Source organism: Oncorhynchus gorbuscha, linkage group LG01, assembly GCF_021184085.1.
Source record: "Oncorhynchus gorbuscha isolate QuinsamMale2020 ecotype Even-year linkage group LG01, OgorEven_v1.0, whole genome shotgun sequence".
Lineage (NCBI taxonomy): Eukaryota > Metazoa > Chordata > Actinopteri > Salmoniformes > Salmonidae > Oncorhynchus > Oncorhynchus gorbuscha.
In genome coordinates this window covers 75,954,549-76,026,637 of record NC_060173.1, presented here as the reverse complement: position 1 = coordinate 76,026,637, position 72,089 = coordinate 75,954,549, and the positions used below count along the sequence as shown (strand labels likewise).

Sequence of the window (72,089 nt, the reverse complement as noted above, 5' to 3'; positions counted from 1 at the left end):
ACGGTGGTTCCCTCCACCACTGCTTCCCCTCTCACTCCTTCCTCCTGTTCTGGCCTGACATATCAGGACCAGTTCACCCGGCTGCTCATCGCTGACATGTGACTTAATCACCCACGTGTGCACTAATGAATAGCAATGTGAAAACAATTATGGCTACCATACAATCCACGGTAGGTTCTTGGTTATCGACAACTTGAGCTCTTTCTTTGGTTGTGGTTAGATCTAAGAGTGTATAATTGCATTTTTAGGCTTAGTGAACCAATGTCACCATTCACAAACAACTCACTCTACAAATAATTCAGTTGATTCATCGTCTATGATGTATCATCAGAACACTATCTAAATGACATTTCTTATCAGCGGTTCCTACCAAATACGCTGTCGGTGGATTGATTGCTTTTTTATTTTCAGTGTCATATTCAGTCTAAATATGCATTGTGTTAATGTCTTCTAGACTAAGGATCACATCAATTAAACGTTGATGAAAATGGCATCTTTCCTGGTAACACACTGCCTGTTTCTCCTGACATTTTGCATCCATTATATTTTCAGATATTCAACGCATTTCTGACACATTCGTGAACATTTTGATAAACATTGAAATGGGAAGTGGGAGACAAGGTGAGGCAGTGTATCTCACCACCCTGCATTTCAACAGAAATACCAACTTCTGTTTCCAAACTGCGAAGGGAGGTTAAGAAGAAGCCAATCCACGTATTTGTCATAGCTGTCACGGAGACCGTGATCCAGCCAATCACAAGGGGGCTTAATTTGGCTGTGACACAGTTGCCTTTATAAAAATGTCTTCCGAGGGGAGAGGAAGTGCTTGAAGTTAATTGGGTGAGGGATTGTGTCCTTAAACTCCATTCAGAAGTGTAGGTTTAGTGTACTTTTTTACCTTAATGCCATAATAGGTGGGGATATGAGGCTGTCCATTCATAATGCAACTTGTCATTTTCGAAGTAAAGTCATATGAATGGAATTGACACAAACTAGACTGTCACAACCAGCAGGCGTCTACACCAGCCTTCCTTTCTTATCTGAAAGTGTTAAGCTACTTCAAGAAACTACTGTATAATCTACTGTATAATTTACTAATTTACTTACTACTGTATAATTTAATCTACTGTATGGGCTGCCGTTCAATGAGGCTGTGCCATAGCTACATTTCTGTTGACAAAGACCATTCATTTCTATAGGTGGGATGACAGCCACTCTTTCCCATTGAATGGATTAATATCCTTTATGTATCATTCATATCTGTGTTTATGCATAATTCTTTTCAAAATATATGATTCAGTTTAATCGACAGGCTTTATGTGCAGCAAATTCACTTTCTGACTGAGTCTGTCTAATTATGAGGCGGGCCATGGGGATAGATTGTCAATGTTTGCCAGTGGGTTTGGTGAAAGATGAGAATGTGATGAATATCCCACCTCCATATATATGCAGGGGGACTTGACTTTAATTCACTGTAAATTCACAACTCATACGCCTCTTCATGGCTTTGAAATTCTTAAACATTTCTTACGGAAAGATGATTTTTTTCAATCTCACAACTCAGAGTCCCTGATGTGCTTTTAACTTTATTGACCTCCATTGGCACCTGGCAGAGCGTCAATGATCTATTTATAAGAGAAAGCAAACATTAATGCAACATATTCATTCTGCATCTTCCTTCACCAATGAATTATATCAAGAATAAACCCTAAAATCTTGTTTGCTTTTGTTTATGGACATTTTGCATGCTACCAAAAGGTTCGTAATTCATGATGGAATTCAGGGGCGAAAAATCATAATTTAGACAAACAGCATGGTTCATTCCACCATAATTCTTTATTCAACTGGCATATCATGGAAATTACAACAGTCATAGCAGATTAACCCTGTGTGTGCTTTCTTTCGCTTCCCCCTTTGATAGATTTGCCTGCATCAGGATCAAAACTCTGTTTGGAAAGAGACAGATAGTTTATTTCATCCTATCCCTTTCCTTTCTCTTATGAAACAATCACAACTGTTATGTTGGAATATTTAAGCATAAATAATGAATTGCTTTAGAGCATTCTCCAATAGAATACTTCCGGCTCCAAGTGCTGGACCACATGACTTTTCAAACCCACACAACTTTTAGCATCTCGGACCAAACGTGGAACAGGTGTTCTGGACAATGTGAGCAAACGTTATTACATATACCTCTGAGATGTATCCCTGTGCTCCAATCCTTCCCTTGAATAAAACAGGGCATATTAATCAAAGGAGCTGATCGTGGACTACAGGAAACGGAGGGCCGAGCACGCCCCCAGCCACATCGACGGGGCTGTAGTGGAGCGGGTTGAGAGCGTCAAGTTCCTTGGTGTCTACATCACTAAGGAATTATCACGGTCCGCACACATCAACACAGCTCAGAAGGAGTCACGAAAACCACTTCTTCGCCCTCAGGAGGCCGAAAAGATTTGTCATGGGCCCTCAGATCCTCTAAATGTTCTACAGCTGCACCATTGAGAGCATCTTGACTGGCTGCAACACTGCTTGGTATGGCAACTACTTGGCATCCGACCGTAAGGCACTACAGAGGGTAGTGCGTATTGCCCCGTACATCTACTGGGGCCGAGCTTCCTGCCAACCAGAACCTCTATACGGTGTCAGAGGAAGGCCCTACAAATGTTCAAAACTCCAGCCATCCAAGTCATAGACTGTTCTCTCTGCTACCAAACGGCAAGTGGTACCAACGCACAATGCACAAGACTGGAACCAACAGGACCCTGAACAGCTTCTACCCCAGAGCCATAAGACTGCTAAATAGTTAGTTAAATAGTTAATTAACCAAAAGATACCCGGACTATCTCTACTGACCCTTTGAGCACTAAGTGTATTAAACACATCACATACGCTGCTGCTACTGTTTTTGATCTAACCTATATGTACATATCTATCTCGATTACCTCGTAACCCTGCACAGCTTTCTCGGTGCTGCTATCCGGTGTGTATAGACAGCCAAGTTATCGTTACTCATTGTGTATTTAGTCCTTTTTTAACCCTGTTCACCCTCTTCGGAGGATACAAATATCTATTTTGGGTTTTTACAGCTTTTCGCCACATACACATACACTTTACATATCACAATTACTTGTATGTTTTGCATATACATTTAACATACATGGTGCTTTAATATACAGCAATCACATAACAATAATATATTACTGTACATAAGCTCTTTAATCCCATCCCCCTCAGCCACTCTCAGCCCATCTCACCTATCACCATAGACCACCCTTGTTTGGTTTCCATGTGCCATATATTTTCAATTGTGCTGTGATGTTTTACATGAGTTTTGAACCTTTCTTAATCCCATAGTATCCACAGACTGTGAGCCAAAGATTAAATCCTTTCTTATGAGTATTATTATATTATTTATTGATTGAGTATGAAAAGCTACTGTACATAGTAATAATAGCAATACTAATACCACAATAAATGATCTAATGATTAGGGCTCTTTGCAGTCAAATCTACAGAGATGAGACTGTTGTATGCCCCATATATGTTGGTTAAAATCATTTTGAATAAGTGTTGAATCAAGTGTTTAAAAAAAATATCAGTTCATCGAAAATCTCTTCCCAATTCATTTTTCAACCTGTATGGCACAGCTGTCAACATTGAAACAAGATGATGAAACTAGTATCTTTTTCTATTTATGCCAATCCTTTTCAGCTAATTTCTATCTTTTATGTATGGCAGACAAAGAAGTTCTCTACTTTCTCCCTCTTCCACTTGCCTCCTCCATTTTTGCAGTAGTGCTGCACTCAGTTGGTTGTAAGTTTGGATCGAACAGACGTTCCCGGATATTTTCAATAGCTGCATATGTGACATAATTCCCACATTTCTATTCATAATATCCTTCATGAGTATATATAAAGTTTTTTTTAAATGAATCTGTATATTTGAGTTTAACCATAATATTTGTTGTAATATTTGTTCTCTCTTTTCTGGAGAATGTTTTAATTGTTACCAGCTTTGTATGGCTTGTTTAAGAAAGTGTGATATTTTAAACAAAGTTTCCTTTTCAATCAGTTGGAAATCAGAAGGTGTAATCTGTATAAAGGCAAAAAGGCCACTTTTGAACAAAGGCTGAGCCTTTCTTAATAACCTACTGAGAAGCAGTTTGGATTTAAGTATAACTTACTGTGTGTATGAGTGAAGCTTTTAGTGAGGTGTTTAATGCATTAATATTTAATCATTTTAGCCCCCAAACTCATATTCCTTATATAAATAGGCACGTTTAATTTTGTCTGGCTTAGCTTTCCAAATAAAGTGAAATAGGCAGTGCCATTAGTAAGAGTAGGCTGCTACATTAGTAAGAGTAGGCTGCTCAATTAGTAAGATTAGGCTGCTACATTAGTAAGGGTAGGCAGTTCCATTACTAAGAGAAGGCAGTTCCATTACTAAGAGTAGGCTCCTCCATTAGTAAGAGTAGACTTCTCCATTAGTAAGAGTAGGCTGCTCCATTAGTAAGAGTAGGCTGCTCAATTAGTAAGAATAGGCTGCTCCATTACTAAGAGTAGGATCCTCCATTAGTAAGAGTAGACTGCTCCATTAGTAAGAGTAGGCTGCTCCATTAGTATGAGTAGGCTGCTCCATTAGTAAGAATAGGCTGCTCCATTACTAAGAGTAGGATCCTCCATTAGTAAGAGTAGACTGCTCCATTAGTAAGAGTATGCTGCGCCATTAGTAAGAGTAGGCTGCTCAATTAGTAAGAGTAGGCTGCTACATTAGTAAGAGTAGGCTGCTCAATTAGTAAGAATAGGCTGCTACGTTAGTAAGGGTAGACAGTTCCATTACTAAGAGTTGGCTCCTCCATCAGTAAGAGTAGGCTGCTCCATTAGTAAGAGCAGGCTGCTCCATTAGTAAGATTAGACTGCTTCATTAGTAAGAGTAGACTGCTCCATTAGTAAGAGTAGACTGCTCCATTAGTAAGAGTAGGCTGCTCCATTAGTAAGAATAGGCTGCTCCATTACTAAGAGTAGGATCCTCCATTAGTAAGAGTAGACTGCTCCATTAGTAAGAGTAGGCTGCTCCATTAGTAAGAGTAGGCTGCTCAATTAGTAAGAGTAGGCTGCTACATTAGTAAGAGTAGGCTGCTCAATTAGTAAGAATAGGCTGCTACGTTAGTAAGGGTAGACAGTTCCATTACTAAGAGTTGGCTCCTCCATCAGTAAGAGTAGGCTGCTCCATTAGTAAGAGCAGGCTGCTCCATTAGTAAGATTAGACTGCTTCATTAGTAAGAGTAGACTGCTCCATTAGTAAGAGTAGGCTCCTCCAATAGTAAGAGTAGGCTGCTCCATTAGTAAGAGTAGACTGCTCCATTAGTAAGGGTAGGCAGCTTCATTAGTAAGAGTAGACTGCTCCATTAGTAAGACTAGGCTACTCCATTAGTAAGAGTAGGCTGTTCCATTAGTAAGAGTAGACTGCTCCATTAGTAAGAGTAGGCTCCTCCATTAGTAAGAGTAGGCTGCTCCATTACTAAGAGTAGCCTCCTCCATTAGCAAAGTAGACTGCTCCATTCGTAAGAGTAGGCTGCTCCATTAGTATGAGTAGGCTGCTCCATTAGTATGAGTAGGCAGGTCCATTAGTAAGAGTAGACTGCTCCATTAGTAAGAGTAGGCTCCTCCATTAGTAAGAGTAGGCTGCTCCATTACTAAGAGTAGCCTCCTCCATTACTAAGAGTAGACTGCTCCATTATTAAGAGTAGGCTGCTCCATTAGTAAGAGTAGACTGCTCCATCAGTAAGAGTAAACTGTTCCATTAGTAAGAGTAGGCTCATCCATTATTAAGAGTAGGCTGCTCCATTAGTAAGAGTAGGCTGCTCCATTAGTAAGAGTAGGCTGCTCCATTACTAAGAGTAGACTGCTCCATTAGTAAGAGTAGGCTGCTCCATTAGTAAGAGTAGACTGCTCCATCAGTAAGAGTAAACTGTTCCATTAGTAAGAGTAGGCAGTTCCATTACTAAGAGTAGGCTCCTCCATTAGTAAGAGTAGACTGCTCCATTTGTAAGAGTAGGCTGCTCCATTAGTATGAGTAGGCAGGTCCATTAGTAAGAGTAGGCTGCTCCATTAGTAAGAGTAGACTGCTCCATTAGTAAGAGTAGGCTGCTTCATTAGTAAGAGTAGGCGCCTCCATTAGTAAGACTAGACTGTTCCATTAGTAAGAGTAGGCAGTTACATTAGTAAGAGTAGGCAGTTCCATTACTAAGAGTAGGCTCCTCCATTAGTAAGAGTACACTGCTCCATTAGTAAGAGTAGGCTCCTCCAATAGTAAGAGTAGGCTGCTCCATTAGTAAGAGTATGCTCGTCCAATAGTAAGAGTAGGCTGCTCCATTAGTAAGAGTAGGCTGCTCCATTAGTAAAAGTAGGCTGCTCCATTAGTAAGAGTAGGCTGCTCCATTAGTAAGAGTAGACTGCACCATTAGTAAGAGTAAACTGTTCCATTAGTAAGAGTAGACTGCTCCATTAGTAAGAGTAGGCTGCTTCATTAGTAAGAGTAGGCTCCTCCATTAGCAAGAGTAGACTGCTCCATTAGCAAGAGTAGACTGCTCCATTAGTAAGAGTAGACTGTTCAATTAGTAAGAGTAGGCAGTTCCATTACTAAGAGTAGGCTCCTCCATTAGTAAGAGTACACTGCTCCATTAGTAAGAGTAGGCTCGTCCAATAGTAAGAGTAGGCTGCTCCATTAGTAAGAGTAGACTGCTCCATTCGTAAGAGTAGGCTGCTCCATTAGTAAGAGTAGGCTGCTCCATTAGTAAGAGTAGACTGCTCCATTCGTAAGAGTAGGCTGCTCCATTAGTAAGAGTAGGCTGCTCCATTAGTAAGAGTAGGCTGCTCCATTAGTAAGAGTAGACTGCTCCATTAGTAAGAGTAGGCTCCTCCAATAGTAAGAGTAGACTGCTCCATTAGTAAGAGTAGCCACCTCCATTGGTAAGAGTAGACTGCATCATTCGTAAGAGTTGGCTGCTCCATTAGTACGAGTCAGCAGGTCCATTAGTAAGAGTAGGCTGCTCCATTAGTAGGAGTAGGCTGCTCCAATAGTAAGTCAGTAAACTGTGATAGGACCAAATAATTCATCCATGTGATTTTTCCATAAATAGATAAGAACTTACCTTTCCATGGTTGCCAAATCTTATCTATCTTTTCAAATTTTCTATTGAAATTGGTTGCTTTTCCCACAGTCTTGAAGGAGTTTCCACATATGTTGAGCCCTTGTTGGCTGCTTTTCCATACAATACATCCTTATAGTTCACATCATTCAGTGGAAATGGACGAGACTGAAAAGAAAACATGCTTAAAATATTTTTCTTCCTTATTCAAAATATAATTTGGGGAATCATGGATGACTTTGTCATTAGTAACGAGTTCCTGTAAATAATATTTAGTAGTATTCCTCGTGTTATTACTTTTCTATTATTTTGTTTACGAAGCATGTGACAAATAACATTTTATTTTGATTTGAAATCCCCAGCCTAAATGCTGGAAGCCGTGCCCCATTAGAATAGTCTGAAGGAAATGTAGATTATCACTATTAGACCTAGTACTCAGTCCTCATATTCTATTTCTTTACATGTAATTCCCCTGCCCCCCTGCTCAATGAGCTCGGAACACTTTGAGTGTATCGTAAAACTTCACATAAACGCAGTCTCAAATAGCCACAGCACACATTTCAGCAAATAATCACCTGTTCCCACAAATTAAAGTTTTAGGGTAACACAGTGCCTTAGCTACATATTGTCCTCAGAACTGTATCCCAATAACATCATATAACAATACATGCCTCCGCGGAATGATTGTCCTCTAACCAAACTGGTTGACATTGGTACAGGGAGGAAAGGATATCACAGTACAGGGCTTTTTGGATTTGCCTCACACCGTACCTCATTCACACTACTTTCCCCAAATTAGTAATGGTGTCCTGGGACGGGCCAGAATACATACAGGGATGTGATTACTACATCAATATGCAGTATGGGACCTGAGATATGGCTATATAGTGGAAGATAGGAAACATTCATACAAATATGAAAATCAATACGGTTACCCTATTCCCTCTGTAAGCAGTCCTCTGTAGGGGAAGATATGGCTGGCGTTCTCCATTCTGCAGATGTAGGGTGCGCAGCAGCATTAAGAAATCACCCTGAATGTGCCCGGGGAAGATAACTACACATGTTGGGTGTCTACAGGAGATTATTTACACAAAACAGGGAGCAGATAGGGTATATTTAATTGACTAGGGACCGTTTTCAGGGGTTTGGATGGGTGCTCTCGGGAAGTAATCTGGATGAGGTGTTTACGGCAGACTACAAAGGGACCAGCGGAGTGGCTCGCAGAGCTACATATTGATGCTGACGTCTCTGCCACACCAATTACAGCCCGCTGCTTCATTGGGGAGGAATCCCCACCATTTATCTCTTTTGGCGACCTAGCACAAACTTGGTGTGTCAGAGGTCAGCCAGGGGAGGAAAGGCTCTGGCTGGGACCTCCCAGTGGGGGCCGCTCCCACAAACCTGGTGCTTCAGGCTCCCCCGTGGAGTGAGGTGCAACAGAGAGGTCCACAGCACAGCCCTGTCACTCACTGGGCTCTCCAAGCGCTGCACAATAGGAGGAGGGATCAGCCCAGAGACTATAGTTCCAACACTGGCATTTTCCCTCCTCGCTCTCTACTGCTCAGCCCCATCTCAAAATCTCTCTCCTCGGCACTCCTTCGACACTTTTGTGCTGCAGCTTTTAAAAGGAGAACACATCCTTAGTACAAACGTCGGGTTGCAACAAAGAAATTGCACAGTGGTGTATTTAGCCTTATGCTGCAACGACGATCCTCTCCAGAAGAGGCTATTGATGCTCTCATAACAATGAGATCTTCCGGGGATTATTTTGAAGTGTAACCTCCTCATATCCCAGACTACTGTGTGGGGCCTTCGCACATAACGCAAAGAGCAGTGCAGTAGAAAAACACTTCCTACACATCAGACAATGATTATTTTTAACTAGGCAAGTCAGTTAAGAAGAAAGTCTTATTTACAATGACGACCTAACAGGGAACAGTGGGTTAACTGCCTTGTTCAGGGGCAGAACGACAGATTTGTACCTTGTCAGCTCGGGGATTCAATCCAGCAACCTTTCAGTTACTAGCCCAAAACTCTAACCACTAGGCTACCTGCCGACAATTGCAGTAGTTCCAGAATATTTCCAGTTCTCAACTAACATGTCCACATGGTCGTGGCGTGCAGTTGTAGCGCCCGGGAGCCACGAGGCCGGAGCGGCAGGAAGCCATCACATTGAGTTATCAGCTACATCCCTGCAACCGGGAAGGCAGTGTCCAGCCAAGCACCAGTCAAAGCCCCTCATAGCCCCCACCGCAACACACACAGATCCCCGTCCCAAACGGTTGGGGGGCCGACAGGAGTCATTAGAGATCCAGGTCCTCTGATACCACAAACAAACAACACCTCCACCTACAGCCGGGGTCCCCACAAAGCAGAGCTCTTTGACCATGCAGCCACCAGCCACACGCCTCACACCACTGTCTGGGCCAGTACTTGATATAACTACTTACAGATACAGTACATTTTTCGTTTTACGTCAGTGTTAGGGATTAGGTTCAAATTGTTGAAAGTGTGGTTTTCCAGTATGTTGTCTGATACAGAATGACAATAAAAAGCATGAAGGTGCTATTTAAAAAATATATATATATATCATTACAGTGATAGATCCACTGTGCACTGGCTCACAGTATTCAAAGGCTTGTTGCTTGTTCATCCTGCCATGATCTGGGTAAGAGACGAAGCACAGCGAGCCGGCTCCAAGACAAACAGTCTCCTAACGGCACAACTCAACATAAAACAACGCTGCACAGGTACAGCCGTATCATAAGCCTATTAACTTTAATTAGATAAAATGTGATGCTCACCTTTCTACCGCGAGAATAAATGAATGACTACCCAAAGAGAATAAAGAGTGGTAAGTGAAACGGGTTTTCGCCCATATTTCAAGGCATTTATAATGGCTCCTGAGCACACCTAAAAGCTCCTGGGAGTTTAGATCAAACCCCTCCTGTGCGGAGCGGAGGGAGACCAGCCATAAATTGCTAATAGACTAAATGGAACGAGGTAGGAGGCTCCTGCAATGCAGCAATTACCTCTCAGATGTGGCCATTCATATCCCTGCATGTCTCGTTTCATTAAGAGATTGCCAGCACTTTGTCAGGCCCGGGCATCACAGCTCGGTGAATTAGACAGGCAGGGGGAAGCGCTAGATCTGGGGAAGCATTTGATACAACAAAGTCGGGTTTGACTGCCCGGCAGACAGTCCACAGGAGCACCGGTGTGCCTCCTCTTCCTGGCTTTGATGTGTTCCAAGGATTTATTGAATCAATTATTAATCAAAGTCGCGTTTTGAAACTCAAAGACACTTCCACCACTCTTAAGTGTTTTATTTTATTTTAGAGGGTATGTCGGCGCGTTTCATATGACTTCATTTGCGATGCTGTTATGTTGTTCTAATGGGGCACTTTCAGGTACAAGGACTCACAAGGTACTCCTCTCTTTGTTATTTGAAGCCATACTTGACAAGGACATGCATTATTACCGTGGATTACTACCGCGTAAATGAGTCAATCACAATCCCCTACATCCACAGTGAGCGGAGCAGGACTCCAGAGAGAACCAAAGCCTCGGAGAATCCACTGCCTAGGGAACTAAGCACTGGCCAGACACTTCTGCTCACTAACTAAACCATTCTTGTTGTGTGCAAAATGAAAGATGGATAGAAATGTTAAAGATAAAGCTCTCAAAATATGTCTAACATCATAAATATATACTGTACGTTTAATGTCATGGTTTTGATATCATGGAATACATATGTATAGGAAAAGGCATAAAATAGACCCCCAAACAATTGTAACTATTGGAATCAGCTGTGGAGTAGAAATAGCAGCCACTTGAATGCAAGATATTGTCATCTCTTGCCTAACGGACATATGAGGTGGCCAAGGACCAGTCACTGTTCAACATAATCTCTCAATTCAATTTATAAATAAAAAATAGTGCCATACACTTGCAACTCAATTCACGCAATTCAATAAAAAATTCATAAATTCTATGGATGAAAATCCCACCTACTCTGGCCCATTTTATTGTTAGACAAATTGAAGTGTGCACTCGGTAGGGAGGCCAATGGTAAACAGAATCCATTTACCCAGTCCATGGTGTGGTTGAGAGGAGGGCCCCAGCGTTGAAAGGCAGGAGCAACAATGTGAGTGACATCAGGTCATCCTGCTTCCTCACAGTCACCTGCCTGATAGAATTGTTCTCTGTCCAGATAAGAGGCTCTCTGAAGCAGCAGCTTTTTTTTGTTGTTGTCATTGCCGTATCTTATGATTGATGGCACCATAGCCACAGAGAATCTGCCCTTTTTAAATCATTTATATTGCCATCGCTATGGACAACTAGCTTATAACCGGGTTGTTATTTTTCCATTGACTGGGTGGGATCAATACTTTGAAGACTTGAGATACCCACTAATGAACTACTTAACTGGATCTCTGGGGTGCAAAACAATTGCACTATTTACTCAAAGCCAAGAAAAAGGGGACAATATAAAGTGCTTCTTTTCGGGATAATGCCAAGAATTGGAAGGAGGAAAACAGAGTAGGACGTCAAGGGAGTTCAATCGTCAGGTGAACGTGGTCCAACAACAGAAACATACGTTTATAATGTTAGTCACGTGTTCAAAGTCTACTCTCTCTGCCCGTGTGCCGTGAGTTTGATTACTCGTCTTCATCGTCGCTTATAATGCGTATAGTGAACTACACAAGGTCTCCAAAACAGCAGTGTAGTTCTCGTGGTTGTGAGTTGTAAAGTCAAAGGCCCCTCGATTCATTCCTGCTCCAGCAAAGTGACAAATTAGCCAAACAAATTCCTATTAAAGTTGATTAATTCATATCATTAGTTAATCACACAAAAGCTCATAAAATATAGGACATGAATTTCTTTAGTGTGATTAATATGCAAAACACTTGAATCAACATCAGTAAATCAATTTGTGAATCAATTACATGATCATTTTTAAATACAGAGCTAATAGTTTACATTAACTATTGAGCCAGAAGTGATCATCTATCACTTCACGTTACGAGGAGGAAGAGCACGAGAGCAATCTGAAATGATCAATGATCAAAGGGATCTGACACTGCTCTTAATAGGTCCCAACACATTTGCATGACCTTAGTGCTGCTGCCGATTGAGAGAATATTTTCGAGCAGAAGAGTTCACTAAAAGTCATATGTCCTCTGATCCCAGAATTATTGGCCTGGTTATCAAGAGATACATTCATATTACACCAAACATAAGGACTAGGAATTGCCAGGGACCTAACAATAGGATATTATCACGATACTCAGGTGCCGATACGATATGTATTGCAATTATATTTGTATCACGATTGATAACAGTTCTGTATGTGTTGCGATTCAATTCTGAGATTTTAAAACAATTCGATGTTCCAAACATATTGCTCACAATATGTTTGCTTCAGAAAGACACGAGAGAGAGCCACCAGAAAAATAGTTATGATCAGATATGGAAACAAAAGTGCAGAGAACATCCTGCTTCACCATATAAAAATAATTTTGAGGCCAAACTATAGAAGGATAAATACTGGAGTTTTGGCGCAGTTACAGCTGACTGGCGCTAGCAAAATAAAAAAAATCATACTTGGAGTCATAAAATCGACATAATATTGTCCAAAATACTTCAATAAAAATACTTTAAAGTGCTACTTCAGTAGTTTTTGGGGGTGGCTGTACTTTACTTAACTATTTATATTTTTGCCAACTTTTACTTTGACTTCACTACATTCCTAAAGAAAATAATGTACTTTTTACTCCATACATTTTCCCTGACGCCAAAAAATACTCAAATTCACACATTTATCAAAAGAATGTTCCTGGTCATCCTTACTGCCTCTAATCTGGCGGACTCACTAAACCCAAATGCTTCATTTGTAAATGATGTCTGAGTGTTGGAGTGTGCCCCTTGCCTATCCATCAATAAAAACATGTAAATGATGCTGTCTGGTTTGCTTAAAAAATTAATTTCAAATGGTTTATACTTTTACTTTTGATACTTATGTACATTTTAGCAATTCCATTTACTTTTGATACTTAAGTATATTTAAAGCCAAATACTTTTTGATTTTTACTCAAGTAGTATTTTACTGGGTGACTTTCACTTTTACTTGAGTCATTTTCTATTAAGGTATCTTTACTTTTACTCAAGTATGACAATCGAGTACTTTTTCTACCAATGTTCCTTCATCTCTCCTGCATATAGCAGCAGCGAGGACACATCGTGCGATTTTGTACTTGGAAATGGGCTTGTACAGATGACTGGCTCCTACTTCAGTATGAAACGTGTGTCAAAGCTTTCTTCCTGGTTGTTAGGAAGTGCTACAGGAGTCATCAGTCCTTTACAGTGCTGCGGCTGAGGGGAAGTACTGTGGAAGAGATCCACTCAACCAGCGTTGAGTAGATAAGCCAACACTGTTAATGTGACATAGTGTGTAGAGAATTACACAGCCACTACAATGAGCTTCGGGTCTATGGTCTCGTTAATAATCCTGCTCCTTGTAACAGCTGTCTGATCGCTCAAATAGAGGAACAGAGGCAAAAAGAGGCAAGGAAGGAAGAGGAAATGTCATCTGACGAGTAAAGAAATGTACCTCCAACTTTGTTTAAGGTTCAGGTAAGTCTGATTGAGCCTGATAGGTCTTGGTGTTTGTGCCAATTCTTGTTACACTGTATAGGTCTAAGGACTGACTGCTGAATTCATGATCATGTGCACAAGACTGATTCAGCAACCTGGTCTCAGAGCAAAACGTATTATAATGTACATGAAATCTGTGCCATTCCATTTAGTATGATATGTTACTTTACGTTAGGTTACATTAGATTGACCTACCAATGTAAAAGCGGGCGTGCAATATAATACAACTTGTATCCTACGTCTTGATCATTTAATATGATATATTACGTTCAACTGCTTTAGCATGATATGCTACTGTACGTTCGACTGCTTTATATGCTACATTAGGTTAGGAGTTAAGGTTATGAGTTAAGTTAACAGGTCACGGTTTCCTGGATGGGTTAGCAACATGCTAAGTAGTTGCAAAGTAGCTAAAATGCTGAAGTTGTCCATTATGAGATTTGAACCTACAACTTTTGCGTTGCTGGATGTTAGAGTTATACGTCTACCCATCCACCCCAACCAACCACTTTCCTATCACTTTTGCATTGAGTAACCTACTCTCATACCAAACGTAACATATCACACTAATTTCAGTGTCCTGAATTTACTTAGGCCAATGTAATGTTTACCTAACTAAAGTAACATCTCATGCTAAATGGAGAGCACAGATTTCAGTAAAATATCATATGTTTTGCTTTGAGACCAGGGTGGATTCCTTGACATGTCAGCACATACTCAACCTGCATACCTGAAATTACATGTAATATATTCTTTATTTTTTTACGTCAAAAGCTTCCAATACATTGCCCTGAAATCTAATCCCAACTAAATCCATTCTCACCCTACCGTAAGTAAAAGTAAGTAAAAATCCGGACAGACCAACACATTTGACCTTGTGGTTTTCAATCTTGATTTGTGGTTAGAGGCCACTTCTTAGTGACACCATAACTTTATTTAGTGGCCTGTAAATGACAAGGGTTAACTATTTGTGAACTTGTACCTTTCTGTCCAGATATTCCAACTTGGACTCATATAGTTCACATAATATTCTGTGACAATGATACACGGTTTCAGAATTTCACTAATTTGCGACAGTGGGGTCTAAAAGCAGCCTGGTAGATTTTTTTCAGCCTGGTCTCACAGACTAGACCTAACATAGTAAATGCATATCCGGGACACTCAAATTAGTATGATTTGTTACATTTGGTATGGTTACATAAGAAATAAGGTTTCTTAAGGCAAAAACAAAAGTATGGATGGTTGGTCGGGGTGGATGGATAGACAGACATAAAACACAAACGTCCAGTTGCGTGTTCGAATCTCATTGCGGAAAACGTTTGCTTTTTAGCTAACTAGTGACTTTGCTAAATGTACTACTTTTTCGCTACTCTGCAACTACTGAGCATGTTTGCTAACCCTTCACCAACCCTAACCGTAAACCTTTAACCTAACTCCTAACCCTAGCCTTAACCCTAACCTTAAGCCTAACCTTAACCAACGTTAGCCACCTAGCTAACGATAGAGACAAGAAATTTGAATTCATGTTTTGCAAATTCATAACATGTTGTATGAATGACAATTCGTAACGTATCATAGGAAATGGATGATGCACATCCACAAATGAATACATCCCACACAAAACGTAACATATCATACTAATTGGGGTGTCCTGGATTTTTGTTTATTATGTCCAGGTTTAATTTGATTTATTTAACCAGGAAGTCCCATTAAGGTCAGAAGACCTCTTTTACTAGGGAGACCTGAAAACAAGTATTGTCCCTCTTACAATACACAAGTGAAATAGTCTTCAGTTTAGGTGTCCCTTGACAACAGCCCTATTGTGTTATGCTGCACCCTGCCAATTCAAATGCCACATCCACTTACCCGAAGTCCTCTCTTTAAACCAGTTTAGATGTAACAACGAGCGGGTGTTGAACATACATTACCCCCATGTTGGCCTTTTCTATCTCCTTCCACCGCACTTCTTCTTGACCACACGGATTTACTTGATCACATTTCTAAAGGACATGCGTACAAACGCATGACAGGATTCAAACGCTTACCAACTCGAAACAATTCATTATTATCAACCGTTTGAATGAATTCCTTTCACCAACAATCGCTTGACGCTTCAGAAGATGATTTGCCATGTAATTCCTTTCCAGTCCCGGAGAAGGCAGCACACAATACTACATAGTACCTTTTTATTCAGCCCTCATAACAACCATTAATTCATCAAGAGTAAATCAAATGTTTAGTTGAGAGGGGACATTAATTATCACGTTCATCTGGCGGGTTTCTAAAATGGGAATAATTAAATGAGCTGTAATAAGAGATTGCTCTCGGGGAGCCCGGCCTTCTATGAATCGCTGGAGGTGCAGGCAAGCCGCCCTTCCCCCTCGAGAGATAGAATTTATGCTGAACACCCCGCTGATTGTTGAGAAGGTAAAGAACCAATAGCAGCATGTTCAGAGGTTTAATTTAAAGTGTGTTTCTCACTAGGCTGCTCACAACACTTAATTAAACTCCGCTGTTTTGGCAATGACAAATGTTGTGGTGTATGAGAAAGCTGGGCTGCTGTGACTGAGAGGCTTTTGTAATTTCTTTCATGTGCAGTGACGGCGTGATCCAGGTCAGAAAGTGGAGAATTAAAGAACTCAACAAAGATTTAGGCACAAGGGAGAGTTTGGTTACAGAGAATCTTTCACATGAATACACATCTATTCTCACTCATTTACAGTTTTTTTTTGTAATAGATTTATGGGGGTTGAGATGATGTTCCACTTTCTCTGAACTGTCTTCGCTTCATTGTATGTACACTTCTGTCTCCCATTTGGAATGTGGAATTTCCACGGGGGGAAAAATGTGTTTGCTGCTCGACAAAGTGTGCGCGCGTGTGTGTATGTGTGTGTGCACTTGTCCATATACGATGCACACAATACGATGTAGCATTGATTAACATGTCAATCCCTTAACATGATTCTTGGTACACCAATGTGACATTGACTGGTATGCAAGCACAGTAGAGAGGGAGGGAACTTCAGTAGCACACCTAAGAAATACCTCCCAACTCTGAGCAGTCAACAAACAAACAGAGTGTGACTAATGGCTTGCTCCGAGTGGAAATCCATTTCAGACCAAACAAAATCGTATTTTGTTTCAGTAATAGTACTGACTGTATTATTGTGCATTTCATAAGATCCCCTTTCAAAGGTGGAGTCAGCCTAGCACAGCACATACCCACTCAGAAGCCCTGCCTGCTGCTACAGAGAAACGATGTCACATTGCTCCAGCAATACTACTAGGAAATAAACAGAAAAGATGCCTGCGAGGCAGAAATATGAGCTGGAGCATTTCATTCAATAATGTAATCCAGACTTTTAAGTAACAGGCCTCAATACTTGTGTTCTTTTTTTTTATTACTGGAGTGAATGATACCGGGTAAGGACATTATTCCTATCTGACATGGCAATCTTTTCACTGGGAAACTCTATCAAAACAGTATAAATAAGTAGTGTTTTTTACTTGATATGACGCCAGGTAAACAGAAATAACAACGGAAAAACATAGGGTGAAAAACCTTCGATTAGAAGACTACGACAACAAAAAGCTTATCTGGGACAGTATTTCGCCATCTCTACTGAAGCAATTCCAAGATCTACATTTCATCTAATCTAATAAAGGTTGCTATCATACCTTACATTGTCAACATTTCCAGTTGTCACAGGGAAGAGATCACAACTATCACACCATTATTATTGGAATAACAAATCTGAAAGCACCTCCAGTCATATAATTATGCTAATCATCATTTAATTAAGGTGCCACAGCTTGTGAATTGCACTAAAGCAGAATAGTGGGATTTGATCAATGCTACTGCATTTAACGTATTGTACACAAAGATACTGCTATATCTGCTTCATTGCCATGTGAAAAACACCATATGTAGGTCAATTCATTTCGACATTTAGCATAAATGTCCCCACATAAAAATATCTATTTCAGCCAACATTAGTCAGCAAAATTTGTGCAAAAACATTTTTTTGGGAGGGGGGGGATAATACTTGTCGCAGACTGATAATGACAAGACAATATATACAAATGTATTTAAATATAGAAAGGAAAAAACAGCCCACATGTATTTTGGGGTTTTGTAAATGCCAGTGAGATGCAGCAACATCTGTTAGAGTTAACGGTGCAGCACTTTTGTGTTCACTAGCACAAATCATTAATCATGAGCCCGGCCATATTCTTGTAGTGCCTGTGCTTTCATTACTGGGCCTAATTAAACAGCTCTGTGAACTGGAATCTGAGATTCCTCTGTTACAGATTATCATTAATTATGGTGAAAGTGCTCAGAGATGTTGGACTCAATTATATTCTGCTCAACCCTGGCAGAGGGTGATTCATTGCGCCGAGCACTCCACAGACGTACTGTCTCTGCTTATCACGAACCTCCACTTTTGTAAATTGGGCTCTGCCAGCCAACAAACTAAGAATTATGTGCTGCTTTTTCCATTACAAAACATGTTGGAGGAGCACAGACCAATTAAGGCTGGGGTTATTTTGTGTGGAGTGATGAGGCACTGCCTGGTGCAGGGGGGGAGGCCAGGGGAATGAGCTCACCTTGCACACGTTGTGGCTTTATTACCCTGTGTGGTGCAGACAGCCTCCAACCCTGGTGAGGATGGCGATAGAAGTGACTGATCATGGTCAGGTTTGACGTTTTTTTCCCCCAATACTATGGCCCTACATTATTATTTTGACCGAAATTTGGAGCAAATTATATGAAATTGACGTTCACGTAGGGCACACAGATTTACATTTACATTTACATTTAAGTCATTTAGCAGACGCTCTTATCCCCAATGTATTGGAAGGTTTTTAACATTCGATATGTATTCTATTGTGGCAGCTGTAAGCATGCATGGCTCAGAGGAAGCCACCATCGTTTCGGAATGTATTTTGTATACCATGAAAGTTTTGGTGCGGTTGAGCAATGTCAATATCATTCCTCTGGTCTTTATGCAGGGTACCTGAGGGTCTTCGGTTGAATCAGTGAGGGAATAAGATTATTGGCCGTCTTATTTGAGGGTCACAGAACCTAGAAGGGAATGGGAATCAAAGACGAGCAGGAGTTCTAACAGTAAGCCCATGCCTTAGCAGTTTGCACAATTTCATATGCCGCAGTAGGTGGTGAGTTTAATATATATGAAAATCAGCCTTCATGTGCATACTGTGTCTACCTATGACAACACCAGGAGATATTCTACTGTAGCTCGGAAACAAAAATGGTTTGTTTTTCCAGGCACAATGCTTCTATCAATCTTGATAAAGTATTTGCTCGTGGGTTGTCTCGTCTCAAATGATTTAACATTGGGAAACCACCGGGGTAAGTTACAAGTGACGATAAAATAATTGTTCAAAAACGAAGGCGATACACAATTCCATTACGTTATTTGATTTTTGATGTGAACTAATATATGATTAATCACATAATCCCATTAGCTAGACAAAGAGGGGGAGGATTAGAGAAAGCAGGAAGTGAGTGGGGATCTTGGCCACCAGTGGCAGAGATACAGCTCATTGAAAATGTAATACACTGCTGCCCAAGTACAGGTCAGCTGGCAATCAGAATTTTAAAAGGAATATGAATAATATTCTGTTTTATTTTGAAAATGAACTGTGTGCCCTCCATCATGAATCCAATATATGTCTTAATCTTCTGGGCTCTTGAAGCTGCCGGCTCCAGGAGGCCTTTGACTCCTGAACCTAATAAGGAAATCACTTGTTTTCACATCCTTCTTCTCATCTTTATAGGGGCCGACACAAAAAAAGTCATTATTTTGAAAATAATTCACAAAGCATGAAAATGCGTGTTATATAATGTTTGTTTTTCTAGCTATATCAAGGTTTCCCCATTTTCCACTTATGATTATGATATTGCATTGAACTGGTACAATAGGAAAAATAAACAGAAATCACAAAAACCATCCTTCCTGCTCTTAACCATGCAACATCAAAAAGACAATCTGTTTTGAGAAATTCTGATATTGCAAATATATTCAATTAATTATATCATGTTAATGACAACGGGGCAGTAGATAGTCTAGTGGTTAGAGCATTGGACTAGTAACCAAAAGGTTGTAACATCAAATCCCAGAGCTGACAAGGTAAAAATCTGATGTTCTGCCCCTGAACAAGGCAGTTAACCCACTGTTCCTAGGCCGTGATTGTGTTATGTTATTAACCGTCTTGCTTACTTAAATAAAGGAGGAAATGTTTTTGCCGATATCCAAGGCATTTGTAACTCGAAGCAGCTCAAACGTCTTCAATGGCTTCAATGCTAAAAAAAAGACTACTGTTGAGATAACCTAACACTGGTCTGTGACCACCACTATGGCACCCATTATACAGTACAGCTCAACTGTAGGGCATCTATTGTCTTTCAGTTGTAACACGGTCGCGTGCAACATGGCCTAGATACTGACAATGTAGCTACGTGCTAATTTTACACTAACCTTTTCCAAATGGATATTAAGATGTGCTGCTTTCGGGAAGACACTTAATGCTGAGGAAATGAAAACATCCAACGGAAATCAGCATCTTCCCACATTAGCACAGCCTTCTAAAGTCCATTGGTGACAACATGGCCTTGGAATCCACTCCTATTTATCTTAAAACAGCCACTTAGCTTTGACTGACACTAATTCTTACCACATGAAACTGTAGAAACCCCTTCATTTCCCCCTTCTGTCCCTGTCAGAAAATTACACAAGACAGAGTTTGTGATGTCCCCAGCGCCAGATCCTTTATTCTGTCAGATTACAACATTTGATATGGCGTAGCTGTGCTGCCCTGGCCTCACATGCCAGCCAGAGGAAAGGGGGACCTGTCAGCGCCAGTGGAGAACACCGAGGATCATCACTTTGACTGATCCACAGGCCCCCAGACTGTCATTTCCTCCGACTGCACAAGTCAACACAAATAAAAGTGAAGAGGCAAAAGCCATAAGGAATGGGAGAGATCCAGGCTCATTGTGGCTATTACTTTTATTCAAACCTTACAGATGACATGATGTGAAAAATGAGCCTGTGTCTAGTCGGGTGCCCATTAGTGAGTGAGCACATTATCTCTCCTTTTTCACATTGAATCTCCTCCATACACGCAGTGGCAGATGCTCCTGTGGAGTCACTCACTTTTATAGGCCTTTTGACTGCCGTACTCTTTTAAATACAGGGGCCTGCACCATGCAACAACAAAAAAATGACGTATGGCTGTCAGTGCTCTTTACCCCACAGACAGATGCCTTCAGTGGATCTCAGTGGGAACCGTCTGTTTGATTTTAAGGGGGGCCGTTAACCCCTTTCCCTCACGGACCAGACAGGCATGTAAAAACGGGATTAGAGAACACTCCAAAGGTATTGTGGAGGTATAGCCCTACTCTATCTAGACCCTTTGCTGTCATACTGAATTGGTTTGTTTTGAGATTGCATTATATTTCACATTGAGTTTTCTGTGTGCATATCAAAATATGGAAATAATATATACTGAACAAAAATAAAAACGCAAAACATGCAACAATTTCAAAGATTTTACTTAGTTACAGTTCATAGATGGAAATCAGTCAAAAAGAAATTAATTAGGCCCTAATTTATGGATTTCACATGACTGTGCAGGGGCACTGCCATGGGTGGGAGTGAGAGGGCAATGGCCCACCCACTGGGGAGCCAGGCCCAGCGAATCTGAATGAGTTTTCCCCCACAAAAAGGACTTTATTACAGACAGAAATAGTCCTCTTTGTACACTATAGTTCAGAAACAAATTTCAATTTTGCATTTGTTCTTTTTTCTGCAGCTTTTATATTCATCAAAAAAATTGAAGCCAGGCCATTTTCTCACACTCTTAATGGTTGTTAAAGCACACATTGCAGCTGATGAAGAGAAATCAATTAGTTTCTCAAATCACCATGTTAGTGTCACATTGCTTTGGCTGGCATTGACACAACGAATGGACAAGTGTTTATTTTGGACTGTGTCTTCCTCTAGTCAGACTGACACACGTTAGCGTCTTCAGATCAACTGGAGAGGAAACACTTTTCGTCTCACTTTCCCCAACACTTTCTCACGTACAGCGACTTCAGAAAGTATTCATACCCCTTGACTTTTCCACATTTTGTTGTTACAGCCTGAATTCAACATGGATTCAATTTAGACTGTTTTGTCACTGGCCTACACACAATACCCCATAATGTCAGAGTGGAATTATGTTTTTCTTTTTTTTCTGAAATTAATGAGAAAATCTGAAATGTCTGGAGTCAATTAGTATTCAACCCTTTTGTTATGGCAAGACTAAATAAATTCAGAAGTAGACAATTGCTAAACAAGTCTCATAATAAGTTGCATGGACTCACTCTGTGTGCAATAATAGTTTACATAATTTTTGAATGACTACCTCATCTCTGCACAATTATCTGTAAGGTCCCTCCATCGAGCAGTGCATTTCAAACACAGACTCAACCATTAAGACCAGGGAGGTTTTCCAATGCCTCACAAAGAAGGCCACCTATTGGTAGATGGGTAAAAAAAGCAGTAAAATCACTTTGTGCATGGTGAAGTTATTAATTACACTTTGGATGGTCTATCAATACACTCAGTCCCTACAAACATACAGGCGTCTTTCCTTTCCTAACTCAGTTGCCAGAGAAGAAGGAAACTGCTCAGGGATTTCACCACGAGGCCAATAGTTACTTTAAATGGTTACAGAGTTTAATGGCTGTGATAGGAGAAAACTGGTGATGGATCAACAACATTGTAGTTACTCCACAATACTAACCTAATTGACAGAGTGAAAAGAAGGAAGCCTGTGCAGAATTTTTTAAATACAAAACATGCATCCCGTTTGCAACCAGGCACAAAAATAATACTGCAAAAAATGTGGCAAAGCAATTAACTTTTTGTCCTGAATATAAAGTGTTATGTTTGGGGCATAATCAATACAACACATTACTGGGTACCACTCCGCATTTTCATGCATAGTGGTGGCTGCATCTTATGGGTATGCTTGTAATCGTTAAGGACAGGGAAGTTTTTCAGGATAAAAAATAAATGGAATGGACCTAAGCACAGGCTAAATCCTAGAGGAAAACTAGGTTCAGTCTGCTTTCAACCAGACACTGGTAGATGAATTCACCTTTCAACAGGACAATAACCTAAAACACAAGGCCAAATCTACAAATCTACACTGGAGTTGCTTACCAAGAAGACAGTGAAATTCCCTGAGTGGCCGAGTTACAGTTTTGAATGAGGTCTTCTTGAAAATCAATGGCAAGACCTGAAAATGCGTAGTGACTTAATCAGAAAGACTCACAGCTGTAATCGCTGACAAAGGTGCTTCAATAAATTATTGCTTCAGGGACGTGAATACTTATGTAAATTAAATATTTCTGTATTTCATTTTTATACATTTGCAAAAACTAAAAACATGTTTTCACTTTGTCTTTACGGGGTATTGTGTGTAGATGTGTAAGAGAAAAAAAAACATGTTTAATCAATTTTTAATTCAGGTTGTAAAACAAGAAAATGTGGAATAAGTCAAGGGCTATGAATATTTTCTGAAGGCACTGTAAATGAGGGACGTCTAATTTGAAACCCCTTGATTTTCCAAGCTGTCATCACCATTTAATGAAATGTAAAGTCCCCTGTTTTGGGTTCTGCTACGGGTTCCGACATTTTCCTTCAATATGTGGACACCATAGATTGAAATGGTTTGCATTGAGCGGTAGCCCTGATTGGACACAGGAGTACGTGTCTTCTGCCTGTGAGGTGTGATTTAAACCTTTCCTGGAATATGCAACATTATGAGTTATTGTTTAAAGACCCTCTCATGATAAATAGCTATTTTTGGGGATCATGTAGATTACATTTTATATTGCATTTAGTTACATTTAAAAGGTTCTTAATAAACACCTCTAGTGAAGTGTACTGTGCAACCATCTGGAAAATGTGATCGAGCTTCGACTGGAGCCTCATGAACGAATCAAAAGAGTTTTCCAAGGTCTCCACGCGTGTTAAAACGTGTGAGCAGCTCTTACCCTATATACATTGGCCAAAGTCAAATGAACAGTCCTCTGTCTACCCTGGGACAATGTGCTCGCTGTGTGCAGTATATGTTTTTAATGACTGGTGCCAGGGGAAGATAATCACAGATGCCCACTATGCAGAAATCAGTGCACTTGGTGGACCAATTAACTGCAGCAGAGGAAACCCTGGTGGGTTTTTTTTTTTTTTTTTGTAAATGAACAATACATTTCAGATGATTGTGAAGGCTAACTGTTTGCACCCATTCCAATTAGGTTGATAATCGGTAATTGAATGTCATGGTCAACCATGATCAATTCTGTGCAGAATCTCCCAGCACAAATGAAAAGTAACTGTCTCAGAAGCTCTGGTCAGTGAGTGAGTACAACACAACCTTCCCCCCGTACAGGCATCTCCTTATGAACCAGAACGCCTCGGTTCAATCTAATCTCTGACAAGAAACAACAAGCCTTAGGGACACCATCCCAGTCCACATCTCAGCAGCACAACATCACAAGAAGCACAACATAGGGGGGGGGGGGGTTGATCAAGCTGTCAGGGGAGAGGTATGTTTCCATTTTACAACTTCACTGGTGGACTAGTCCTTATGAATGCTCCACCACTCCCTCTCTCTCTCTCTGTCTCTCTGTCTCTCTGTATCTCTGTCTCTCTCTCTCTGTCTCTCTGTCTCCCTGTCTCTCTCTCTGTCTCTCTGTCTCCCTCCCTCTCTCTCTCTCTGTGTGTCTCTCTGTCTGTCTCTGTCTCTCTGTCTCCCTCTCTCTCTCTCTGTCTCTCTGTCTCCCTCTCTCTCTCTGTCTCTCTGTCTCTCTCTCTGTCTCTCTCTCTGTCTCTCTCTCTGTCTCTCTGTCTCCCTCTCTCTCTCTCTGTCTCTCTGTCTCCCTCCCTCTCTCTCTGTCTCTCTGTCTCCCTCTCTCTCTCTCTTCGCTCTCTCTCCCTCTCTCTCTCTCTCTTCTCTCTGTCTCCCTCTCTCTCCCTCTCTCTCTCTCTGTCTCCCTCTCTCTCTCTCTTCTCTCTGTCTCCCTCTCTCTCTCTCTCTCTCTCTCTCTCTTCTCTCTGTCTCCCTCTCTCTCTCTTCTCTCTGTCTCCCTCTCTCTCTCTCTGTCTCTCTGTCTCCCTCTCTCTCTCTCTCTTCTCTGAGTTCCACTTGTGTCAGTTCCCCCCCCCCCCCCCCCCCATGGGCTCTGTCCCATTACCGTCCTATGACTTGCAGCCCCACAATCCCACATGGTCCCCCACAACAATCCCACCAGCGTGGAGGAAATGCTAGAATAAGGGGCCTACAGGAGAACAGTCAGAGTAGTTCCTGTGACCTACGTCAGCCATACTGTCCCCGACTCACTGTCATCTCCTCTGCGGTGAAACAGATCTTGAGGGCTGTATATTGTCAATATTTGCCCATTTAAAACACTGTTCCGTAAAATCTCAGAAGGATCCCTTGTAAACTGGTAGCTATAATAACCACATTAGCTGCTATGCTTGATTCCCCCGCGATGTGGGATTGTTATGCCTGTTCGTTCTTGAGGAAATTTAGTGCAGCTTGCTATATGTTTGTTTTGAGTCGTCCGAAAAGTAAGGCATGTGTCAACAAGGAATGAATGCTGCGGCAAGATGTTACCAGCTGTACATGGTACGTGTCAGTGAGAATTGAATTAAAGGTTTATTTACAAGGGGGTCTATCAGAAGCCCTTCATGGAGTGTTTTCTCAGGGATTTCTGTTTTTTCCCCTTTCTATATCGTCTAACTTTTAACATGCATGGGGTGTCTGTCTGTCTGTCTGTCTGTCTGTCTGTCTGTCTGTCTGTCTGTCTGTCTGTCTGTCTGTCTGTCTGTCTGTCTGTCTGTCTGTCTGTCTGTCTGTCTGTCTGTCTGTCTGTCTGTCTGTCTGTCTGTCTGTCTGTCTGTCTGTCTGTCTGTCTGTCTGTCTGTCTGTCTGTCTGTCTGTCTGTCTGTCTGTCTGTCTGTCTGTCTGTCTGTCTGCATGGAAGCATTAATAAAAAACGGACATGCCTGGACTGAAGGATTAATGGTGCTTATCCAAGCATTCTGAACTGCTTGGCTTTAATCTTATTGCATATGAATAGCTGCACATTTGCTGCTGCGAGAGACATGAATTGACCCAAGGACTGCCCAAGACATAGCCAACTAATAAAATGGGATCCAAATGATAACAATAGGACTAAACATCTGCGCTGCCAACCCTACACTATTTGTGCATCACTTAGATACACATCCCCCGCTCTACCACAATGCTGTGTGTGCTTCCTGGCTGCAGAACAAACAGCAGCAGGCCCAGCTGCAGGGTCAATAAGAGCCAAAATACCTTTTTATTTCCCTAGCCGCCCATGTGGATAGATCCAGCAGTTTGTCCAGCAAACGTACTGATGCCTTCAATAGCCCTTTTGGTCCATCATTGTTTTCCTTTTGGATGTGTGGGACCATGTCGGGGATGTGCCCGATTTAATTTAATGATGTTCGCTGATAGAAAAGACAATAGAGAACTTATTCAAAGGTCTGTAGTCAAATAGATTTTGTCATGATTTTGCGACCAAAGTGGTTCATTATCATAGCTAATAACGAGGATTGCTATCAAAATGCCTATAACCAGTTTTGGTTTGGAGTGTACATATTTGCCAGCTGTGACTAACATGCCAGTATGGAAGGAAACATACAAATTGGTCTATAAACAGCCATAAAGGGATACATGTACTATGGTATACATAGGAATAAATCAATGTTGAGCTGCTCAAAACTTATAACTGATATACAAAAGAGTTAAGTTACATTTTCTGTAACTAGTGTATACTAAAGCATTAGTATGGTCCTTCTGTAGCTCAGTTGGTAGAGCATGGCGCTTGTAACGCCAGGGTAGTGGGTTCGATCCCCCGGGACCACCCATACGTAGAATGTATGCACACATGACTGTAAGTCGCTTTGGATAAAAGCGTCTGCTAAATGGCATATTTTTTTTATTTTTTTTATTTATTTTTTTTTCATTATATTGCATGAAACCTCTATCTGGGATCCTACATAACTAAGAAGACACTCCAGACAAGCTCAACCAGAGGAATCTCCATCTTCCAAGTATTAGCTACCTGGGTCAGCTCTGTAATGTCATTCTTCCCCTCACATCCAAGGAGGCAAAGCAACCTCCCTAAGGTTGAACAATTCAGGTAACTTTCCCCCAAATCCTAGGTTCTTCAGAAACCCCAGATGGAAGATTTAACTAACCCCATAACCCTAACCCTGGAAAACCTGGGAGTTTTGGGAAAGTTTGCAAAGTTTTGGTGCCCTCAACCTCATCTAACTCATCAACCTCATCAAACCACGCCATATATACAGAACTGCCAAAGCCCTAAGTTCAACTGGGAGATGCCATTAGAATCTACTGAAAACAGAACTCCTTGAGGAAGCTTGCCTGAGACCTAATGCCTAGGCTTTAGCTCAGCGGGCTAGCTTGGACGACCTAGGTTTGATACCTGGTCAGAAATATAAGCATGAGGGTCATTTCCATTTGGAAGAGTGTATTACAAGGGGTTTGCCTGAGGGGGTTGTTATTTCTTATTTTATTGTACCGCGACTGAATCAATCGGAATGAAGGGTGAATAGATCCGTTACAAAACTCAGTCACACTCATAAAGTACGTTACAACCAAATTATTTCCCACACCGCTTTTACTCAATATGTGATTCAAAGAAGCCTGGCAATATTCAACTGATATAGGTTGGTGTTTAGTTGTAATAGAAGCCCTCGGCTGAAACACGAGCTGACAAACGTGGCAAGACAAACACGGTCTCTCTCCGGCAAGGAAATATACACTCTCAAATAGACCTGTACCTCTTTGAATCCTCTGTGTGGGTGAAACCAAAGTGCAGAACAAACAGCGTTCTGATCTGGCTTTGAGCGTGATAACAGCCTCTGACAGGGAGGAGGGGAGGCTTTGGGCTCGCTGCGAAAACACAGGCCGTGATTGACACAATTCCCGGGCCTTGGAGAAGTTTACCTTTTATTAGGAGCTCAGAGAGAGAGAGAGAGAGCGTCACGACGACCTGGCCCAGGTTTCCACCAACAGACAGGAGGGGACGGCTGGGGAGGAGTGTGTGTGTGTGTGTGTGTGTGTGTGTGTGTGTGTGTGTGTGTGTGTGTGTGTGTGTGTGTGTGTGTGTGTGTGTGTGTGTGTGTGTGTGTGTGTGTGTGTGTGTGTGTGTGTGTGTGTGTGTGTGTGTGTGTGTGTGTGTGTGTGTGTGTGTGTCTGAGGCGGCGGCGTCCACTTGTAGCTGATTTCAATCAAGAACTGCAGCCAATTCCCCCGAATATCCCCTTCTCTTTCGGAGTCGAGCTGGAAGGCTGTTTGAAGAAAATGAGTGAATTCAGGATCAAGAGCCTTTCCGGAGGAATTTAAGTCTGTTTGAGGATTATGACTTCTTCATCCAGTACAAAGCCAGCAGAGAAAGTGTTGTAATGCTGGCCCTTGGAAGCCTGGCTTAGCCATGCATCCCAGATGGTGATATAGCACTGATAAAAACTCTATCAAGTAACTGCACTTATGGAGAAACATCTTCAAAACATTAATAAAGTTGAAGAAAGTTGGAACACTCTAGCTCTAATTCAAAAGTCGGAGAAAAATAATGTGCAAGCCCCACACGAAAAATCCCGGTCACCTGCAGCAACTCTTTACACTCCATTTGAATTTTGTCACTCTAGCACATTCATCATTCTCCCTCCTGTTACTCACACATTATTTCCTGTTTGCGTGCATGTGTGAACTACCAGAATGTAAGAGCCTTTGCTAATCATCCCAGGTCCCGTTTGTGCACACCCTCTTCAGTGAACATACTGCATAACTGCTGGTCTGCTTATTAGTGTACCAAGTCCTTTCTGCTCTCCCTCTCAGCCTCCTACCGCTGCCACCAATCATATTCACAGTGCTGGCTAACGGCTGTACAAACTGCTACACTTCAACTCTGTCTACTTCATAAACCGCCGGTACAGTGAGTACACCGACACACCTCTCCTGTCAGCACTTATCACCAATTCAGTTCAACGCATTTCCTCTGTGCTTCACTAGCAGCCTGGTTTCTATTCCTGAGATGATGCGTACTGCCACTTTCTCCAGGGTTAGAAAAAAATAAAAAACGGAGGAGGCTATAATCATTTTCCAAGCGCTCGTTAGCTTCTGATACAGACAGCTGCTACGCATACAGTATCGGGAAAGTGTAGGGTTTGAAGGCTTAAATTTAAACATATGTCTCCGTGTGGACTCCCGACTCAAATCTGTCGTTATTTACCCTGTTTACGGCATAACTTGAAAACAAAGCAAGTAATCAATACGGAATGGGGACAGATTACTGTATGTGCCAATATTTCAGACAGCTTTGATAAAGGGCTCTGGGCTTCTACCAGATCCTTTAGGGAATACACTCCATTTACCTTGAACTTGAAGAGGGGGATGTTTGCCAATTGCAAATAGGACCATTAATTAGCTGTTAATTAAACAATTTAGTCTCCTAAATACCCAACTTTTAAAGGTACATGGATGTTGACCATAATATAACTCTCCCAAGGCGTATTTCTATGTCTATCCTATTTTATTGAAGGAAAGTAAGAGTCCGTCCCATGTCAACAATTGCCAAAGCCACTTTGTAAACCCTGCAATCCTTAAATAATCTACATGGGTTTAGAACCACTTGTTGGATAGCAAGAAGGACTGAAGCTTATCTGCAGCCCACCGCACAGCACGACATGGGCATGTACCCTTTATTACCAAAGCCTTGCATTGTCTGATCATTTTTTCTCTCACTAAAATAACTCCACCTGCTTTTAGCTGAATATTTGACAATACTACTTTGAGAATAATACATTCTTAGCCCACTAGTGTCCCGTGGATAGTCAGGGGCACATGCAACGGCCAACCAAACCATCAATCCAGAACAGACAAGAGTGAAGAGAGGAAACTCCAGTCTCAGCTTTAGACAGCCTCTAACAGTAGGAAGTAGCACGAGTCTGTGGCAGAGCTTTGAGGAAACGGAAGGCTCTCTTTGACCCCCAGGTCAGAGGTCCGTTAGCCACACCCTCACAGATTTAAAAAATAATAATAATAATAAAAAAAGAGGACGGTTAGACAAACACAGTGAGCCAAGCCTCTTGAGCAATGAGAGCCTTGAGCGAGGAGGAGAGGGACGAAGGTACTCCTACAGACAGCCGCAGCACTGGGGGGGGGGGGGACCATAGGCACATCAATGACTAACACTCACAGCAAGGCCACCTCCCCTCACTTTGAAAATAAAATAAATGAAACAACAGAGGGGACAGTGACATTCACCGCTGCCTTTCAGTTTGATGCTCCAACTAACAGCTTGTACCATGACCATCACATGCGTATGCAATAGGTACTGTATTTCCGAGCTTTATACACAAAATGTGTATTGTTGTTTGAGACTACCTATCAAAGCAACTATGATAGTTTCAAACATTGATAAATAGATGAAACAAAACAAAAAAGTTACCTGATGCTCTGGCCTGGCCATCCAACGGGAGTGAGGGGAAACCCCATATCTCCATGCTTCTTCCTGCGATGCATTACACACACAATCAATAATGGAAAAATATACACTGCGAAAGGCCTTAGCCGCCGACGAGAGGCATTGATAAATGATTTTCTGCCAGTTATAACAGCAAGGTGCGCCCAGTGAAGAGAGTGGAAGGCCTTTTTAATAGTACAAGGAGAGAATGAAAATCAACCCCAAGAGGGCCTCCGCTGGAAAGAGGGGATGGTGCATCTCTCAGCTCTAAATCACAACTCTACTCTAGACCCATGCCTTCGTTTCCCCCATTTTCTCGACATTATCCAAGGAAATTTGTCTCTGCCTTCTGTTGGGAAGGTTTCCAGGTTATGATGCATCAAAGAGAAGAACACCCATCCCGAAAACATAAACACAACAATCCCTACATTTTAGGCACAGACAGAAGTTGCCCACTACTTTGCTGCTATGAAACGTGTACAATATGATTCTGATGTTACTGAATCATGTCATGTTGAAAGATAAACGTTGAATTTCATCGCCGACAAAAGTCCTTGTGAAAAATCATAACTATAGTTTAAAATTGTGGCCTGTTACAATGGCCAGTAGAAATGGTATGTGCATTCCATAAGTCAGCCATGTAAAATACTGTAGTGGGCAACACATTGCTAGCATGCCTTTATTATCTCCAGGTAGGGGAGGGGAAAAATGCTTAAGAGGAGCGAAAAGTTTTCAAAGGTCAAGAATGAATCAAACTCATTACCTGTGGAAAAGAGCGATTATTGCCGGGTTCCTGCTAAGTGCTTTTGCCCAGTTTTAACCTGTTTTCTTTTCAAAGCGCCACAGATTCCCATAGGGGCAGGTGTCCACAAATACTACTTTAAAATGGGATAAGTGAATTATAAGGGTCCTTCTGAGCCTGTAGGAAACAGATTAGAATATTTCTAAAAAAGCAGGTGAAATACAAGCAGAAATAAACACATAATATGTAGCAGACATTTGGTCTTGATACAGGAATAAACCATTTTGCCTGTTTATTAATTGTGCGGTTGCTGTGTTCAGTAAAGCCCGATGACAACCCAATTCTTTGTCATGCCCTAGAAACAGTCAAAGCCATGCTAGCTGAGGAGAGAAAACCCTGCTTGCTGGCCATGAGGGCCAGTAGCTACCACTTGATTCGGTAAATACTGCAGATGAAAGAGGGAGAGGAAGGGAGTGAGGGAGAGGGGTGTGGGAGTGATGGTTTATATGCCCATGAACCCAGTGTGATGGGCAACCCCCGGTCCACTTTCCTCTCTCAGCGCTCAGATTCCAGAAGTTTCCGAGAGCTTCAAGCACTTATCACAGAGGATTTCAATCTACAGCAGGCAGCTCACAGACAGAGCAGAAGCAGACAGACAAGACAAGCCTGAATGGACACAGACCTTTTACTTATTGGGAAAATATTAGCCAGTCGTTATAGCAAATGTCTTTCAAAATAATTTGGATGTCAATGCAGAACAACAGGGGGATAGTTAAATGTTTCTGAACGGATGTGGATGTTGTGAAATAATAGCAAAGCCGATGTATATTAATGCTACATCCATATCCTCTCGGAGGAGTAAACAAACCTCTGTTTAGAGATGCAAGATGTAGGACCTAATGTCGTGTAGCCTACCTACAGGTATAAGACGTTACATGCATGGAATTCTTCTTCTTTTTTGATGCAGTGGACTGGTTGAAATGGCAATATTAACATATAGCATATTTGCAACATTCATTTTGTTCATGTGAAATATTTTTTTTACCTAATATTTTTCTGACATATGCTAATGCTTGCCATTTTGACATTGTCTAAAATGGACAATTTGCTGTCCTGTCTTTAGATAATGAATCTGAGTGTGCACAAAGTGGTGTTGCATAATGCCCTGGACTATATACATTATCATGTTGTTACAGTTGGAGACAACAACTGCGTTAAGGCATAAAGGGGATTAAGATATCACTTCTCTTTTCATACACAACTAACTATGAGCCTAATTCAGGCTAATTATGTTGTAGCCCTACATAAAGAAACAATGCACCGTGCTCTATTTCCTGCAGTGTGGCCAGTGCCACGCTTTAAAGCACTATTGTGTTCATATGAAAACATGCAGATTGGTACAGCCTCCTCGTGGCAACACTGGGCACTGTCATTTCAAACTCCAGACCGCAAATAGAATTTGTTTGATCAAATATGTATTTTTTAAATCCATGAATTATTCCAAAATATGTGATTCTTCATATCGTCAGGCTATTATCTAATATGGGACATATGACCACATTTAGGTTCATTCATTGTTGAAAGGGTCATGCCTAAACCCAAATACAATCTTCAATCTTCTCTTTCGTGTGTTCTCCTTATTGTTTAATCTACATTTATGGTTATAAAGCTCTCACACACATGGAATTAAAAATATATATACATATTAAACGCTCTAAGAGAATTCCGGATTGTAAATGTGCACAATATTCCACATTATATAGCCTACATGTCATTTCGGAGTACGGTCAGAGTGACACAGTGTCAAATCTGTGTGACAGATTTAGGTGAAAGCTGGTGAGGGGAGCATGCATGGTGAGATCGGCTTAGGGCTGAATAAGACACTCTCTAGCAGAAAGGAGCCCTACTCACCACTGAGCTCAGCCTAGGTCACTACTGCCTACCAGCACACACAAACAAGCCCCTGACACCATTGCCATCTCCTGACCATGTCAACACACCACACGGCTTCCATCTCAGCTTTTTTGGGGGCATCTCATTAAGTTAAGACAACATCCGTTTTGAAACAGGACATCGATTAAGCCTAATTTGAAAACGTAAAAACAAGGCACTGAGAGACAAACGTGCGTGATTACATGTCCTGTTGACTTCAATAGGAATGTACGAAGCACAGTAATATATTTGAAAACGAATCTAGTGAAATACTACTTGGATCTTTCCCAGGGAAAGTACAAATGACTGTAATAAAGCCATAGATAGTTGGTGAAATATGTTAAGAACCACAGGGGAGTTTCGTCTTTAGGCCATATTCTTTATGTAATGTCTCCCTCTTTTGGTTATATTAGGAAATTGAATAGATGTGTTTTCAAATACGACACATTTTCATTGTAACCAACAATAGAACAATATGCTATATGTGTGCAGTGTTGGGGAGTAGTGAACCACTGTATTTGTAGTTTGACTAATGAATTACATTTCGCAGTAGCTTGGTGGTAGTTGAACTAAATTCAAATCTGTAGGTGCTTTCAGTATTCAATCATTACTGTTTTGCCGTGTAGCAGTGTAGCTAACTACCGGAAATGAAAATAAAATGTGGGTGGAGAGGCAACAATGTCCTTTTTTTCAGCATCACTGCCTCTTCTCACTTGAAACATTGTTGTTTCATTGAATCGGATAAATGACACATTCTGTTGACATCTGACTCCAGAGGTGTCTGTTCTTTCCATTTGTATTCTGTAAACTTTTCAGATTCTGAACATTTTAGAAACTACTACACTGTTGGAGCTAGGAACACAAGCATTTCGCCTCACCCGCAATAACATCTGCTAAATATGTGTGTGTGACCAATAGCATTTGATTTGATTTGATTTGATTTAGATATTCCAATTTTTCACAAAGTAGTTTGTAAGTAACTTTAGTTAAGTAAACTCTATTTTTCTTATTAAAAATAGCTATAGTGTAGCTTAACTTTGTCCAGGGTGAAGTAACTGGCAGCTTGGAAAACTACATTTTCAGAGTAGCTTCCCTAACACTGGCTTTGTGTAAAGCACGTGGAAGTGTAGCTAGCTAGCTAGGCTATGCTGTTACAAGTAGAAATATATTTGAAAAAAATTGTATTTAAATGGTAGCCTGCATAGGATGGATTTAAAAATAACGCTATTAATGAAAAATGACTAATAATATACCTTCCTTCTTATGATGTTTTGATCTTGGTAGTGACTGATAACAATCTGCATGTCACAAAACAACTATTAACACATGTCTTATGGGGCAGGGTAGCTTTTAATCAACTAAACTGAGGACAGCCTGCCATCTAGTGGACAAAGAATAAACTGCTTCTAATCATAAATCGAATAAAATCTCATTTTATTGGTCACATACCCATGTTAAGCAGATGTTATTGCAGGTGTAGCAAAATGCTTGTGTTTCTAGCTCCAACAGCGCAGTAATATCTAACAATTCCACAACAATACAAACTATACACACACATCTAAAGTAAAGGAATGGAATTAAGAATATATAAGTATTTGGACTAGCAATGTCAGAGTGGCATAGACTAAGATACAGTAGAATAGAACGCAGTATATATATATATATACAGTGCCTTGCGAAAGTATTCGGCCCCCTTGAACTTTGCGACCTTTTGTCACATTTCAGGCTTCAAACATAAAGATATAAAACTGTATTTTGTTGTGAAGAATCAACAACAAGTGGGTCACAATCATGAAGTGGAACGACATTTATTGGATATTTCAAACTTTTTTAACAAATCAAAAACTGAAAAATTGGGCGTGCAAAATTATTCAGCCCCTTTACTTTCAGTGCAGGAAACTCTCTCCAGAAGTTCAGTGAGGATCTCTGAATGATGCAATGTTGACCTAAATGACTAATGATGATAAATACAATCCACCTGTGTGTAATCAAGTCTCCGTATAAATGCACTTGCACTGTGATAGTCTCAGAGGTCCGTTAAAAGCGCAGAGAGCATCATGAAGAACAAGGAACACACCAGGCAGGTCCGAGATACTGTTGTGAAGAAGTTTAAAGCCGGATTTGGATACAAAAAGATTGCCCAAGCTTTAAACATCCCAAGGAGCACTGTGCAAGCGATAATATTGACATGGAAGGATTATCAGACCACTGCAAATCTACCAAGACCTGGCCGTCCCTCTAAACTTTCAGCTCACACAAGGAGAAGACTGATCAGAGATGCAGCCAAGAGGCCCATGATCACTCTGGATGAACTGCAGAGATCTACAGCTGAGGTGGGATACTCTGTCCATAGGACAACAATCAGTCGTATATTGCACAAATCTGGCCTTTATGGAAGAGTGGCAAGAAGAAAGCCATTTCTTAAAGATATTCATAAAAAGTGTTGTTTACAGTTTGCCACAAGCCACCTGGGAGACACACCAAACATGTGGAAGAAGGTGCTCTGGTCAGATGAAACCAAAATTGAACTTTTTGGCAACAATGCAAAACATTATGTTTGGCGTAAAAGCAACACAGCTCATCACCCTGAACACACCATCCCCACTGTCAAACATGGTGGTGGCAGCATCATGGTTTGGGCCTGCTTTTCTTAAGCAGGGACAGGGAAGATGGTTAAAATTGATGGGAAGATGGATGGAGCCAAATACAGGACCATTCTGGAGGAAAACCTGATGGAGTCTGCAAAAGACCTGAGACTGGGACGGAGATTTGTCTTCCAACAAGACAATGATCCAAAACATAAAGCAACATCTACAATGGAATGGTTCAAAAATAAACATATTGTCACGCCTTGGTCATTGTATTTTGTGTTTTTGGTATATGTTTGGGTAAGCCAGGGTGTGACATGGGTTTAAATGTTGTGTTTCGTATTGGGGTTTGTAGTAATTGGTATTGCGGCTGATTAGGGGTGTGTCTAGTTAGGCTTGGCTGCCTGGGGCGATTCTCAATCAGATTCAGGTGCTTGTCGTTGTCTCTGATTGAGAACCGTATTTAGACAGCCTGACTTTCGCGTTGTATTTTGTGGGTGTTTGTTCCTGTCTTAGTGTTGTAGTCACCAGATAGGCTGTAATAGGTTTCACGTTTCGTTTGTTGTTTTCATTTACAGTTATTTCATGTACCGCGATTATTTTCATTAAAGTCATGAGTAACCTACACGCTGCATTTCGGTCTGACTCTCTTCATACAACAGACGAACGTTGTTACACATATCCAGTTGTTAGAATGGCCAAGTCAAAGTCCAGACCTGAATCCAATCGAGAATCTGTGGAAAGAACTGAAAACTGCTGTTCACAAATGCTCTCCATCCAACCTCACTGAGCTCGAGCTGTTTTGCAAGGAGGAATGGGAAAAAATGTCAGTCTCTCGATGTGCAAAACTGATAGAGACATACCCCAAGCGACTTACAGCTGTAATCGCAGCAAAAGGTGGCGCTACAAAGTATTAACTTAAGGGGGCTGAATGATTTTTCACACCCAATTTTTCAGTTTTTGATTTGTTAAAAAAGTTTGAAATATCCAATAAATGTCGTTCCACTTCATGATTGTGTCCCACTTGTTGTTGATTCTTCACAAAAAAATACAGTTTTATATCTTTATGTTTGAAGCCTGAAATGTGGCAAAAGGTCGCAAAGTTCAAGGGGGCCGAATACTTTTGCAAGGCACTGTATATATATATATATATGAGATGAGTAATGCAAAATATGTAAACATTATTATAGTAACTAGTGTTCCATTATTAAAGTGGCCAGTGAAGTCAAGGACCTTCTAATGCGCTGGTGATGGCTATTTAACAGTCTGATGGCCTTGAGATAGAAGCCGTTTTTCACTCTCTTGGTCTCAACTTTGATGCACCTGTACTGACCTCGCCTTCTGGATGATAGCGGGGTGAACAGGCAGTGGCTCTGGTGGTTGTTGTCCTTGATGATCTTTTTGGCCTTCCTGTGACATCGGGTACTGTAGGTGTCCTGGAGGACAGGTAGTTTTCCCCCGGTGATGCGTTGAGCAGACCGCACCACCCTCTGGAGAGCCCCGTGGACTTGGATATTGGTTAGATATTTATATTTAAGTAATTTAGCAGACACTGTTATCCAGAGTGACTTACAGCCAGTCGATTCAACTAAGGTGTAAGAGAATATCCCAGTAATTGCATGTAAAAAAGCTTTCCTCAATAAAAAAGTTATCAACAAAGCCAGTGCCAGTAAGAAAAGACAGTAACACTTTATTTTAAGGTGCAAATATTAGCCTACGTAGTGTATACGTGTGTATACTAGCAGCTAATAAGGCCTTTATGTCTTATTAGCCATAATTAGGCCTTAATTAAGTGTTTTCTTATTCAAAGATTATATTACTGGACAATCCTTAATAACCTTATTGTTAGTCAAAGTAGTATGGTTACACTTACGTGAAAATTCCCGGGAAGCCGGTTTTTGGAGGATATAGAGTGAGGGAAAAAGTATTTGATCCCCTGCTGATTTTGTATGTTTGCCCACAAACAAATAAATTATCACTCTACAACTTTAATGGTAGGTTTATTTGAAAAGTGAGAGACAGAATAACAACAAAAAAATCCAGAAAAACTCATGTCAAAAATGTTATAAATTGATTTGCATTTTAATGAGGGAAAAAAGTATTTGACCCCCTCTCAATCAGAAAGATTTCTGGCTCCCAGGTGTCTTCTATACAGGTAACGAGCTGGGATTAGGAGCACACTCTTAAAGGGAGTGCTCCTAATCTCAGCTGGTTACCTGTATAAAAGACACCTGTCCACAGAAGCAATCAATCAGATTCCAAACTCTCCACCACGGCCAAGACCAAAGAGCTCTCCAAGGATGTCAGGGACAAGATTGTAGACCTACACAAGGCTGGAATGGGCTACAAGACCATCGCCAAGCAGCTTGGTGAGAAGGTGACAACAGTTGGTGTGATTATTTGCAAATGGAAGAAACACAAAATAACTGTCAATCTCCCTCGGCCTGGGGCTCCATGCAAGATCTCACCTCTTGGAGTTGCACTGATCATGAGAACGGTGAGGAATCAGCCCAGAACTACATGGGAGATTCTTGTCAATGATCTCAAGGCAGCTGGGACCATAGTCACCAAGAAAACAATTGGTAACACACTACTCCGTGAAGGACTGAAATCCTGCAGCGCCCGCAAGGTCCCCCTGCTCAAGAAAGCACATATACATGCCAGTCTGAAGTTTGCCAATGAACATCTGAATGATTCAGAGGACAACTGGGTGAAAGTGTTGTGGACAGATGAGACCAAAATGGAGCTCTTTGGCATCAACTCAACTCACCGTGTTTGGAGGAGGAGGAATGCTGCCTGTGACCCCAAGAACACCATCCCCACCGTCAAACATGGAGGTGGAAACATTAAGCTTGGGGGGGTGGTTCTGCTAAGGGGACATGACAACTTCACCGCGTCAAAGGGACGATGGACGGGGCCATGTACCGTCAAATCTTGGGTGAGAACCTCCTTCCCTCAGCCAGGGCATTGAAAATGGGTCGTGGATGGGATTTCCAGCATGACAATGACCCAAAATAACATGGCCAAGGCAACAAAGGAGTGGCTCAAGAAGAAGCACATTAAGGTCCTGGTGTGGCCTAGCCAGTCTCCAGACCATAATCCCATAGAAAATCTGTGGAAGGAGCTGAAGGTTCGAGTTGCCAAACGTCAGCCTCGAAACCTTAATGACTTGGAGAACATCTGCAAAGAGGAGTGGGACAAAATCCCTCCTGAAATGTGTGCAAACCTGGTGGCCAACTACAAGAAACGTCTGACCTCTGTGATTGCCAACAAGGATTTTGCCACCAAGTACTAAGTCATGTTTTGCAGAGGGATCCAATACTTTTTTCCCTCACTGTATTGGCATGGGTGTTGTCGGAAAACTGTGTCAATATTTCCTCTAAACACCGGCTTCAAGGGCAATTTTCACTTAACAACATATTCAAATGATGATTTTTTATTTTGATTAATTTATTCATACAATTTCATCCTTCCACAAGATATAGTCCCGACAAAAATCTAGGGTTGCTACCCAAGCCTGCTGTTTGTTCATTTTATTGGTTCGGTTTCCAGAGACGCAACCCAGTCGTTTATTTTTTTTGCTCTGTATCTATAGATGCGACCCAGTCATCGTTGTAAATGTTCCATTGCCATAAAGGTAACGTTCTTATCCCTAGCTTGCTTGCTAGCTGCTAACTTACGGTCTCGTCAAACAGTGCAGACAGAATAACAGCAAAGTAGCTGCATTTGCGTTTGTTTAAGCTGTTTTCTAGTGACATTTATTTGGATACACCCATAACAATGATCTGATGATGCAGGATTTTGCCTGTCATAGAAAATGCGCTCTCTCATCAGGACACTTGTTCAGAGGGGCTAGCCAACAACACAGCTAACACAATCACTTCAAACAGAATCTGGAAAGACAGCAAACAAGCTGCACTTAATTTCGTTTGTTCTGTTTTCCATTGATAGTTCTTTGTATATATGTCCATAAAAATGACGCTGATTCATGATTTCGACTGGCTGAGAAAAGCTGCTTGCCTGTATGTCTCATCCCGACTCCCGACATGTTCATTACTATGGGACAGCTGGAGATGTAATTTGTATATTGAAACAATGTTGCAAATGTCATGAAGACAGACAGCAAATCTCCACTGTAAAAAAACTAAATGTTTGTCTAAAAGTAATGTGAGATAATGTCTAGATGCTTTTTATAGTCGAGATTTTATACATTTCCTGACTGGGCTGATGAGTGTGGATTGCGCAGTCAGATGGAACAGAGTAAATAGGCATTTCAACATCATAGGTTTAGCCGGTGGTAACTTGTGGAATAGACACCATCTGGAATGCCCTTCTAACCAATCAGCATTCAGGATTAAACCAGTCCGTTGTATAATTTAGAATAGGGAACACATTTGAAGGTACTAGTCAGGTGGGTGCTGTAAGTCAAAAAGAGTCCCCCTGCCCTCTCACTCAAAACAAAAACAACAACAAACAAACAACAACTTCCCTTAAATTCCTTACATTTATACACCCAATGTAATTGCAATATAAAACAGCTTGTGACTGGAGTTTCCCACGAGGGTAGAGTTTTTCCTGGTCAGTTAATGATGTTTGTTTCTTAAATCTGATGTTTACACTGTGTGACCCTGTACAGTCCATTGGGTTGTTAAATCATGAAACATTCATAGGAAAACATTTAATGAAAAAAAAATCTGTTCCCTTCTGAAGTTCTGTTTTGGCCAAGAGAAGAGAGTTTTTCATTTATTAAATGCTACAGTTACAGTACATCTTTGAAACTGCTACAGCCGTCACATGTGCAATTTGTTTAGAATACCACCAGACACTCGAATATGGAAAATATTTCCTCCTTGAAAACCAACAAACTACATTCTGTTCCAGTCTCTCCTGTTTTATTCGTGATCAGCAGGCAAGCGAACCTACAGGAAATATAAGGTAACTACATCCTTACCGAACCAGAGCCCAGATCACACCCATTCAGCATCGTTAACACCCTCTTAAGCCTTAGCCCCGCCCATCTCTTTAAGGATTCACATGTGAGGCTATGTGCTAAACAGAGTGAGTATGGTAGTGTACTAAACAACCAAAGATATCAAGACTAAAGGCTGGTTTGGACTACTTACACGGTGGCAGGTGTACTTGTTTATGACGTGACTCTGAGTCATCAAGTTGTCATGGGGTGTTTTTGTTTCACTCTGGGTTGAGTAGGCAAACAGAAAGTGGACAAAGTCTCTCCTATTTCAGTGGCTCATAATACGGGTTGACGGACGATGGATGACTTCCTGCTTTCTTTCTGCAACCAGAAATCACATCAGTGTGAGACGTCAGTGTGTCGTGTACTGACAAGAGGGCTATTATTATGATTATTATTTCATGATCAACTTTACAACACAGAGAGAAAACAACTGTAAATATGGATCAATAATCAATAATACAAGATCAGACTTCATGACAAAAGTATATAGTGCTATATACTGCTGAAATACAGTATATAGTTTTATAAACTCTACATACGTTCTAAACTACAGTATATAGTGTTATAAACTCTTCTTCTGAACTATAGTGTATAGTGTCATAAACACTCCTTCTGAACTACAGTATTGTGTTGACGTTGGCCTGGGGGTAGGTTTATGACAGTCATCAATACCTCTTTCCCCCCTTTTCCTTTCTCTACTCTACTGATGTTACATTTGCAAACCCATTGGTTAACATAGAGATTCTGGGAACATCAGAAGGTGGGGGAAAATGAACTATATTCTGGTAATCCGACCAATTGAACATATGCGGTGGTACTTAATGAATATGATGTCAGTTTGGTTGTCATCTGAGACATTCTCATCAATGATAAGATGACAAACTCTACAGTGGAAAGTCTACACATCAGAGTTATCGGATTCACATGGAATTGTTGTTCAATTTCAATGTTTGAATATGTAATTATTCGTGATGGGATGAAATGTGATTTTAGCTTCTAAAATGTGCGATTTGGGTTTTCATAAGGTCAATCAGTGGCCCGCCCCTGTGAAGGGACAAAGGCTATAAAACTTTTCAAATACTCCCTCCTCTCCCTTCCTTTATAAAGCCTTGACGACAATAGAACCTCCTGTTCCGAGGATGTGAGGACGACAGTCCGATGTCAGAATGGTTCAGATAATAACTACAGAACGAAGCCAACATCAGCGTGAGCTTTGGTTGCGAATGGTATGAACTTTGAACTCTTATTCACTACAGAAGTGATACCTCCTAGCTGTTGAGTTAGATACAGCAGCTGCAAACGCAGGTTAGGAAGGAACAGACAGAGTATCCCGTCTACCACACAACGACGTTACTACAATGTATACAATTTACCAGCAGATATATTATTCAAAGGACAAAGGACTTGGTTGGGCAACACGGCCTTCCATCTACCACCAACCTACCGAAGCGCAGCTCAGGGTGAATATTTTTTGCATTTTCCTTTTCCAAATGGGCGGTAAATTACAATGCGTAAGATACTGTATTTACGTCAGCACAGCTTCGCCCTTTGTTCCTCAGTCTTCCCGCTCTTTCACTCAAACCCAGCCCCTTTTCTTTTGTGTAACAAGCTGTCATATTGTCACGAACAATTTGGTAGTGAGGAGACCAAAGCGCAGCGTGATGTGAATACATCCTTTTAATGAAAATGACCATGACCGCTATAAATACTGAGTGCAAACATGCAACATCACATAGACAATAACCCACGAAATACCCCAAGAAGATGGCTGCCTAAATATGGTTCCCAATCATAGACAACGATAAACAGCTGCCTCTAATTGAGAACCAATCTAGGCAACCATAGACATACATAAACACCTAGATGGTAAACAACCCCATAAACCTACAAAACCCCTAAACAGTACAAAACACATACATCACCCATGTCACACCCTGACCTAACCAAAACAATAAACTAAACAAAGAAGGTGACAGTACCCCCCCCCCCCCACAAAGGTGTGGACTCCGGCCGCAAAACCTAATCAAAAGGGGAGGGTCCAGGTGGGCCTTTTTCACGGCGGCGGCTCGGGTGCGGGACGTGGACCCCGCTCTACCTCAGTCTTGGCCCACTTAGGTGGCGCCTCTGGAGAGGGGACCCTCGCAGCGGGCCCCGGACTGAAGATCATCGTAAAGGGCGCCACTGGATGGAAAGGCGCCTCTGGACTGAGGAGCGGCTCTGGCAGCTCCGGACAGGAGGGAGATTCCAGCATCGCCGGCATGGCAGGCAGCTCTGGCGGCTCCTGGTTGGCTGACGGCTCTGGCGGCTCCTGGCTGGCTGACGGCTCTGGCGGCTCTGGCGGCTCCTGGCTGGCTGGCGGCTCTGGTGGCTCCTGGCTGGCTGGCAGCTCTGGCGGCTCCTGGCTGGCTAGCGGCTCTGGCGGCTCAGGACAGACGGGAGACTCTCCTTCTGAACTACAGTATATAGTGTTATAAACTCTCCTTCTGAACTACAGTATATAGTGTTATAAACTCTCCTTCTGAACTACAGTATAAAGTGTTATAAACTTTACTTCTGAACTACAGTATATAGTGTTATAAACTCTACTTCTGAAAATCAAATCCAACCAACTTTTATTGGGCACATAAGTTATTGCTTGTGTAGCAAAATGATTGTGTTCCTTGCTCTAACAGTGCAGAAGTGTCTAACAATTCATAACAATACACAAATAAAAAAAATAAAAAACTTTTTAATTAAGAAATATATAAATAGTAGGACAAGCAATGTCAGAGTGGCATTGACTAAAATACAGTAGAATAGAATACAGTATATACATATGAGATGAGTAAAGCAGCATTTAAACATTGTTAAAGTGACCAATATTAATGGTGCCGGAGGGGAGGGCTGCTGTTTAACGGGCTCCTAACCAACTGTGTTATTTTGTTTGTTTTTCCACATTGTTTGTAACTCATTTTGTACATAATGTTGCTGCTACTGTTTCTTATGACCGAAAATAGCTTCTGGACATCAGAACAGCGATTACTCACCTCAAACTGGACGAAGATTTTTTCTTCAATGAGTCCGACACAAAGGATATGCTGCTTTGTCAAGACAAGGCCCAAATCCCTGTCATCAGTATGAAAGAAAAGACAGAGAAAAAGGGGGAGGAGAGCAGGTTGCCATTTAAGAATTCGCAGACGAGTAGGTAAACCGCCACTACCCTCCAACGTGCAAACTGGACGATCTACGATTAAGACTATCCTACCAACGAGATATTAAAAACTATGGAGCATCCCTTCATGCGATGTTCCTTGTAGGCCCCCACCATGAAGTGTTTGGTGTCGTTGACAGACGTGATGGATTGGTCAGATGTGGCGCGGATAGAGGAGAAGGTGGTGCTGGTGCTTGTCTGGCTGTGGCCTTAGGAATCATGGACAGATGTTGTGTATCTACAGCAGAATTGTGTGTCCAATACAATTATTTTATTAAAGGTCAAAAACAGCTATTTTTATCTCCGTATCAAATCATTTCTTGGTAACAAAACTAGCTCCTTAGCAAATAGGAATTTCTCAAGCAAGAATTTTGCTAGGACTGTCTGGGAGTGGTCTGAGTGTTGAGGGGAAAACTGAGATTTGGAACTCTTCCTTATTGGTGTATTAACTAATTTGTGATGTCACCAGGCAGGCCAAAACTCCATTCCACCAAAACAGTCTTACATTTCAGGCGGTCTTTTCAAACAGCTCTAACACTAAAAGGGCATTATCATTATTTTCACAATATTATTCCAACCTCACAGTGTGGAAATATATATAAAACACAGGCAAATCAAGTTTTTGACTGCAACGTACCTTTACGTTTATTGACTGTTCAACATGGTCTCATAGCATTTTGTATTATTCTGTACGTAAACCCGAGACAGTCCATTTAGTATGATATGTTATGTTTTGTATGGTATGTCTTATTTCAGGATGTCCATCATTATTTGGTATAGCTATTCGTAACATATCAATAACGTCAGCTAGACTAGGAGTTAATGTGAAGGTTAAGGTTAGGGTTAGGAGTTAGGTGAAAGGGTTAGGGAAAGGGTTAGCTAAAAGGGTTAAGGTTAGGGTTGGGGTAAGGGTTAGCTAACATGCTAAGTAATTGCAAAGTAGCAAAAAAATAAGCCCTTGAAAAGTTGCTAATTAGCTAAAATGGTCCGTGATAAGATTTGAACACGCAACCTTAGGATTGTTAGACGTTCGCATTATACGACCAACCATACCCTTCTATCTTATGTAACCACACTAAAGGTAACATATCATACTAATTTGAGTTTCCCGGATTTACATTTACTATGTTACATCTAGTCTGGATCATTCGATAGAGGTCTCACGGTACCTGGGCAACGTGATGATGTTGTAGACAACGAATGCCAGAGCTGAAGCTGAAGTAGAAGATACTCCCTCCTAAACTTACACCTCTTCTCAATCATGAGTCAGACTTGGGAAGGTAGTTTAGGGAAGATAAAGAGCGAGGTGACCTTTCAAGAGAAGAGAAAGAAAATAATGTAGTCACACTTGCTGAGTTGTGCTTAGAGTGAGATGGAGACATGTACAACATGCAGATATGTAATGGAACTGGAAAACTACCTTGAGGGGAAATGACAGGTGTATGCAGTTGTTGATTATATCCTTCTCCCCCACGTGTGCTCCGTTCGAGACTATCCTATCAACGGGGACATTAAGAACTGCTATATACTATGCTTCATGGCTGAACAAGGACATGGATAACATACAGTTAGCTTTGTGAGCATTGGCAGGACGGAATAGCAGCGTCCAGTAAACTCAGGGGGGAGGGTTATGCATTTTTGTTAACAACAGGATGTTCTAATATTCAGGAAGTCTCAAGGTTCTGTTTGTCTGAGTTAGAATACCTCATGAGCTGTAGACGATAATATTCACCAAGAGAGTTTTCATCTGTATTTTTTTGTAGCTGTTTATTTATCACCACAAACCGATGCTGGCACTGAGACCGCACTCAACAAATTGTATAGGGCCATAAGAAAAGAAGAAAATGCTAGGTTCATATCCCGCGTGTTACACTTACAAGAAATCCCACTACTCATTCCAACAAACCATCAAACAGGCAAAGCGTACTACACCGGCTCAAACGCTTGTCGGATGTGGCAGGTATACGGCACCATAACTGGCAAGAATTCTACCTTGTCTTTTTTGTGGTGTTAAAAATAATGTTTGTTCATTAGGAAGGGGTTATATTGCATGGACCTAGGAAGAAAGGAATGTATGTGGGGGTAGAAAGAGAACGGAGAGGGACATTAACCTATGCTGGAACCGACCTGGATGTAAATATGTGGAGATAAGATAGGACAAGGAGAGCCCCTCCAGAGCTCTAGTATCTAGGGGTGTAAAGGTTTTCCTCCTCTTCCTCTGAAGAGGAGAGGCGTGAAGGATCGGAGGACCAATATGCGGCGTGGTAAGTGTCCATGGTTCTTTTAATAAGAAATACTCAACTTGAACACAACTGAATACAAAAACAATAAACCAAAACAGTACTGTGTGGTGAAAAACACAGACACGGAAACAAACACCCACAAACAAACAGTGAAACCCAGGCTACCTAAGTATGATTCTCAATCAGAGACAACTCATGACACCTGCCTCTGATTGAGAACCATACTACTAGGTCGAAACATAGAAATCCCAAAATCATAGAAAAACAAACATAGACTGCCCACCCCAACTCACGCCCTGACCATATTAAATAATGACAAAACAAAGGAAATAAAGGTCAGAACGTGACAGGGGGAGCCTGGAACTGTCAGCTGAGGGGTTATAAACTGTGGTGTGTATGTATGTGCGTAGGTTAGGATGGTATAAAAGCAATGTATTTGTGAAAACTTGAGAGCTCTCGCAAATAAATCTGGATCTGATCAATTGTGAGCTGGGAATTATTTAAGACCAGAACTTTACAACCTGTGGGTATCAGACAGATAAAAATCATTGGAATTTATGAACATTGATTACAAAATTACTTAACAATGACTCACATCAACACCATCATCCCATACACCCTGGACCTACTCCAATTTGCATACCACCCCAACAGGTCCACAGATGACACAATCACACTCCACACTGCCCTTTCCCACCTGCACAAAAGGAACACCTACGTGAGAATAATGTTCATTGACTACAGTTGAGTGTTCAACACAATAGTGCCCTCCAAGCTCATCCCTAACCTAAGGACCTGGGTCTGAACACCTCCCTCGTCAACTGACTCATGGACTTCCTGATGGGCTACATGCTTAGTCCCCTCCTGTACTCGACACAACAGTGGTAGGCCTGATCACCAACGATGATGAGACAGCCTATAGGGAGGTCAGAGACCTGGTAATGTGGTGCTAGGACAACAACCTCTCCCTCAACGTGAGCAAGACAAAGGAGCTGACCGTGGAAACAGAGTTCTTAGTGGACAGGCCGGAACTGGAGTGCCAGGGCCTCAATGAGGAAAGCAAGAGCTCTGAAACACCTTCTCCTCATTCAACACTGTATCAGAGCCTGAAACTATGGAGGTAGGGGTCATGCCTCCCCACGGCAGATCGACGCAGATGGAGTGAACTGGGGCTCTTTATTGTGGGCAAGGGGGGCACCAGCTTTAGCAGTGGCCATTATGACCCAACTCAGGATCCACGAGAGCAGAGAGACAGTCACGTGAGCTTCCACCTCCTGGGGCAGGTATGAGTATCCCCTCTTCATTTTCTGCCAAACCCTATTTAGTGTCAATCACACTAGCTGGCTGTCCCTCATGTACTGTTTCTACAGCGCTACTGGATCCCGCTCTCATCGCTGGACATCTTGGGATCACCCGTACTGTTCAATCTCTCCCAAAAATATTGGAAGCCAGCCTTTGCGCAGGACATTATTCACTACGTGAACTCCTGATCTGTGTGTGCCCGAACTAAGTCCCTCTGCACGCTCGAGCAGGGAAACTCCTTCCCCTTCCCGTGCCTCAGCGTCCCTGGTTAAATCAAATCAAATTGTATTTGTCACATGCGCCGAATACAACAGGTGTAGACCTTACAGTGAAATGTTTACTTACAAGCTCTTAACCAACGATGCAGTTAAGAAAATACCTAAAAAAATACAAAGTAAGAGATAAGAAAAACAAATAATTACAGAGCAGCAGCAAATAACAATAGTGGGGCTTTATACAGGGGGTTCAGGTCCTGTGTCAATGTGCGGGGGCACCGGTGTCAAAGTATTTGAGATAATTCTGTACATGCAGGTAGGGTTGTCAAAGTGGCTATGCATAGATAATAACAGAGAGTAGCAGCAGCGTAGTGAGGAGTTGCAAATAGTCTGGGTAGCCATTTGATTAGCTGTTCAGGAGGGGTAGAAGCAGAGAACAGTCTAGCTGGAGACTTTGACTTTTAAGACCTTCCTCTGACACCGCCTGGTATAGAGGTCCTGGATGGCAGGAAGCTTGGCACCGGTGATGTACTCGGCCGTACACACTATGCTCTGTAGTGCCTTGCGGTCAGAGGCCAAGCAGTTGCCATACCAGGCAGTGATGCAACCCGTCAGGATGCTCTCGATGGTGCATATATCCATTGATTTTGTCACTGATCTCCCCTCTGATGGTTTCACCACCATTTTGGTGATTGTGGATATATTCTCTAAATCCTGTTTCATCCCCCTCTCTGATCTCCCTACTGCTCTCCAGGTCTAAGAGGTACTATTCCAGCAGGTCTTCTGGCATTATGGCCTTCCAAAGGACATTGTGTCAATTCACATCATGGGTATGGAGAGCCTTCATGGTGAAGCTTGGGGTCATGGTCAGCCTCACTTCCAGGTATAGAGGCTGAACTAGGAGCTGGGGTGGAGTATGCCCAGAATTTGTTACGTTACTACTGCACTGGGCTGACTCCCTTCAAATGACTCCCTTCCTGGGTTATTAGTCGGCCGTGGCTCAGTGGATCCCGGGCCAGACTGAAGCTCCTGCTGTGGATGAGTGGTTCAGGCGCGCAGAAGTGTGGAGCGATGCCCACGTGAGACTCCGGCATGCCGTCGAACGTCAGAAGGAGCAGGTGGATGGCCACCGCAGGGAGGCTCCCATGTTCCACCCTGGTGATCGCATCTGGCTCTCCCCCAGGAACCTCCCACTCCGCCTGCCCTGCATGAAGCTGAGCTTGTTCAAGGTTCTGCGGAGGGGGAATGAGGTGATGTACAGATTTCAGCTCCTGAGTGACTATCATATCTCACCTTCCTTTCATGTCTCTCTTCTCAGGCCGGTGGTTCCTGGTCCCCTGGCTGAAGCTGTTCCCCACAACCTCCCCTGGACATTGAGGGTGGTCCCACCTGTGCCATTAGATCCCTACTGGACTCCCGACGTTGTGAGGGTCAGCTCCAGTACCCGGTAAACTGGGAGGGATACGGTCCAGAGGAGAGGTGTTGGGTTCCGGTGGAGGACATTCTGGATCTCAACATTTTCCGTGATTTCCACCTTCCCCGTCCGGACTGGCCCGCTCCTCGCCCTTGAGGCTGTTACCTGGGTCCAGGGTCGTCGTCCTGCGGCAGGAGCCGCGCGTTGGCGGGAGGGGGACTGTCACGTCCACTCCCCCTCTCCGGGCGTTCGACATCGCCAGTTTACTAATCACTGGCTCTCCCAACCATCATTACACACACCTGGCACCATCGTTACGCGCACCTGCGCCTCATGAGACACACCTGGACTCCATAATTTCACTGATTACCTCCCCTATATCTGTCACTCCCTTAGCTCCATTCCCCAGGCAATTTTGACAATATGTTTAATATCCCGAAGCTACTCTTGTCTTGTATCTTTCCATGTTCATTATATTATTAAGCTCACCACCTGCTTCTCGACTCTCAGCGTCTCCGTTAGTATGAAGATACCCTCAAATAAAAGCTGACGTTCTGCGCAGTCTCCTAATATAAAAAATATCTCAAAGAATTTAAAAGGTTAACTTCCCTGTCCAAATACTTATGGATGGGAGTGTATATCCCTCTCAAATAGTCAGATCCAAAATTATGGGCACCCTTGATAAAGATTAGCAAAAAATACTATAGGGAATACCGAGCTATGTTGTATGATAATTGTCAGGATTTGGCCAGGGTTGTTCCGGTTTTTGGTCACTAGATGCCCCCATTGTGCCTTTTGACGTTTTGTTTTCCCTTGATCCCCATTATTATTTGCACCTGTGCCTCGTTTCCCCTGATTGTATTTAAACCCTTTGTTTTCCTCTGTTCTTTGCTCTGTGTTTGTATGTTAGCACCCAGCCCTAGTACTCTGAGAACTCTTGTTGATCCCGGTGGACTCTCTTGTGGAATTCTGTTTTTTGTTCTTGTTTGTTTGTTTTTTGAGTATCTTTTGAGGCTTTTTGTGCTTTACCTTCCACCTTGTGGATTTACCTTTTTTGTCTTGGAGGATTACCTTTGTTCTTGTAGGATTCCTTTTGAGGTTGTGGAGTTACATGTTTTCCTGAAGAACTTCACTTTTTACTTCATTAAATACACTGTCTCAAGTACTGCTGTGTCTGCCTCATCTTATGGTTTCTGCCGACTATTCGTGGCTCAGTTGTTTAAGTGACTGTTTCTCACTCCGGAGACCCGGGTTCGTAACCGGGTTCTGACAATAATAAATTACATTATTTTATACTAGTACAATTGCTCAGACAGATTTTGTTTAACAAATAATAAATGAATAAAATAAATAAAACAGATTATTGGCACCCCCCTGTTTTCAATACTCTTGCGAGGTGGACAAAATCGTCATTTGATTTTAATGGCACTGAGACTTTTTTTCAAATGTTTTAAGCATGGAGAACACATTGGGAGGTATTTTAGACTATTCCATACAAAATCTTTCCAGATCCTTGATATCCTTCGTCTGTGCTTGATGACCCGAAGATTCAATCAAGATCTGTAATTCTCCAACTTTGGCCCTTGGATCTTCCTTTGCCTCCCGAACTGTGCATGGGGGGGGGGGGGGGGGGGCAAGATACACTTGCGTCTATTTCCAGGCATGTTCCAGTGGTTTTAATTGTTGCCCTAACAGTGGTATGTGGTATATTTAGATAAATAAAAAACATTGTTACATATTGCCTGATTTAAGAAGACCAGCAACCATTAAACTATTTTGTTTGAACTCTTTGCCTTTTCCCATGGTGATGGGATGGCAAAGGGATTTTACATGCGTGTTACTTAATTTGTATAACCCAGGAAAACAGGAAGCCATGGAAGGCCACAATACAGTTCCTTAAAATGAGATGAACTTAAAGTAGAACGTTAATGCAGATTATATTTTGTTTGATTTTATTTATGAGAATCTTTAGGGGTGCCAATAGTTTTGACACCTATCCTTTAGAGAAAAAAACATGACTTATCAAACAAAATCTCTTTCTCTGAGCAATTGTAAAAAAAAATATATAGATAATAGTCCCATTTTTTAGCATACAATATAGCTCAGTATTTTTATTATTTATTTTATACAGTCCTTTTTGCTCATTTTTATCAAGGGTGACAATAATTTAGGACCTGACTGTACAAAATCTCAACAAAACCATTCTCTTCAGAATGGCTTTTAAATACTTTTCTGTTCTGCAACATTTTGTGATTGTGTGCTGCATTTATGCTGTGTTTCATATTGACCTACTGTGCTTTTACCATGTTGTACAGCACTTTGAGAAATTATCCTGCAAGCGCGCATACGAAATACAAAATTACATCAGATACAAGGAATAATTCATGTTTGCGAAAATGAAGACTAGATCCTCCTAAATTATTGAGAAAAGTTCATTTTCATACAGCAAGTACAACCATCTTGTCATCACAGGCTACAGTAGGTGAAATTTCAAAAGGCAAAACAAATAAGAGTAGGTCTAAGTAGAATAGCCTAGAAGGATATTATTCAAATAATAGGACGCAAAGTTCCTAGCCAAGTCTAAATTTGAATACTAAAAGCGACTTAATTACAAAAAAAATGCCGACATAGGTTGAATTTTTATTTTATTTTTATAATTTCAAGCAAGGGGCTAAATATAGCCAGCTACCTGCATGTAGTCTGATTAAACATGTTGTTATACACATTTAATTGGTATATACAGCCTGAGACGTGTGCGCAGAATCATGTAAATGTTCCTTTCAGCCAGAATGTTGAATAAAATTGCACTTACTCTACTGATTGTGCGGTTTGTCCTTCAGCGCTGCTTGAAATATGAGACGTGGTGAGATGTCTCGATCCTTTGGAATGTCATGATATGAGCGCTTATTTCAAAGAGCCACGCCACAGTGGGCAGAGATGAGCATGTTGCACTGGGAAACGTTTTAATACAAAGAAAAGCCTCATTGTATGGGTCTGCCGTGGTTCTGTGGAGCCTAGTTATGCTATTAAATTTGAGACCAGTGTATTGCAGTTCATTTTGTTTTAGAAACAACAAAAGAGTCCCAGGCATTCCGTAATAGAACATACCAGTCTATTGGTCTGCCTAAATGATTGGGATTCTTCTGGTTACCCGTTTATCACCAGTGTTTGGCATACATTGAGCTCGTCGACAAAGCAGCAGTGGTGGAAAAAGTACTCAATTGTCATACTTGAGTAAAAATAAAAATACTTTAATAGAAAATGATTCAAGTAAAAATGAAAGCCATCCAGTAAAATACTACTTGAGTAAAAGTCTAAAAGTATTTAGTTTAAAATATCAAAAGTAAATGGAATTGCTAAAATGTTGTTGTTTTTTTCACCTTTATTTAACCATGTAGGCCAGTTGAGAACAAGTTCTCATTTACAACTGTGACCTGGCCATAAACAACAACACAGAGTTACACGTGGAATAAACATATGTACAGTCAATAACACAATAGAAAAGTCTATATACAGTGTGTGCAAATTAGGTAAGATTAGGGAGGGAAGGCAATAAATAGGCCATTGTGGTGAAATAATTACAATTTAGCAATTAAACACTAGAGTGATAGATATGCAGAAGATGAATGTGCAAGTAGAGATACTGGGGTGCAAAGGAGCAATACAAGTAATAACAATATGGGGATGAGGTAGTTATTTACAGATGGGCTATGTACAGGTGCAATGATCTGTAAGCTGCCCTGACAGCTGATGCGTAAAGTTAGTGAGGGAGATATGAATCTCCAGCTTCAGTGATTTTTGCAATTCGTTCCAGTCATTGGCAGCAGAGAACTGGAAGGAAAGGCAGCCAAAGGAGGAATTGGCTTTGAGGGTGACCAGTGGAATATACCTGCTGGAGCGCGTGCTACGGGTGGGTGCTGCTATGGTAACCAGTGAGCTGAGATAAGGCTGGGCTTTACCTAGCAAAGACTTATAGATGACCTGCAGCCAGTGGGTCTGGCGACGAATATGAAACGAGGGCCAGCCAACGAGAGCATACAGGTCGCAGTGGTGGGTAGTGTATGGGGCTTTGGTGACAAAATGGATGGCACTGTGATAGACTGCATCCAATTTGCTGAGTAGAGTGTGGGAGGCTATTTTGTAAATGACATCGCCGAAGTCAAGGATCGGTAGGATAGACAGTTTTACAAAAGGGTATGTTTGGCAGCATGAGTGAAGGATGCTTTGTTGCAAATAGGAAGCCGATTCTAGATTTAATTTTGGAGTGGAGATGCTTAATGTGAGTCTGGAAGAAGAGTTTACAGTCTAACCACCTAGGTATTTGTAGTTGTCCAGATATTCTAAGTCAGAACCGTCCAGAGCAGTGATGCTAGACGTGCGGGCAGGCGCGGGCAGCGATCGGTTGAAGAGCATGCATTTAGTTTTACTTGCTTTTAGGAGCAGTTGGAGGCCACAGAAGGAGAGTTGAAATGTCATTGAAGCTCGTCTGGGGGTTAGTTAACACAGTGTCCAAAGAAGGGCCAGAAGTATACAGAAGGGTGTTGTCTGCGTAGAGGTGGATCAGAGAATCACCAGCAGCAAGAGCGACATCATTGATGTTTACAGAGTAAAAATGTACTTATAAACCATTTCAAATTCCTTATATTAAGGGGATAGCCAGGGGCAACACTCAGACATAATTCACAAACGACGCATTTGTGTTTAGTGAGTCCGCCAGATCAGAGGCAGTAGGGATGACCAGGGATGTTCTCTTGATAAGTGTGGGAATTTGACAATTGTCCTGTCAAAATGTAACATGTACTTTTGGGTGTCAGGGAAAATGTATGGAGCAAAAAGTATATTATATTCTTTAGGAATGTAGTGGAGTAAAAGTAAAAGTTGGCAAAAATATAAATAGTAAAGTTAAGTACAGATACCCCAAAAAACTACTTAAGTAGTACTTTCAAGTATTTTTACTTAAGTACTTTACTCCACTACAAAGCAGACGGTGGGATGCCTTTTCACACGAAGGTCCGCAGTGGGTCGGTGTAAATTATGCTATTATGTTAGTTTATAGCAGTGAAAGGTTTATAGCAGTGAATGTCATCCATTAATTTACTGTCATAGTACAGAATTTCTAAGTAGGAGCCATCTCAGAATTGTTATCACTTTATGATAGAACATTCAGATTTTTATGCCTGACTGACTACAGCGCTCTTTACCTGAATTATTAGGATTTTTCTTATGATCACAACAAAACGACTTTGCTCAAATATAGAGAGAATTCAATTGTGTTTTCTTTGAAAAGATGACCCTGGCTGAGAATAGAACATTCCGTTTTCTGCCTGAGTGTGGAGCTGTTAACCTCAATTGTCTGGATTATCTTGTGACCAGAACAAAACAATTTATTTTACGCAACTAGAGATTCTTTAGAAAGATGGGCCTGGTTGACATGGACTGGTTTCCTCACCTTATTCTCCTTGTGGTTATCCACGGTTGTTGGTTGTTTACCAGGTAACAAGAAGTGAAAACTATACAAAGACTGAAGCAATAGACTAATTACTTGACTCAACTAGAGATTTGAAAAGATGGGCCTGGCTGACGTGAAACATACATTAAGGGGAATGGATCTACAGCCACAGAGGCTGATTATCATTTTGCGCATCTCTTTATTTACCATACTGGCTGCCATTGTTAACACAAACACAGGACATTGAACGCTGCCCGAATTGACTCGGAATGAGTAGGCCTACAGTATCACAGCCAGGTCAAACAGGTATGTCTGTGTGTGTTGGTCAGTTTATCCCGTGTCCACAGAAACTATGGTCTTAGCCATGCTCTCAATAACCCTCATATTGTCTCTTTCTGTTCCTCTGTCACCCCTTCCAGAGGGCCTGAGATTCTTGGACTGCGACTGAGGACACCCTGGTCTGACACCTGGATGTGCCTGGGTGACAGAGTCAGAGAAAAGATGAGGGAGAGTTTGGCTAAGACCATAGTACACAACATGCACTGGGGGTAGAGAATAATCAATAGTGTTGCTGTGGACACTGGATAATCTGACTAACACACACACACACACACACACACACACACACACACACACACACACACACACACACACACACACACACACACACACACACACACACACACACACACACACACACACACACACACACACACACACACACACACACACACACACACACACACACACACACACACACACACACACACACACACACACACAGCTGTTTGACCAGGCTGTGATACTATAGGACTACTTATTCAGGTAGCATTCAATGTCCTGTGTTTGTGTTAACCATGGCAGTTAGCATTTGCAAGCATTTCGCTACACCCACAAAAACATCTGCTTATCATGTGTATGCGACCAATACAATTTGATTCGATTTGTAATTTGTAATTAAGATACGCAGAAATATAATCAGCCTCTGTCTGTGGATCCTTTCCCCTTAATGTATTTTTCATGCATTTTTTCAATCGCAGTACCCCCACCCCCAAACTACTTCCCGGGGCTATGAAAACACTGGTCTCAAATATATTAGCATAAAGTAACTACACAGAACCACATATTGTAGGCTTTTATATTTTTAAAACATGTCCCAGCGCAACATGCCTAGCTATGCCCACTGAGGCGTTCTTTGAAATAAGCGTTCGTATAGCTGTATTCCAACGGATCGCATTATCTCACCACACATGTGGGGACTGGGACTGGGGACGGGTGGGGACATGTACCCCCCACATTCTGAAATTGCATTTTTGTCCCCCCCCAGTTTTATTGTTGGAATGTGATACAAAACGAGGCAACCGTGTGTTTTAGGACCGTGCAGACGCCTCCGAGTGGTCGGGTAATCTGTTTGGAGTGTTTATCCGACAAAAATAAATTATTATTATTATGTCCCTCCCACTTCTAAAACCAAAGTTGCGCCCCTGCCTGTGGGTATATAGTTCGGGTAAAATTTGTTTTATATTGGATATTTGGATATTGGATATTCTCTCGTCAACAGCTATTGAACTAAGCATGCCATGGTATATTATTACTCAGGGGAGGATGGAATTGTGTATTTAAAAAAATGTATTATTTGGATTTCAATCTTGTAAAACAATCAACAATTTAAAGACATTAAGGTGTGGATTGTTCTTCATCCTTAAGTTCATTCTCGTCTTAAATGCATAAATGTTTAACCTTTGTAGGCTATTTCTTTTGTTCGGTCCCACCAAACTCTCTCTACTCACGTCCACTGCGGTGGACGTGCCTGGTCTGGTTCTCACATGAGGGAGCGCGGGAAGTTCTTGGCTTTTAGGAAAAGGTTGCGGGTGCCTGTCATCACATTTTGCTTCAAGACACATTCAATTGGAGCTACGGGACAGTCAGGTGGTAGGATCTTTTAATATAGGTGGTCGCATCTTATTATAACAGTTCACTCTGTCATCACATTTTGCTTCTGAGAGACACCCGAAAGAGGACCGGTGGTAGCATTTCAACCAAATGAAAAGCTTTCAGTCAGAAAAGATATGCTAAACTGTCCTTGTAAGGAGGAGAGCTTCAAACAGACGTAAGCCATTCGAAATCCATGTCATTTAAAAAACAAACAAGGTTCAAAACTATTTAGGCTTGCTGTTGGGAATCAGATTAATGTCGTCACTTGTATATGCTTAAAAGGGGCAATCAACAGTCGCTATATCCATTTTTGGATTTAAATAAATAATACATTAATTAATGAAATGGACTCATTGATTCTTGAAGAATATAAGTTATTAATAATGTCTCATGACCTTAGTTCAACTGAACTGAAAATATAATATTGTTTTACTCCAATGTTTGGAAACAAAATGAATGTAAACAAACACTGCATAGCTTCAAAACATGGTTAGAACTATCATGTTGATATCTGTCTATGAATTTGGGAGAGGTTACATTTCTCCAGCCCGTCCTTCAGTTTTTCACCTAAACAGGGGCTGGGAAAACGCATTGTTATTGTTTCTACTGCTGATCGCCAATTTAAGCAGTGGGAACTAAATGCAAATTGTTGCCTGGCACACATTGCATGTCAAGCCTTTTCACCGAGAGCCTCTTTATGTAATTGGCTCTTGTTTGAAATACAAAGAAATACTTGTACCTACGACATTTCCTGTTTTGAGCAGCAGAGGGCATAATATGCCTTTGTAGTGTGATTTAGTCAATGTTGAAGCTCCAACTCAACCAGGATGCTATCTAGTTTAAGGGAGGATGGATGCCACCAAGATGAATAACCCAGTTAATTAAATATGGTTCCATATGTGGAATTGGAGCAAGAAGGTTTATCCTCCCCTCTTCTCCATCTAAAATGCCTCACAACATAAATGTGAGTAATGTCGACAGTGGTTTTATGAACGGCAGATGATTCCCATGGAGGAGAGATTGATTGTCTATGATTACTGTGCTGATGGATAGGTGAGCGGAGAATCCTCCTTGTCTTCGCTCTTCAATCTACCAAAAAAGGAATCAGTAGGTCTGCTTAGAAAGAGGAAGTGTTGAAATACACAACAGCAACCAAGTTCCCTTTACATTAACCACGAGAAGTATAGGTAGTCAGTCTCGATTGATTACTCAAAGAAATATAATCCTCCTTCGTGTATGTCTCATACACTGTAGACCTTCCTATTTAATTAAATGCCTAACATTGCTTGTTCTAAATGGAGTCATTGCAATATATTTTAACATCGGACCCGTGGTCATTTGATGGGAGAGTCTTCTAGAAAGCCCTTTGGTCTCACTTGTTTTAAAGCATCCTCCCTCCCAAGACAGGTGATTTTGCATCAGTCATGTTCAGTTCATCATTTGGCACGTAACAGGCCCTCCGTTTCATTTGGGGAAGACGGATGGTGTTAACAGGCCTATATCCTGCATGCACTTAATCATCCTTCACGGGGGAGGCAGAATTATCTTCCTTTTCATCGTTTACAGGCTCCACCAGCTTCTCACCAGCCTCCCTGTGGCATAAAAAGTAAACTAAACAAACAGGGTCCTCCTGGGAGTCCTGACTGGGAGTGATATAAGCTCTACATTCGGAAGACCGGTTGGAATGATCTTAATTGCTCGATAACGTAAGCAAATGAAAGGGTCAGAAGCACAAGGACCGTCATATTGAATGGGACAGACAGAAGAAAGATCATTATACAGGAAGTCATCATAAGCGTTGAAACAGCGAGCGATAGGAGGCCAAATTGGACCTACATGTCCCATTTTAGGGAATGTAACTTCCCTTCCTTTCCACACAGACACACACATGCATGAACACACATATATGCAGGCACACACACACACACACGCACGCACGCACACACACCACTTTTGGCAGCCATAGCAACCAAGGCAATTAATGTGCTTAAACTCCTATGTGCTCCCTCAAGACATATTCCGAATTATATTAGTGCCTGTGCCTAATCCACACATCCCACTTCAAGCCCACCAGCAATTACAGTGGACACCTCAACATCTTCTCATATTGTATCACCTGGAAAGCCTTGAATGTGCAGGTGAGGTATTTACAATTGAAGTCGGAAGTTTACATACACCTTAGCCAAATACATTTAAACTCTGTTTTTCACAATTCCTGACATTTAATCCTAGTAAAAATTCCCTTTTTTAGGTCAGTTAGGATCACCACTTTATTGTAAGAATGTGAAATGTCAGAATAATAGCAGAGAGAATGATTTATTTCAGCTTTTATTTCTTTCATCATATTCCCAGTGGGTCAGAAGTTTACATACACTCAATTAGTATTTGGTAGCATTGCCTTTAAATTGTTTAACTTGAGTCAAACGTTACGGGAAGCCTTCCACAAACTTCCCACAATAAGTTGGGTGAATTTTGGCCTATTCCTCCTGACAGAGCTGGTGTAGCTGAGTCAGGTTTGTAGGCCTCCTTGCTCGCACACGCTGTTTCAGTTCTGCCCACAAATTTTCTATGGGATTGAGGTCAGGGCTTTGTGATGGCCACTCCAATACCTTGACTTTGTTGACCTTAAGCCATTTTGCCACAACTTTGGAAGTATGCTTGGGGTCATTGTCCATTTGGAAGACCCATTTGCGACCAAGCTTTAACTTCCTGACTGATGTCTTGAGATCTTGCTTCAATATATCCATATAATTTTCCTTCCTCATGATGCCATCTATTTTGTGAAGTGCATCAGTCCCTCCTGCAGCAATGCACCCCCACAACATGATGCTGCCACCCCCGTGCTTCACGGCTAGGATGATGTTCTTCGGCTTGCAAGCTTCCCAGTTCTATTTTTGTTTCATTAGACCAGAGGACATTTCTACAAAAAGTATGATCTTTGTCCCCATGTGCAGTTGCAAACCGTAGTCTGGATTTTTTTATGGTGGTTTTGGAACAGTGGCTTCTTCCTTGCTGAGTGGCCTTTCAGGTTATGTCGATGTAGGACTTGTTTCACTGTGGATATAGATACTCTTATACCTGTTTCCTCCAGCATCTTCACAAGGTCCTTTGCTGTTGTTCTGGGATTGGTTTGCACTTTTCGCACCAAAGTATGTTAATCTCTAGGAGACCTGAGCGGTATGACGGCTCCAATGGTGTTTGTACTTGCATACTATTGTTTGTACAGATGTACATGGTACCTTCAGGGATTTGGAAATTGCTCGCAGGGATGAAACATACTTGTGGAGGTCTACAATTTTTATTTTGACTGAGGTCGGCTGATTTATTTTGATTTTCAAATGATGTCAAGCAAAGGGGCACTGAGTTTTGTAGCCTTGAAATACATCCACAGGTACACCTCCAAGTGACTCAAATGATGTCAATTAGCCTATCAAAATCTTCTAAAGCCATGACATAATTGTCTGGAATTTTCCAAGCTGTTTAAAGGCACAATCAACTTAGTGTATGTAAACTTCTGACCCCCTGGAATTGTGATACAGTGAATTATAGGTGAAATAATCTGTCTGTAAACAATTGTTGGAAAAATTACTTTTGTCATGCACAAAGTAGATGTCCTAACCGACTTGCCAAAACTATAGTTTGTTAACAAGAAATTTGTGGAGTGGTTGAAAAACAGGTTTTAATGACTCCAACCTAAGTGTATGTAAAACGTGCGACTTCACCTGTACATACTGTATGTGGTAGCAGCCAGATGGTTTGTTTACAGTGGGAGTGGATGAAGGTTAATTAGTCATGCTACTCTGACTATTCTACTCTCCGACTCGATAAGTGTTCTGTTAGTATGCATCCCAATGCCCACTCTGCGGGAAGCCATTGATTAGTAAATAATGTTTCAGTCTGTATCTGAGAATAGGCCTGACGTATTTCGAGTTCAGCTCCCTTCACAGAGGGGATATGTGTTACTGTTTCTTGTCTTTTCATGGTTACCAGTTGTCTGCACCACAAAATACAGCAAATTAAAAGCAATTAAATCATCTCGGTTGTTCATATGGATTCGCAAAACTGTCTTAAATGTGAGCTGTCATGATGATGTGTGCAGTAACAGAAATATGTTCAAGTTGAGACGTTCCGTGTCAAATCTCTGAATGCCAGCGTGGGGTGGAGGCCTTCTTGTGGTTGATAGGGAGGGGGAGTGGGGTGGGGGGTGACCCCCTACAGAAAGAGGGGGGACATCTAGGTGGGGTATCATGTGCACCTGTCACACAGAGGAGGAAGAGTTTCTCATTAAATGTGCCTCATTATCTGCTTAGGATCTGTGTGTGTGTGTGTGCGGGTGCGTGTGCGTTTGTGCGTGAAATCAAGAAATAAAGATTTTCCATTCTGAACAGACCAAACATTTGTAGTAACTCCAACATAGCCTGTATAACAGATGCAAATTGTGGTCTAGAGGAGAAAAGATACTGAGGCAAAATGTGGCTATCACATGATAAATGCTTCGAAAACCGCTGTAACACTGCGACTATTATGCATGTGATATGCATGTTTACGCCAACACATCCTCTGCAAAACGTATACAAAACTCCTACCTAAGTTTCATACCTAGGTACTGTACATAACTGCCACAGCTTGAGCCAGTGTAATTATTTGGTGTAGTGATCATCTCTCTGATTAAAATCAAATGGAAGCTGTGGGTCTGCTGAAGAGCAGTGGCTAGGAAAACTCCCTATATGAATTAGCCTCTTCTGGCTGTGCCGGGTATTATTTGCAATGACCATGTCAAATAATAATAAGGACTGAGATTGGATGGGGACAGCAAGGAGCCATCAGCTGTCCTTGGCTGTCTGTTCCATTGCAGCCTCTGAGAGCCAGTGGATTGCTCATTGTCGATGCTCTCCGACCAACAGGCTCCAACACAGCTTCTACCAGCTTCTACCGCCAAGCCATAAGACTGCTAAATAGTTCATTAAATGGTTACCCAGGCTATCTCCATTCACCCTATCTTGCACTGACTACTATGCTCACTCACAAGACTATGTATAGACACTATATACACGCTCACTCACACACACTATACTGACACTCTCACACAAAACCCACACTTATTCACATACACTACACCAATGTGGCTTATTTGGCAACTCAGTGCTGGTTAAATAGGTCACAATTGTAAATGAGAACTTGTTCTCAACTTGCCTACCTGGTTAAATAAAGGTGAAATAAAATAAATACAAATAGTGGACAGAACAAAAGCTGGGTTATTTTGATCCAGCCAGTTGGGTTGCGTGAATAACGCAAAATGTTGGGTTGTTGGGATTAGCTAATTTAAACATCAGTTGTTTTTATTTATTTTTTTGTATTTATTTTTTCTCCCCAATTTCGTGGTATCCAATTGTTTTAGTAGCTACTATCTTGGCTCATCACTACAACTCCCGTACGGGCTCGGGAGAGACGAAGGTTGAAAGTCATGCGTCCTCCGATACACAACACAACCAAGCCGTACTGCTTCTTAACACAGCGCGCATCGCACTGCGTCCGGCCCGCCACAGGAGTCGCTTTTTAACCATCCTCCTGGTTGACCCAGGATAGGGTTATTTTTTTATTTAATCCATAGGTTATTTTCTTGAGGCATAGCCAATTAGGGGATTGGCTTTCACATGGTTATGTTTGGCCACCCATGAGAGTAAATGGTATTGCTGTTCATAATGTTAAATGTGTACACTGCAAATTTCAATTTTCCTTTAATATTTTGCACACTACATATTGTAGTATAAAATTCGGGAACATTATTATTTACATATCCCAACATTGCGATATAATGTTGGGATATGTATTATTTATCCCAAGATACAATGTTGGGATGTTGGGATACGTAACATTTGCAAATCCTAACATTGGGATGTGACTGGGCTCTTGAACCCCAACACTTGTGTAAGCCTGGTTAAAGCTACAGAAGTGTCAGTGTCCTTAACATGGGGCAACAATACCACAGAACAGATGGACCAGACTGACATTTACTCTCACGGGTGGTCAAAAATTACTATATGTAAACAACATCCCTACTAAGCCAAACCTCCAGGGTCACGCAAACAACCCAGCATTTTTTAGAGTGTACATACACACACAGATAACACACAAAACGCATACCGACACAACACATACACACGCACACACACACATGCACTTTCACAAAGATCATATGTTGCTGCTACTAGGATCTTTATTTTTACTGTTATTATTACCTGATGCCTAGTCACTTTACTCTGCCTTCATGTACATACAGTTGAAGTCGGAAGTATATATACACTCATGTTGGAGTCATTAAAACTCGTTTTTCCAACCACTCCACACATTTCTTGTTAGTTAACGTGTGCAAGCACACTACACAATCCTGTGAATGTTATTACTCGGCATCGTTGCGAAGTGCTCATATGCAAGCGTCTCACGGTAAAAAAAACTACAGCTGTTATATTCGGTGCATGTGACAAATAACATGTGATTTGACTCACCCGGCAGTTGTGTCTCCTAGCAACACCTCTTGAATTTACTGTACTTCCACATCTCATTGGCGCCTTTAATAATCTGCATGTCTATTTCCATGTAATCTTTGTTAAGATATTCATAACTGCATTTCAGAATGCTGTTCTTTCACTGGACTGTTTTGCACATGGTTGCAGATGATACTGTTTATAAACTCATACGAAGGGTATTCCCATGTCCAGCAGAGAAATAAACCAAAATATGTTGTGAGAATTTAGGAAGTGCTGCTTCAAGGCTGCATTGTATGAATGAAAGGCTACAGGTTCAATTTACTCCGTATTGCTGAAGATCAGCGCTATGACCTGATTGAAATGTAAAGGTATTTCCGATTGAGCCGAGAAGTACAGCGTTTACCGTGAACATGGGAACGTTGCCTTTAAACTTCAATCGAGCTATAACTTGGATCTTCGGCGATACTTTGGCGATACGGACTGAGCTTCCCCCTTGGCCCCAATTGTCTATTTTTACTTCGAAAGTGTTGCACTTGTTCATATCTCTTCACTGATTTGAAAGGAAATGACTGGTATGGTGGAAACTCCCTCTAGCCAATGCCTCCACCAATCCAATGCTTTTAGATTTGTGTGAAGTAGTGAATGAGTGTACACTTCAGGAGAAAAGAAACATATTATTGGAATGCAGCCCAAGACTTGATGAGCATTCGGGAAAACAATGACCTGCTTTCGGTTTCAGTTTGAATAGTGTTATAGCTGTAATATGTCACTTTTTGGGAGACCTGACAAAATGCATGTAGAAATGTGAGTTATAGATACTGTATGTCATTGCCATTGAAACCAAGTCTAAGAAGCGGTAGATCTGTTATATGTGCGCTATTTCTATGCTTCCCGTTCTTAAGTTAAGTTTTTGCATCTTTACTTTCTGTTTTGTACACCAGCTTCAAACAGCTGAAAATACACTCATTTGATATGTATATAGAAATCTTAGTGTAGTGTACAGAATCATTGTACCATCTGTGCCATCTATATACATTTCCCCGCGGTTTAGATGGTACCATGATTCTGTACACCACACCAGATTTATTTTGTCACATAAACTGAAATTAGTCTAACCATTCGAATTTTTGCAACCAGGAAATGATGGAGCGATTTCTGCGTAGTGCAATGTACATTTGATGAATGGCTTTGACCATGGCGATTTCATTAGTAGTGGCATGCTCCAGGAGGAGCAGGTTGAATAAGGGCAGATAAATGCACCAGTGTCCTTCTGGAACCTGACGTTCTCCATGATTCTTTGATCCATGGCCTACAGTGCCACGACATCACACTCCCAAGGCAGCTAGCGCTGTCTTCACCTCAGCTGTGTACGTGGTACTGATAGAAAAAATATCAAATGATAGAATTAAACAAATCAAATCGATCCTAAGTTATAGTTTGGCTCTCTGGTCGTTCCACCTCAAAAAGCACAAGAAAGAGGATTTTGAGGATTGGTGTGGGGGTTATGTGAGTAGATTTTGATCATTTTATTGGATTCCTGATGTCTTACTCATTGTTGTTGGGAAGATTTATGGTCCAAATCGGATGTTCCGCACTATATTTATTGAAGATTATGTGAATCCTATATATTAAAAGGGCAGATTTGAGCTCAATCAATTTGTTTAATTTCGATAAATAATCCAAATTAAATGTCAACAAAATAATGTTGCAGGAACGCTAATCTCATCGGTTTCTAATTACAGAAACGATTTCAGAACCCTCTGTGATTGGGGTTGTCATGGCTTTCTGAAATGACAAGGAGTGACGGTCTCTCTAGTCAGTCGACACAGGAAACAGGCTGCGTTCAGTTTGCATTCAGCCTCTATTTACAAGGGGGCAAATTAAACAGCGATGTGTTGGTAACAATAAGGAGCGAGAAAGGATATCTGTGCGTAGGTGATGAATTCTTCTGTTGTGACATGTATTGTTGTTCCCAATGTCAAGGTGGGAAATGTATTGTGGATATAAAGCCTCCTCATCATGTTCCTGACAGACAATATATATTTTCCCTAACAGGGCAGCATGACTGCTGCTGTTCTGGTACATTGCCTCTGAGGTTTTTATGTGGATTTGTATTCATTCTTCATGGTGTAGGAGGAGATTTCATTGGCTTATCCAGAGCAGTAAAATATGTCTGTTTTCTGTGTATATTTAATTCCCCTCCCTGTATAAGACTTTTGAAATTTCAGTGTTAATCAAAATCCTCAGCCTATCTGAGCCTGCACGGAGGTTGACTGATACGAATACCCCAGTGTTTTCCTCTGCATCAAAATCCTGTACAGTATCTGACTCAAACAAAAACAAACACGAGGGGAGCTGCTTACAAACCCACAGCATGCCGGCTACTCGGGATACTAAACATATTTCCCAACAACATCCTGCTCCTAGCTCCTTGACTCGACCACCTTTGTGTCGCATATTGTTTTATTTATGCCTCATGTCGAACTTCCTCTCTATTCCCCTCCTATTTCAGGGAGCTAGCAGATGATAGCCGGTTGAGTGCAACGTCAAACTCCTAAATGTCTAGCCCACTTTATGCTTTTTACAATTCTGCCTCTTTTCGCTGCTGCACGGTTCTTTTCCCTTGAGGTGAGAGAGATGTTGTCTCCCATCTGGCTGACTCCACGGCAGACAGTTTGTTTGCAACTCTCTTGTGACCTGCTGCTCTGTTGCCTACTCTCTTGTTCTTCCTACTACCAGAAGCTCACTCTGAATTAATTCATGACCATTTTGAGTGATTTGATGTCGCTTTACTTAAATCCAAAAAACTGCAAATGTTTTGCTCATTGTATGAATTGATGTACAACAGTAAGCTACTGTGGATTTGTGATAATATGCTAATTCTATTCTAGGATAATACTGTAATTATCACCAACCACTATTCAACATAGAATTCATAATACTGTATGTAACAGAAAGCATAACAGCGAAGGTAATTATGTGTGGAAGCTGTTTTGTTTTGCTTCTAGGGTAGTACACGGACAGGACTGACTATACAGTAAGGAAATTATTCAGGTTTGCTGTGTGGGAGAGTGCCATCCCAAATGCATAATCGCTCCTTAACGTCAAACTGCCGAAGGGGGAAATCTGACACTGAAACCACCCCACTGAGATAAGATTCTCTTTAGATCTGGGAACTATATTTAAATCTGTTGACCCTCTTCTTCCACAGCACAGTCCCTCTTCCCAGTTTCATGAAGGCCTCCGGAATCCATTGCAGCATCCCAAATCGCACCCTATTTTCATAAAAAAAGTGCACTAAATTTGACCAGAACCCTATGGGCCCTGGACAAATGAAGTGCACTATATAGGGAATATGGTGACATTTGGGACACGGCCAACACATATTTGCCAGATGACACACAAGTATCGCTCTCCTGTCCTATCATGAAAATAGAGCTTTTTGGCCATGCACACCAAGTTTCAAGTTCTAAGTTTTAATGTCAAATGCACAACCACAGTGAAATGGCTTTTTTTGCCAGCTCTAAAGCCAGCAGTGCAGTGATCAATAACTATGTAATACTAAAAATAACATAAGGTAGAACAAAAACACACAAGATATAAAAATAAGAAATAAGAAGAGCATGAGAAAGTAAGTAAGTAAGCATACTATATACTGTACAGGGTCAGTCAGTTCCAGTAGCATATTTACAATGTGCAGGGGTACTGGAGTGATGGAGGTAAATACTGTATGTATAAGGGACAAGGTGACTAGGCATCAGGATATATGATAAACAGAGTAGCAGCAGTGTATATGATGATTGTATGTGAAAGGGTGTGTGGAGTCAGTATATGTACAGTGGGGCAAAAAGGTATTTAGTCAGCCACCAATTGTGCAAGTTCTCCCACTTAAAAAAGATGAGAGAGGCCTGTAATTTTCATCATAGGTACACTTCAACTATGACAGACAAAATGAGAAAAAAAATCCAGAAAATCACATTGTAGGATTTGTAATGAATTTATTTTCAAATTATGGTGGAAAATAAGTATTTGGTCAATAACAAAAGTTTATCTCAATACTTTGTTATATACCCTTTGTTGGCAATGACAGAGGTCAAACGTTTTCTGTAAGTCTTCACAAGGTTTTCACACACTGTTGCTGGTATTTTGGCCCATTCCTCCATGCAGATCTCATCTAGAGCAGTGATGTTTTGGGGCTGTTGCTGGGCAACACTGACTTTCAACTCCCTCCAAAGATGTTCTATGGGGTTGAGATCTGGAGACTGGCTAGGCCACTCCAGGACCTTGAAATACTTCTTACGAAGCCACTCCTTCGTTGCCCGGGCGGTGTGTTTGGGATCATTGTCATGCTGAAAGACCCAGCCACATTTCATCTTCAATGCCCTTGCTGATGGAAGGAGGTTTTTACTCAAAATCTCACGATACATGGCCCCATTCATTCTTTCCTTTACACGGATCAGTCGTCCTGGTCCCTTTGCAGAAAAACAGCCCCAAAGCATGATGTTTCCACCCCCATGCTTCACAGTAGGTATGGTGTTCTTTGGATGCAACTCAGCATTCTTTGTCCTCCCAACACGACGAGTTGAGTTTTTACCAAAAAGTTATATTTTGGTTTCATCTGATCATATGACATTCTCCCAATCTTCTTCTGGATCATCCAAATGCTTTCTAGCAAACTTCAGACGGGCTTGGACATGTACTGGCTTAAGCAGGGGGACACGTCTGGCACTGCAGGATTTGAGTCCCTGGGGGCATAGTGTGTTACTGATGGTAGGCTTTGTTACTTTGGTCCCAGCTCTCTGCAGGTCATTCACTAGGTCCCCCTGTGTGGTTCTGGGATTTTTTGCTCACCGTTCTTGTGATCATTGTGACCCCACGGGGTGAGATATTGCGTGGAGCCCCAGATCGAGGGAGATTATCAGTGGTCTTGTATGTCTTCCATTTCCTAATAATTGCTCCCACAGTTGATTTCTTCAAACCAAGCTGCTTACCTATTGCAGATTCAGTCTTCCCAGCCTGGTGCAGGTCTACAATTTTGTTTCTGGTGTCCTTTGACAGCTCTTTGGTCTTTGCCATAGTGGAGTTTGGAGTGTGTCTTTTATACTGATAACAAGTTCAAACAGGTGCCATTAATACAGGTTAACGAGTGGAGGACAGAGGAGCCTCTTAAAGAAGAAGTTACAGGTCTGTGAGAGCCAGAAATATTGCTTGTTTGTAGGTGACCAAATACTTATTTTCCACCATAATTTGGAGCAAAATTCATTAAAAATACTACAATGTCTGTCGTAGTCTGTCATAGTTGAAGTGTATCTATGATGAAAATTACAGGCCTCTCATATTTTTAAGTGGGAGAACTTGCACAATTGGTGGCTGACTAAATACTTTTTGCCCCACTGTATGTGCATTTTATTTGTATGTTGGAGTGTCAGTGTGCATGAGTATGTAGGAACCTGTGAGTGTGCATAGAGATAGTCGGGAAAAAGTGGAATAGTAGTGGGGGGAAAAAGTGTAAACTTGCCAACATTTTTCGTAGCTGTTCATGAGCCATTTGGTGTCAAAGTTGATGCACCGTTACCGCTTGCCGTGCGGAAGCAGAGAGAACAATCTATGGCTTAGGTGGCTGGAGTCTTTCACGATTGTCCGGGCCTTCCTTCTTTTTTTTAGACCACCTGGTATAGAGGTCCTGGGTGGCAGGGAGCTCGGCCAAAGTGATATACTGGGCTGTCCACACCACCCTCTGTAGCCCCATGCGATTGAGGTGGGTGCTATTGCCATACCAAGCAGTGATGCAGCCAGTCAAGATGCTCTCAGAGGTGCAGCTGTAGAACCTTTTGAGGATTTGTGGGCCTATGCCAAACCTTTCTAACCTCCTGAGGGGGCAGAGGCGCTGTCTCCATTTTAAGTAATCATCAGAAAACTTGACGATGGTGTCGGAGTCGTCCATGGCCACTCAGTCGTCGGTTAACAGGGAGTAAGGGAGGGAACTGAGCATACACCCGTATTGAAGATCAGCGTAGCGGAGGGGATGTTGCCTAACCTCACCCCCTCGGGTCAGCCCATCAGGAAGTCCAGGATCCAGGGAGGTGTTCAGTCACAGGGTCCTAAGGTTGGTGATGAGCTTGAAGGGGAAAATGGTGTTGAGCTGTAGTCAATGAACAGAATTCTCACACATGTATTCCTCTTATCTAGGTAGGCGAAGGCCGTGTGGAGTGCAATTCAGATTCCCACCCAGATCCATCATCTATGGATCTGGGATCTGTTGGGATCTGTTGGGGCGGTATGCAAATTGGAGTGGATCTAGGGTGTCTGGGATGATGGAGTTGATGTGTGCCATAACCAGCCTCTCAAAGCACTTCATGATTACAGATGTGAGTGATACAGGGCAGTAGTCATTGTGGCATTGTTATGCAGGTGAATGAGGACCCAAAAGCGACTTGGCGAAAACAGAGTTTTTAATCCAGTAAAGTTACTTTACAAACAAAAGGCATAATACTACTCGTAATGACGAGAACAGACTGGAGACTTGATCAAGAACTGCAGGTTGCCTCGGGAAGGCACTTGAACGTAGCAGACTCAGACACCTGCTCACCACGCAGCATCTGAGGGAAACACGACACGACAGGGCAATACATAGACACAGCACGGTGAATAATAGACAAGGATCCGACAGGACAGGAACGGAAAACAAGGGAAGAAATAGGGACTCTAATCAGGGGAAAAGATAAGGAACAGGTGTGGGAAGACTAAATGATGATTAGGGGAATAGGAACAGCTGGGAGCAGGAACGGAACGATAGAGAGAGGAGAGAGAGGGAGGGGGAGAGAGAGGGATAGAAAAAGGGAACGAACCTAATAAGACCAGCAGGGGGAAACGAACAGAAGGGAAAGCATAATGACAAGACAATCTAAGACAAAACATGACAGTACCCCCCACTCACCGAGCGCCTCCTGGCGCACTCGAGGAGGAATCCTGGCGGCAACGGAGGAAATCATCAATAAGTGAACGGTCCAGCACGTCCCGAGACGGAACCCAACTCCTCTCCTCAGGACCGTAACCCTCCCAATCCACTAAGTATTGGTGACCCCGTCCCCGAGAACGCATGTCCATGATCTTACGTACCTTGTAAATAGGTGCGCTCTCGACAAGGACGGGAGGGGGGAGGGAAGACGAACGGGGGTGCGAAGAAAGGGCTTGACACAGGAGACATGGAAGACAGGATGGACGCGACGAAGATGTCGCGGAAGAAGCAGTCGCACAGCGACAGGATTGACGACCTGGGAGACACGGAACGGACCAATGAACCGCGGAGTCAACTTACGAGAAGCTGTCGTAAGAGGAAGGTTGCGAGTGGAAAGCCACACTCTCTGGCCGCAACAATACCTTGGACTCTTAATCCTGCGTTTATTGGCGGCTCTCACAGTCTGTGCCCTGTAACGGCAAAGTGCAGACCTCACCCTCCTCCAGGTGCGCTCACAACGTTGGACAAACGCTTGAGCGGAGGGAACGCTGGACTCGGCAAGCTGGGATGAGAACAGAGGAGGCTGGTAACCCAGACTACTCTGAAACGGAGATAACCCGGTAGCAGACGAAGGAAGCGAGTTGTGAGCGTATTCTGCCCAGGGGAGCTGTTCTGCCCAAGACGCAGGGTTTCTGAAAGAAAGGCTGCGTAGTATGCGACCAATCGTCTGATTGGCCCTCTCTGCTTGACCGTTAGACTGGGGATGAAACCCGGAAGAGAGACTGACGGACGCACCAATCAAACGACAGAACTCCCTCCAAAACTGTGACGTGAATTGCGGGCCTCTGTCTGAAACGGCGTCTAACGGGAGGCCATGAATTCTGAACACATTCTCGATGATGATTTGTGCCGTCTCCTTAGCGGAAGGAAGTTTAGCGAGGGGAATGAAATGTGCCGCCTTAGAGAACCTATCGACAACCGTAAGAATCACAGTCTTCCCCGCAGACAAAGGCAGACCGGTAATGAAGTCTAGGGCGATGTGAGACCATGGTCGAGAAGGAATGGGGAGCGGTCTGAGACGACCGGCAGGAGGAGAGTTACCCGACTTAGTCTGCGCGCAGTCCGAACAAGCAGCCACGAAACGGCGCGTGTCACGCTCCTGAGTCGGCCACCAAAAGCGCTGGCGAATAGACGCAAGAGTGCCTCGAACACCGGGATGACCAGCTAACTTGGCAGAGTGAGCCCACTGAAGAACAGCCAGACGAGTGGAAACAGGAACGAAAAGGAGGTTACTAGGACAAGCGCGCGGCGACGCAGTGTGCGTGAGTGCTTGCTTAACCTGTCTTTCAATTCCCCAGACTGTCAACCCGACAACACGCCCATAAGGAAGAATCCCCTCGGGATCAGTAGAAGCCACAGAAGAACTAAACAGACGGGATAAGGCATCAGGCTTGGTGTTTTTGCTACCCGGACGGTAAGAAATCACAAACTCGAAACGAGCGAAAAACAACGCCCAACGAGCTTGACGGGCATTAAGTCGTTTGGCAGAACGGATGTACTCAAGGTTCTTATGGTCTGTCCAAACGACAAAAGGAACGGTCGCCCCCTCCAACCACTGTCGCCATTCGCCTAGGGCTAAGCGGATGGCGAGCAGTTCACGGTTACCCACATCATAGTTGCGCTCAGATGGCGACAGGCGATGAGAAAAATAAGCGCAAGGATGAACCTTATCGTCAGACTGGAAGCGCTGGGATAGAATGGCTCCCACGCCTACCTCTGAAGCGTCAACCTCGACAATGAATTGTCTAGTGACGTCAGGAGTAACGAGGATAGGAGCGGACGTAAAACGTTCTTTTAGAAGATCAAAAGCTCCCTGGGCGGAACCGGACCACTTAAAACACGTCTTGACAGAAGTAAGAGCTGTGAGAGGGGCAGCAACTTGACCGAAATTACGAATGAAACGCCGATAGAAATTAGCGAAACCTAAAAAGCGCTGCAACTCGACACGTGACCTTGGAACGGGCCAATCACTGACAGCTTGGACCTTAGCGGAATCCATCTGAATGCTTTCAGCGGAAATAACGGAACCGAGAAAAGTAACGGAGGAGACATGAAAAGAGCACTTCTCAGCCTTTACGTAGAGACAATTCTCTAAAAGGCGCTGTAGAACACGTCGAACGTGCTGAACATGAATCTCGAGTGACGGTGAAAAAATCAGGATATCGTCAAGATAGACAAAAACAAAGATGTTC

The 72,089-nt window shown here is 42.0% G+C and overlaps 1 long non-coding RNA gene across 1 annotated transcript; it reads right to left on the bottom strand.

Annotated features, from left to right (window-relative positions):
- Positions 1 to 43,045: 43,045 nt before the first annotated feature.
- LOC124016893 lies at positions 43,046 to 63,420 on the bottom strand. The gene is made up of 4 exons (XR_006835433.1): positions 62,898 to 63,420; positions 45,003 to 45,144; positions 43,670 to 43,748; positions 43,046 to 43,096 (listed from the first exon to the last, which is right to left on the bottom strand). It is a non-coding gene; the product is annotated as an uncharacterized LOC124016893 (long non-coding RNA).
- Between the last annotated feature and the right edge of the window lie 8,669 nt (positions 63,421 to 72,089).